The 71,056-nt window shown below is 45.9% G+C and overlaps 2 protein-coding genes across 5 annotated transcripts; one reads left to right on the top strand and one right to left on the bottom strand.

The window, feature by feature from the left end:
* The first annotated feature begins 11,149 nt into the window (after positions 1 to 11,149).
* Positions 11,150 to 35,174, top strand: PLEKHF1 (pleckstrin homology and FYVE domain containing 1). Of its 3 annotated transcripts, XR_009556194.1 has the most exons (3): positions 11,150 to 11,716; positions 31,761 to 33,110; positions 33,773 to 35,174. XR_009556194.1 is itself a non-coding variant. In XM_060254189.1 (2 exons), the coding sequence occupies exon 2, from the start codon at positions 31,774 to 31,776 to the stop codon at positions 32,590 to 32,592; it is 819 nt and encodes a 272-aa protein (XP_060110172.1). In that variant the 5' UTR covers positions 11,150 to 11,716; positions 31,761 to 31,773; the 3' UTR covers positions 32,593 to 35,174. The 3 variants fall into 3 exon arrangements, 2 of the variants coding, with proteins under 2 accessions (XP_060110172.1, XP_060110174.1); XM_060254189.1 differs by having other exon boundaries at positions 31,761 to 35,174; XM_060254191.1 differs by lacking the exon at positions 11,150 to 11,716 and adding an exon at positions 26,350 to 26,415 and having other exon boundaries at positions 31,761 to 35,174.
* An 18,570-nt stretch (positions 35,175 to 53,744) lies between these two features.
* Positions 53,745 to 63,328, bottom strand: C14H19orf12 (chromosome 14 C19orf12 homolog). 2 transcript variants are annotated; one of them, XM_060253763.1, is made up of 3 exons: positions 63,108 to 63,328; positions 58,138 to 58,307; positions 53,745 to 54,888 (listed from the first exon to the last, which is right to left on the bottom strand). In XM_060253763.1, the coding sequence occupies exons 2-3, from the start codon at positions 58,295 to 58,297 to the stop codon at positions 54,623 to 54,625; spliced, it is 426 nt and encodes a 141-aa protein (XP_060109746.1). In that variant the 5' UTR covers positions 58,298 to 58,307; positions 63,108 to 63,328; the 3' UTR covers positions 53,745 to 54,622. The 2 variants fall into 2 exon arrangements, with proteins under 2 accessions (XP_060109746.1, XP_060109747.1); XM_060253764.1 differs by lacking the exon at positions 63,108 to 63,328 and adding an exon at positions 62,717 to 62,794.
* Between the last annotated feature and the right edge of the window lie 7,728 nt (positions 63,329 to 71,056).

The raw sequence follows: 71,056 nt of genomic DNA, 5'->3' as shown, positions 1-71,056 counted from the left end.
GTGCACAAAATTGGTAATCCAATGTCTTTTCCTGTGTTTTCTGAATGGCAAAGATATCCCCAACTTTCTAATTACATAGAAATGTTTAACCAAAGAATTCTATATTGCTCTATGTTTGTGTAACGCCTATTTAAACATATATAGGTGAAAATTTAGCAGCACATGTAGAAGATTTGTTTTTATTTATTTATGATTTCTATCCCGCCCTTCCCACAAAAGTGGCTCAGGGCTGCTCACAACAGATAGTCAAACACAAAATTAAACAAGTATTTAAATATATAAGCATTTAAAACATTTAAAACCTTAAAAACATTAAACATTACAACAATATGTATTTGTATTTGTGATACTGCGCTTTATGATATGTGTGTGTCTACATCTATCTCTCTGTCTGTATGTCAATACAGAGGGAGGGGGGCCTGTGTGTGTGTGTTGGGAGATTAACAGAGAGAGCTCCATAGAACCATTTGGTGGGGAATAAATCCCAAAATAAATACACTGAACTGAAGCAAGGACAAGAGACAAAGTTCACAGCTACAAGGAACATTCCTTTGCTATTGCCTCACTGCCTGGGAAGGACCACCATCTGAAGATGGACACTGTCAGGCACCAGAAGGGCTCACCACCAGTGTTCCCTCTAAGCTGAGTAAGCGTGAGTAAACTCATAGATTTTTAGCCTCCATTTTTGTCTTAGCTCAGGGAGGATGACCCCAGAGCACACTAATGTGTGCAGTAGCTCACAACTTTAATAACCAGCAGCTCACAAAGTAGAATTTTTGCTCACAAGACTCTGCAGCTTAGAGGGAACACTGCTCACCACCAAGAAGTCCATGCAGTATTGTGGGAATCATCCTAAGGAGTACTTGGGTGGTCTGTGACTGACCCAAGGTCACCCAGCTGGCTGCATGGGGGAGTCACTGAATCCAAAGCATAGCATGAATCTGTACTCCTTCTCACACCAAGAGGGCTTAAAGAAACACAAAGGGGTCATACTCTGCTCCATCCTCCAACATGTGGCTCCATGAGCAAATGGGGAGACATTAAAAACAATTGAACCCAACAACCAGTGTGGTGCAATGGTTAGAGTAACAGACTTGAATCTGGGAGACCCAAGTTCAAATTCCCACTCCACTATGGAATCCTGCTGGGTTACATTGGGCCTGTCACTATTTCTCAGAATAATACACCTCTCAGATTGTTATGAAGTTGAAATAAAAGAGAAAAGAATGCTGGAAGTCACTGGGGGTCCTGGGCTGGTTTCCCTCTAAGCTGAGTTATTGTGAGTTAGCTCAGTTTTTTAGCCTCTGGCACACCCATTTTTGTCTTAGCCCAGGAAGGATGGCTCCAGAGCAAACTAATTTATGCAGTTGTCAAATTGCTCGCTCACAACTGTAGTACCCAGGGACAGAATTCTAGCAGGAGCTCCTTTGCATATTAGCCACACACACCCCGATGTAGCCAATTCTCCAAAAGCTTACAAAAAAGAGCCTTGTAAGCTCTTGGAGAATTGGCTACATCAGGGGTGTGTGGCCTAATATGCAAAGGAGCTCCTGCTAGTATTTTACCCCTGGCTAGTACCTGTAGTTCACAAAATAGAATTGTCGCTCACAGAGGATTGGTCCTGGGTAGGTATAAAAGTGAGGTATAAGTGAATTAAAAAAAAAAAATCCTGGAGCTGACCCTGCCCCCAGCAAAATATCACCCCAATGAGCATTTGGCTCTCAGTCGCCATGATTCATTCAAGGTGTGCACAGCCTGAAAGTTCATTCTGATAAATGGATGGAGCCACTTAAGATGGATGATTCCTCCTCCGCTGGACATCTAGATGATCATCAGAATCACCACATTGGATCAGACCAGTGGATAAGCTAGGATTCCCAATGAGTCTTCCCTCAAAGGCCATAAGACATGGGTGGCCAACGGTAGTTCTCCAGATGTTTTTTGCCTACGACTCCCATCAGCCCCAGCCATTGGCCATGCTGACTGGGGCTGATGGGAGTTGTAGGCAAAAATAGTCTGGAGAGCTACCATTCGCCACCCCTGCCATAAGAGTCCTGAAAAGGGCCCTGTCCCTGTGGTTTACTGAGAGAAATGAAACTTGTTGAGATTGCCTAGCAATAGCCACCGAGGGCATCCTTTTAAAAGCTACAGGCACCCCTTTTATCATTTTGGGGGTTTATAACTAGCCATTTCCCCCCTTAGATTTCAGATTTTTCTGCAAACCTGAAGTGCTTTTCAAGTTTGTAGAAAGATCTGTCTTGTCTGTTCATCCAGTCATCAGATTTAAGTAACTTCAGATTTGGCTGATTACTATTAGAATACCTAAGTGGGATAGGGTTGCCTAGTCCTACTGAAGAAATATCTGGGGACTTTGGGGGTGGAGCCAGGAGACTTCGGATGGAGCCAGGAGTAAGGGTGTGACAAGCATGATTGAACTCCAAAAGGAGTTCTGGCCATCACAATCAAAGGGACCACGCTCCTTTTAAATGCCTTCCTTCCATAGGAAATAATGGAAGATAGGGGCACCTTTTTGGGGGGCTGACAGAATTGGACCCCCTGCTCCAATCTTTTTGAAACTCGGGGGGGTGTTTTGAGGAGAGGCACTGGATGCAATGCTGAAATTTTGGTGCTTTTACCTCAAAAAAGCAGCCCCCTCAAAGCCCCAGATACCCATGGATCAATTCTCCATTATACCCTATGGGAATTTGTCTCCATAGGGCATAATGGGGTGTCCAGCAGCAATTTCCCACTCCCTGCTTTCTGACGACCCTGAAGTGAGGGGAGGGCCTCCAAACTGGGCAATCCCCTGCCCTCCACTGTGCATTGGCAACTCTAGGTTAAGCTTTGCTTTCCCTCTGTTTTCTATCCTCTAAAAGCACATCTCTGGGTGCCCTATAGAATGCATGCAAGAGGTAACACTGATGTCCAGACCTTATTATTCACTAGTAAGACAGGTTCAACACTGGAGGGACCTCTGCAATAATAGCCTGCTTATGTTTCACTTCCGCCTGTGCAAAAAGGGCTAGAAATCAGACATAATAGTTTCCCCTGCTCGATTTTATAACAGCTTTTGCAGCAATAATGAACCTCTTTGCTCTCCCACGGAGCGTCCCTTTGGCCGCCAAGTAGCTGAAACTGTCCTCATTAGTCTGGAGAAGATAACATACCACTTGGACAAAAGGAAGATATTCCATAGATGGAATTGCAACCTCAAATGATACAAAAAATCTTCGCCCATTAGTGAAAGACATTAACAGAAGGGGAAAGATAATATCCCTAAGAAGAGAGTTCCAGAGTTTTGGTGCTATAGCCAAAAAGGTTGCCTACCCACCTAGCCTCAGAAGGTGAGAACACCCATAGCAGAGCCTCATAAGATTGCCACTCCCCAGTTGGGAGCAGGGGATCTCCTGGTTTGGGGGGACTTCTGCCTACCATTGGCCAGCTGGAGGAAATCCCTCCCCCAAACAGCAACATCACTGGATATAAACGTGATGCACTGATGTCATGTAGAAGTGATGTCAGCACGTTGGGGGATATTGTGTGGTGACACTCTTGGGGAAAACTCTATGATTTGAGGTTGATTTGACCATAGAGTTTTGCCCCAAAACCAGAGTGTCAACTTGCAATGTTCCCAACTTGCTGACATCACTTCCACATAACATCAGCATGTCACAGTGCTCTGCCCCACTCCCGGAAAGTTCCCTCCCACCTCCTGCCTATGCGGCATTTGGATCTGGCAACCCTAGGACCTCAGAAGATGGCCTTAGCCTTCAGGTACATTCGTATGGGAGAGGGCAGTTCTTCAGGTATGCTGGTCCGGGTCTCAAACCATGTAGGACTTTAAAGGTCAACACCAACACCTTGAATGATGCCTGAAAACAAATTAGGAGCCAGGGTAGATGGGCCAAGACTGGAGTGTTAGCCAGTTTGCTGTAGTGGTTAAGTGTGCAGACTCTTATCTGGGAGAACCAGGTTTGATTTTCCACTACTCCACATGAGCCAGGTGGAATGATCTTGGACCAGTCATAAATCTATCAGAGCTGTTCTAGAAAGAGCAGTTCTGGGAGAGCTCTCCCAGCCCCACCTCCTTCAAAGGGTGCCTGTTGAGGGGAGGGAAAGGAGATTGTAAGTTGCTCTGAGACTCCTTCAAAGTGAAGGCTGGGGTATAAATCTAATCTCTTTTCTTGTTCTTCTTCTTCAAATAGGGCCTGTTTTGTTAGTCTTGCTATCAGATCCCTATGACCTCCAGTCATCATCCTGGCTGCAGCATTATTTCTAAGGATTTTTCAAGGGTAGTCCATGTAGAGTACAATGCAGTAATCTAATTTTGATGTTACCAGGGCATGCACCACATAGTAACGTTAACACAGATTTCATACATACAGCCCATGGCATATAAGACAAAGGTAGATAAATGACAGACAGACAGACAGGATGGACAGACAGACATGATGGATGGACAGATAGACAGATTCCTCACCGGCATTTGCTCTGCCCTTGCGCTTCTTGCATTGGCACAAGCCATCAATTCCCCACCATAAAGTTGTTGTTGTTGTTGCTCCACAGTGCCTCTTGCTTCGGTGCTACTTTCCATTCCCGTTGCAGCAACTGGAACTCCCAAAAACCAGCATCCTGTTGCTGCGACGGTAATAGGAAGAAGCTGCGATGTAAGAGGTGCTTGCAGAGCAACTAGTGGGGAATCCATCGCTTGAGCCAGTGCAGGGAGAAGAGCGAGGGCGGAGCAAAAGCCAGTGAGGAATCAGTCACAGATAGATAGACAGACAGACAGACTGGCACATGTATCATTATTGGTCAGCCAAGAACAAGTATCTATTTTGTACTTCTTCTGTGAAGTGCACTGGATTTTTCCGCCTACAAAAAAGAGTCAGGACATCAGGGTGAAAAATGAGTATCAGCTTCCCTCACTGAACAAAGTTTTGAGTCCTGTGGCACCTTTAAGGCCAACCAAGTTTAATTCTGGCTATAAGCTTTCCTGCGCCTGCTGGTTTGTTTTATTGCTTCTGTTGCTTCAGACCAATGTGGCTACCCACCTGGATCTTTCCCCCACTGCGTTAGGGTTACCAGTTTCCAAGTGGGGCTGGGTGTTCTCCTAGAATGACAGCTAATCTCCAGACTACACAGATGAGTTCCCCTGGAGGAAATGGCAGCTTTGGAGGATGGACTCTATGGCATCATGTTCCTACTGGGCTGTATGAGCACCAGAGTGGCTATTATCTTAGAATCATAGAGTTGGAAGGGACCTCCACAATCATCTAGTCCAACCCTCTGCACAATGCAGGAGATTCACAACTACCTCCCCTCCACACAACACACATCCAGGGACCCCTGCTCCATGCCCAGAAGATGGCAAAAAAACCCCTCCAAGATCCCTGGAAAAACTGGCTTGGACAAAAAGAGACTACTGACTTATGTTCGCTCGCTGACAGAAGCGTGTTAGTCAGCTAGTTAGAAAATGTGTAGGCTGCCTCTCCAGAGACCTGCTCTTGGTACCTTGCAATTACAACAATAAAACAAAAGAGGGGCATTAAAATAAGCTATATAAAGTAATCTATTGGAGGGGGAAGCTTTTAGGGAGCTTGGCAGAAGCCAAATTCCTGATCCCCCCCCCCCATTTTCCTTTTGCCATGACAGACGAACACAGGTGCCCATCTGGAATTTCTTTCATGGATGTTTTCTTGAAGTCACCTCTGTCAACCTACACCTTTAGGTCATTTCTCAATGGAAAAAAATGTCAATGGTAGTGCTTTTAGGATAATGCAACAGCTCAGAATGACAGACCAGAGTGGGAGAGTATAATGCCACAGAGTCCTCCATCCAATGCAGCTGTTTTCTCAGTTTAAATATTTACTCCTATTATCAAGGAAAAGGGGAATGGGAAAAAGGGAGGGGGACAAAAAACGCAAAAGGAGAAATCAACATGCAGTCTGTCTCAAAAGCATATTGAAAGTACAAACTAAACAGAAGAATCTATAGTGGACATATGTCTCAATCTGTATATTGTAGATATCTATCGTTGAGTCTTCTTGTATACAGGAACTATAGTTGAGGTTAATCCAATCATAAAAAGAAGAAGACTGCAGATTTATACCCCACCCTTCTCTATGAATCAGGGACACTGAGTGGCTCACAATCTCCTATATCTTCTCCCCCCACAAAAGACACACCAAAAGGTGGGTGGGGCTGAGAGGGCTCTCACAGCAGCTGCCCTTTCAAGGACAATTCCTGTGATAGCTATGGCTAACCCAAGGTCATTCCAGCAGCTGCAAGTGGAGGAGTGGGGAATCAAACCTGGTTCTCCCAGATAAGAGTCTGCACACTTAACCACTACACCAAACTGGCTCTCAGGAGTCTGGGCTTCTACATAGTCTCTATCAGGGTGACCTTTAAGCAAAGAAGGAGTCCAGTAGCACTTTTAAGACCAACAAAGTTTTATTCAGAATGTAAGTTTTCGTATGAATACATACTTCTTCAGATGGGGTACAGTGAGCAGACTTGGTTCTTCTGCTTCAGACCAACACCTGGATCTATCTTTAAGCAAAGAGGTCAAGTTATCCATTTCCACACTGTCCAAGATCTTCCTGTTCTGGAGTTTCTTGCTTCTTCCGTCCCTGTGCTAAAAGAATTCTGGCAGCAGGAACTATATGGATTATAAGATATCCTTGGTTAATGTTATACTGATCAGGTATACAGTTCAAGAGGAACAATTCAGGTTTGAATGGTGCTGATACAGCTAAAATCGTTTGCAAAAGTAAATGCACCTTAGCCCCAAATTTATGAACGCTTTTACAAAACCACCACATGTGGTAAAAGGTGCCTTCATGGTTAAAGCAGTTCCAACATTTGTTAGGATACAATGCAGCTGTTTTCTCCAGGAGAACTGATCTTCATGAGGCTTGGTGTTGGATCCCCAAGAGCCAGAGACTTCAGTATCTTTCTAAGAGTTTCACTGTCTTCCTGAGTTTTTTGTCTTGTTAAATAATCCCTTGAGCACTCTGTTTGAAGGACTTTTGCTTTGTAGAGTGGACTTGTTTAATGAGATGTAGATTGAGTAATTTACCAGTACTTTGCTACTGCTGGAGACATAGGATTTGAATGCAAATATGAGAAATAGAGCTTAGCACTACAGTACTGTTAAAGCTGCAGTACTGCAGTCCTAAGCTCTGCTCACGACCTGAGTTCGATCCCCGGCGGACACAGGGTTTTCAAGTAGCTGGCTCAAGGTTGACTCAGCCTTCCATCCTTCTGAGGTCGGTAAAATGAGTCCCCAGCTTGCTGGAGGGAAAGTGTAGATGACTGGGGAAGGCAATGGCAAACCATCCCATAAAAAGTCTGCCGTGAAAACGTTGTGAAAGCAACGTCACCCCAGAGTCGGAAACGACCGGTGCTTGCACAGGGGACCTTTCCTTTCCTTCATATTTACTGTTGTATAAAACATACAAAGTTCACTGTGATATAAGATATTGAATTGCATGAGGAGTGCATTTCCCTGTGGTTTATATAGCTGAGACTGAGAGGCTGTGGTCACACACACAAATAATGCACTTTCAACCCACTTTCAATGCACTTTCCAACTGGATTTTGCCAGTTTACAAAGTAAAATCCAATTGGAAAGTGCATTGAAAGTGGATTGAAAGTGCATTATTTAGTGTGTGCGATCGCAGCCAGAGACTTCCAGCTTCGGGGAGGGGAACATCGTGTATCCTTATGTAACCAACATCATGGAAATGGATCCAGGTGGGCAGCTGTGTTGGTCTGAAGCAATAGAACAAAATAGGAGTCCAGTAGCACATTTAAGGCCAACGAAGTTTTATTCATGGAAGGCAGAGAGGCAATTTCCCCCTGAGATCTATCTGTCTACTTCAAAGGGTCAGTGATAGGAGATCACACAGGAAGGAAAACCCACAGTCTGCTTGTCTGTCTCACTGACTTGTTTGCAACCCCCCCTCCTTAGAGGCTGAGGCTTGAAACAGCATCTAGGTCTTCTTTTCCAACACTTTGTACTAGGGTTGCCAGCCTCCAGGTGGGGCCTGGAGACCTCATGCTTTTACAACTAATCTCCAGGGGGCAGAGGTCAGCTCCCCTGGACAAATGGCTGCTTTGAAGGGTAGACTCTATGGCATTGGACCATGCTGAGGCTCCTCCTCCCCAAATCCTGCCCTCTCCCCAAAGACTCCAAGTACTTTCCAACACAGACCTGGCAACCTTACTTTGTACTCTGGAGATCAGTTGTAATGCCAGAAAATCTCCTGGCCCAATGAGGTTTGTCAACTCCTCCTTTTGACATTCCTGTCTTTCTGGTGGTGAAGCCCAGAGAGGACAGGATTGGGGAAGGGGAGGGGCCTCAGCATGGTACAATGCCATAGAGTCCACCCTCCAAAGCAGTTATTTCTTTCCAGGAAACTGATCTCTATAGTCAGTTGAGGGGTGGGGGGTGGGGTTGTGTGTAGGGCTTTTCTTCTAGAAAAAGCCCAGCAGGAACTCATTCGCACATTAAGTCACACCCCCTGACATCACCATTGTTTCACACAGGGCTTTTTTTGTAGAAAAAGCCCAGCAAGAACTCATTTACATATTATGCCACACCCCCTGACACCAAGCCAGCTGGAACTGCGGTCCTGTGCATTCCTGCTCAAAAAAAGCAGTGTGTGTGTGTGTGATATTTTAGCTACAGAAGCTCAAGCTCACGAAAGGTTGTGAGGATCTTAAATAGAAGAAATAAATGAATTTGTTGCTTTATCCGTTTTAAGTGATTATGGTATAAAAATAATTTAGTGTGGCCTGACATGAGACTTTAGATCAAATGAGCTGGCCCTTAAAGGAAAGAAATGGACTCTGGTTTGTACCGTTTATAATGCTGGAAACTGCTGAAATCTGATATATGAATAGCAAAAGCACCCATCTGATAAGTGAATATAAAAAATAAATATTGCACAGAAAGCCCCACCCCCACACACAGTTAATTCTGCAAATTAGAATCAACAGGAAAGAATAATGAACACAGCACCAAATGATTAATTGACAGACCCAGTCTAGACTTTATCATTGCATCATTTCTAAAATATATATTTGTATCAAAATACATGAAAGAGAGAGCCAGCTATGGTGCAGTAGTGACAGACTAGGATCTGGGAGAACCAGGTTTGAATTCCCACTCCGCCAACCCTTGCTGGGTGACGTTGCTGGTAAAACACTCTCAGCCTAACCTACCTCACAGGGTTGTTGTGAGAATGAAATAGAGGTAGGGTTGCCAGCTCCAGGCTGAGAAATACCTGGAGATTTGGGGGATGCAGACCCAATAGCGTTCAGCAAGTGTTTAACACAAAATCTGTTGTGAGAACCGATTTTCTGGGAGGGTTTTCTTAGATGGGATGAGGCCTCCAGCAGATACGATTGACTGTTGCACCCCCCCGCACTCCCCACGGATTAGCCAGATGAAATATGACAGTTGTCATGTTCACCTTTACCGCCTTGCTTCAGTTCTGTTTTCCAGACTTCTGGTTGGTTCTACAACCCAAATCCTATTTGATCATTTATTGAATATCCCATCTTCCACTTTCTGTCCCAGTGAGAGAAGCAGACTTTAAATAACTAGAAATAATGTAAGTAAATAAATAAATATTAGGCTTCATCACTGTTTCCCATCAATTATTATCATTGTTCTTTTTGCAGTTCATTAACAGCAACAAATAAATGCAAAAATGATATGAAAACCGTGCAACTTTATTATTCCACGGTTGACCACTTGGGGTGCCATTTGTTCCCTGGGTGTCCCTTGCGCTCAGAATGATTTTGCAAAGACACCGCCTCTGCTCATGGATATATGAGGCTGCCTGATACTGAATCAGACCCTTGGGCCATCACTGTCTCCTCAGACTGGCAGCAGCTTTCCAGGGTCCCAGGCAGAGGTCTTTCATATCACTTACTGTGAGATCTTTTAGCTGGAGATACCAGGAATTGAACCTGAGATCTTCTACATGCCAAGCAGATACTCTTAAGGGTGGCCAAATTGCAGCTCGGGAGCCACATGTGGCTCTTTCACACATTTCGTGTGGCTCTCAGAACCCCCACTGCCCTGTTGGCCGGCTTGGAGGAGGCATTTGTCTCTTTAAATCACTTCTCCAAGCCAAGCCAGCTAGTGGCTTGGAGAATGCATTTAAAGTTAAAGTTGTTTTCTTTTCACCTCTCTCCCCCTCCCCCCATTGATTTGCCTTCCTGCCCTACTTCCTTTCTGTCTTGTAAACATCTGACATTTATTCTACGTTGCTCTTATATTAAGAAAGTTTGGTCACCTGCTCTACACTGAGCCTAAGGAAACCCTACCCTTCCTTAGAACAAAGTTTGAGTCCGGTGGCATTTTTAAGGCCAACAGAAGTTTATTCAAGCTTTGAGCTTTTGTGCACAGGCACACTTCCTCAGATACCAATTTCCATTGGTCTTAAAGGTGCCACTGCTTCAGACCAACACAGCTGCCCACTTGGACCTTCCCTCCATTGGTTGGAAGGACTCAGGGCTCTCTTTTTTTGTAGGAAAAAGCCCAGCGGGAACTCATTTGCATATTCGGTCACACCTTCTGACATCACCATTTTCACACATAGCTTTTTAATAGAAAAAGCCCAGCAGTAACTCATTTGTATATTAAGCCAGCCAGAACTGTGTCCCTGTGTATTCCTGCTAAAAAAAAAAAAAGCCCCGGAAGTACTTACTCCTAAGTAAACATTCCTAGATCCAGCCTGGCTTCATTTGCTTTCATAGTGCATCTCTCTCTCTCTCTCTCTGTCCATCCCCCACCTCCGCTTCCAAGACACCCTGGGGCAGGGGTGGCCAAACTTGCTTAAAGTAAGAGCCACAGGGAATAAATGCCAGATGTTCGAGAGCCCCAAGACATGAAGGTCAAATATTAGAGAGCCACAAGGCAGGCAGGAAAACAAATAGATGGGGAGGAGGAGGCAGAAAGAAAGCAGCTTTAAACGCACTGGGCCAGGGTGTCTTGGAAATAATACAAGTGGCACTGGCTAGCTTGGCTTGGCAAAGTGATTTTAAAAGCCAAATGCCTTCTCCACGCCGCCCGATGGGGGCTTGGAGAGCCACACAATAAGTGTGAAACACGCACACGTGGCTCCCAAACCGCAGTTGGCCACCCCTGCCCTGGAGGGGGCCCCCCCTCTAATCCCCACCAGCGACTCATTGATCGCCGGACTCCCGGGGACTTTTGTTCTTTCTGTTCTCCACCCGCCCATCGACACTCACCAGGCTCTGATTGAGCCCTTTTTATTGGTCGCATGTTGTTGTGGCGTTTTTTTTGCCCGGGGGCGTGGCCAGCTTGGAATGCTGAGTCTGAGTGTTCCAGAACCGGACGGTCCTGCTTTGGCTGCTGCGGCGCGCTGATTGGCTGGCGGCCCTACAGAAGGCAGTGGTGGCGGGGGGAGAGGATGGAACGTCGGGGAGTTGCAACGTTCCAAAGATACTTCTGATGTTTGTTCCCCGCCAGCCTGCCTGCCTTCCCGTCGCGGTTGGGGGCTCGGGTTGCTGGTGAGAAATAGGGGCGGAGGGGAGCGATCGTGAGAACGGCGCGGAGTTCCAAGACCGACCCGGCCGAGAGGTCCCGGCCTTTGCAAGCGTCAGGAGGGTTCCAAAGGCGTGGATCGAGGCGACCAGCCAGCGGGGCTGGGAGAGAAGCAAGAAAAATCCCGAGAAGGTAGGTCCGTTGTGGCGCTTTCTCCTTTGGGCTCCTCCGCCCTGCGTTGGATCTTCGAAAGTTCAGCAGGAAAAAAGCGCCTCCCAGCATTCGGAAGGGCCTTGGCGCGCCGCGGAGTCCTGTCACCCGGTTAAAGTTTCGCCCTGCTTTGTAAAGGAAGTGGGGAGGCTAGCGTGTGAACCGGTGGCCCCGCGCTCTGTAGGCGCCTGGTAGTGGCGGTGGCTGTTGTTTAAGGTTTGTGCCGCCTTTGAAAACGAGCCCTGATCTCTCTCCTCCTCCCTGAGTTGTTGAAAGGGACCTAAATAGAACAAAGTGGAAGCCCGCTTAGTAGCCGCTTTTCAAACCATCCTCTGACGTGGTTAAAAGCTGCTGGATAGAATCGTAGATCCAAAAGAGTTAGCGGTGTTAGTCTGTTGCTGCAAAACAGTAAAGAGTCCAGTAGCGCCTTTAAGACCTTTAATTGCATTGTGGCATAAGCTTTCCAGAAACACAGCTCACTTTGTCGGATGCAGCCTTTGCTGTGTTTCCCAAAAGTGCGTGCTACAGTAAAATTTGTTAGTTTGTTTTGGGATAGAATCACAATCCAGAACTGACCCAGGTGGGCAGCTGCGTTGGTCTGAAACAGCAGAACAAAACAAAAAAAACCCACCTTAGATTGTTATTGCTGTTTAAGCTTTGCGACTCTCCAAACGTCTTCAATAAGCTGTATGTTAAGTTGATGTTCACCTATGAAGAGGCACGGGGGACACTTAGCAGCTCCCCTCCCCTGGCTGACAACACTGCGGCTCAAGATCTCTGACCTTCCCTCCGCCCCCCCCCCCCGCAACCCCCTTCCTCCCCTAATTGCATGGGATGGGTACCCAGGAACAGTTAAATCCAACTGAATCCACGGGCTCTTTAAATGGCATGGGAGGGGGCAGCGGCTGCTCCTGGATATCCTTCCCGTGCAGTTTAAATCATGGGGGAGGGAGGAGTGACCCCCAGCCTCTCAGCTTTCCCCCCTGCAGCAGTGGCAGGCGGGAGGGAGGGAAGATTGGGGGCACCTGACAGGAAGTCAGGGGGCAGTGCCCCCACAGGGTCCCCCTCCCCCTGTAGCTGCAGGCCTTGAGAGGCATCTGCCTCATCCGTATGAAACATGGACTTCCATTTCAGTGTACCTGAGGAAGTGTGCCTGCCCACAAAAGCTCGTGGCTTGAATAAGCTTTTGCTGGTCTTAAAGGTGCCACTGGACTCAAGATTTGTTCTGATCCCGAACTGAGCTTCAGAGGGTAGCCTGGTTGGTCTGCAGGAGAAGTGTTACTTTCAACTCCAGTTGCAGCTTAGGGACCACCAAGGGTTTCAAAAGTATCAACTAGAGTCAAAACTCCCTTCATTAGATATAGTAATAAAGAGCAAGAGCCCAGGTGCACCTTAAAGGCCAGGGGTGGCCAAACTGTGGCTCGGGAGACACATGTGGCTCTTTCACACATATTGCATGGCTCTCAAAACCCCCACTGCCCCATTAGCAGACTTGGAGAAGGCATTTCTCTCTTCAAATCATTTCGCCAAGCCAACTGGCAGCTTGGAGAATGCATTTAAAGTTGATTTCTTTCTACCTCCTCCCTCCCACATCTATCTTCCTTCCTTCCTTCCTTCCTTCCTTCCTTCCTTGCAGCTCTCAATCATCTGATGTTTATTCTATGTGGCTCTTACCTTAAGCAAGTTTGGCCACTCCTGTTAAAGACTAACAAAATCTGTGGCAGTGGATGAGCTTTCCTGAGTAATGGTTCTCTTCTCAGATGCCTTCAGATATCTTCATAAGATAAAAGTTCGATCTCAGTTCCAACTTGTATCTGGCAAAGGGAGCTTTGATTCTTGAAAACTCGCACTCTGAACTCTTGTTGGTCCCTGGAAAGCTCACACCCTGAAAATCTTGGTCTCTTTAAGGTGTCCCCAACCTTTTTGGCACCAGGGACCGGTTTTGTAGAAGACAGTATTTCCACAGAATGGGGGGAGGGGGTGATGGTTTCAGGATGATACAATTGTGCACTTTATTTCTATTAGTTTGGTGTGGTGCTTAAGTGGGTGGACTCTTATCTGGGAGAACCCGGTTTGATTCCCCACTCCCTCACTTGCAGCTGCCGGAATGGTCTTGGGTCAGCCATAGCTCTCGCAGAGCTGTCCTTTAAAGCCCCACCTACCTCACAGGGTGTCTGTTGTGGGGAAGGAAGGTAAAGGAAATTGTGTAAGTCACTCTGAAATTCGGAGTGGAAAGAAGGATATAAATCCAATGTCATTTTCTTATTATTATTACTACCACATTGTAATTTATAATAAAATAATTATACAACTCACGGCCCAGTTGCTAAGAGGCCACGGACCGATGCTGATCCACAGACCAGGGGTTGGGAACCCCTGCTTTAAGGTACTGCTGGACTCAAATCTAACCAGTCCAGAACCTTCGCTTGATTTTTGTGTATGGTAATGTGGAGAGTTCTGGTAGAGGAGGCCAAACAAAATATTATGAAAGAAGCATTGCAGGGAGGAATAAAAAAAGTTAGCCATTTCCGACAAACAAGGCCTTATCTCCCGGAATGAACGTGGGAAGTGTCTTCAGGAAGGAGGGTTTAACTGTGAGGCTGGCCCCGCATAATGTAGTTATGCTGCTTCTTCTCCAAAGCACCAGAGAGGGCATGAATAAACAGGGAGCCTAAAAGATGCTCTTGTCAGTGGGAGTGGCGGAACAGCTGGGTGATGAAAATGTCAAACATGAGTCAGGTGACCTGCCTAAACTAGGTAAGGAAACCAAAGGGTTGCTAAGATCCAAATGCAACAATTGCACTGCTGTAAAGCCCTCTCTCTCATTTTGGCTAGTGTCCAAAGGGACAGGGTGTGAGAACCAGATTTGGGGCTTTAAGCTGTTCAGGGATGGTGTCAGGTTATCACCTAGAGAGGGTGTGCACCTTTTATGTAGCAGGGAAGTAACTGGTTCTAGTCCACTTGATTTCTGGATCCCATTATTCAGCATTTGGATCTTGGCAACCCTTTGGTTTCCTTACCTAGTTTAGGCATGTCCTCTGACTCATGTTTGACATTTTCATCACCCAGAAGTAACTGCCGCAGTGGTTCTAGTCCACTTGATTTCTGGATCCCATTATTCACCATCCTCTCCTGAAGCAAGTGGCTCTACAACAAATGAACAGGTCTCTGGAAGGAATTGTTTGGGAGAAGTTGCAGAGCCAACATCTCTCACTGCGTTTACATTGTCAAAAACAAAGTGCTGTCTCCAGGTTGCAACTCTGCCATTGGGGTAATTTCCTTGTGCCAAACAGTCAGCCTTAATCTCGTGAGATCTCAGAAGCTAAGCAGGGCCAGCCCTGGTTATTATTTGGCTGGGAGACCACCAAGGAGGTCCAGAGTGACTATGCAGAAGCTGGCAATGGCATGCCACCTCTGAACGTCTGTTGCCTGAATAGCCCCGTCTAGCCTCCTCTTATCAGATCTCAGAAGCTAAAGCATGGTTGGCTTTGGTTTAGTACAGGGGTGGCCAGACTTGCTTAATGTAAGAGCCACAGAGAATAAGTGTCAGATGTCTGAGAGCCACAAGACATGAACATCAGATGTTTGAGAGCCACAAGGAAGGAAGGAAGGAGGAAAATAGATGGAGAGAGGTGGAAAGAAAGCAACTTTAAATGCATCCTCCAAGCCGCTGGCTGACTTTGGCTTGGAGAAGTGATTTAAAGAGAGAAATGCCTTCTCCAAGCCAGCTGACAAGGCGGTGGAGGCGTCAAGAGCCACACAATATGTGTGAAAGAGCCACATGTGGCTCCCGAGCCACAGTTTGGCCACCCCTAGTTTAGTATTTGGATGGGAGGGCACCAAGGAAGTCCAGGGTTGCTGCACAGAGGCAGCCAATAGCAAACCACCTCTGAATGTCTCTTGCCTGGGGGCCTAGGCTGGCCTGATCTCATCAGATCTCAGAAGCTAAGCAGAGTCAGCCCTGATTTAGTGTTTGGATGGGAGAGCACCAAGGAATTCTAGGGCTGCTATGCAGAGGTGAGCAATGGCAAAACACCCCTTGCCTCAAAAACCCTACACAGTTGCTATATGTTGGCTTGACTTGACAGCACTTTCTGCTCCCCTAAGCAGTTTGTACAAAGCAGGTATACTAGGGGGCTGGGGGAATCCCCCAGTTTTTCGGGCTCCTGTCCACCAGCCAGTTGGCTGGCAGGGGGAAATCTCACCCCCCATGCAGTGTGCTGACGTCACATGGAAGTGATGTCATCACATTGGCGATGTTGCACAGTGGTGCTTTGCTTTTTAGGCAAAACTCTATGGTAAAATTGCCCTCAAATCATAACTTTTGCCCAAAATACAGAGTGTTGCTCTACAACATTGCTGATGTGATGATGTCACTTCCATCTGACATCAGCACATTGTTAGATCCAGGTGGGCAGCCATGTTGGTCTGGAGCAGTAGAACAAAGTAGGAGTCAAGGAGCACCTTTAAGAGCAGCAAAGTTTTATTCAGAATGTAAGCTTTCGTATGCATGCACACTTCTTCAGATGAGGGAATAGGGTACAGCGGGCTGAAATACATGTAGTTGGTGGGCTAAGAGCGCAAACTGATGCAAAGGATCAAATGGCAAAATAATGTAATAAATTGGAAGACCATTTGGTCTGGATAGCAATAAAAGGTAATAAAAGCTGCCCGCTAATTGCTGTTGCTGAAAGCCTAGGTAAAACAAAAGGACTTTTATTTCCTAGTTTTAGTCCGCCTAGTTTACTTTTTAACATCATTCTATACATTATAAACATCATTTTAGTTTGCCTCTAGAAAAAAAGAATACATAAAATGAAAATGGGTGGGGTTGGAATTTCCCCCCACCAGCTAATTGGCCTGTGGCAGGCAGGAGCCTGAAAAACCAGGGGATTCCCCTGCCCCCACGTGGGGAGTGGCCTCCCTAGCACAGCCCTCCTGAATCAGCCCCTTGGTCCATCTGGTCCAGCGTTCTGTCTCACAGAGTGGCCAACCAGTTCCTCTGGAGATCCAACAACACCTACCAGCGGAGGCCTTTCCCTGATGTTGCCTCCTGGCCATGGGGATTCAGAGGCTGACTGAATGGAATCATTCCCTTTGGTCCCCAGGGCTAGACCTATCCTCCATGAATCTGTCTAATCCAGGGACGTTGAACTCATTTGTTGTGAGGACTGGATCTGACACAAATGAGACTTCATCAAGCCAGGCTGGGCCGTGTCGGGCCAGGCCATGTGTGTACCTATTTAAGATTAGGTAGCAGGGATATAAACTTTTTAAAGGACACAAACACGACTAAAGATTTTTTTAAAACTTAAAATAAAACATGCTTAAAACATTAGCACTTGTTAGTCTTAAAGGTGCTTTCTTTGTATTTCTCCCATGAGATCCAGGAAGCTGGGCAAAGGAAGCTCTGGCTCTTTCCCTCCCTCCCCAGGGGAGGAGGAGGAGCCTCAACCAATGGAGAAAATAGAGGTGTTGCTCTGTAACTTCTGTGCAATTGAGTACGCTTTGCAAAGCAATTTGAGATGCAGAAGGAAGCAAGAGAGAGAGAGAAGGAAGCAGACAAGAGCCAGTTGTTTGGGGGCCTGATAGGAGCCCTCCAGGGGCCTAATTTGGCCCCTGGGCCGCATGTTTGACACCCTTGGTCTAAACTTTTTTTTTTTTTTTTTTTTTTTAAGCTGAAGAAGATATAGGATTTATATCCTGCCCTCCACTCCGAAGAGTCTCAGAGCGGCTCACAATCTCCTTTACCTTCCTCCCCTATGCTTGTGACCGTCGCTACATTCGTGAGCAGTTAATGCAACAGGGAACTTTACAAAAGCAGTACTTTACCCCATTTCATCGTCTGATGAAGCACGCGAAAGCTTACATTCTGAATAAAACTTTGCTACTGGACTCCAGCTTTGTTCTAGGAAGCCTTTGTTTGCCCAGCTTTAAAGGCAGAGGAACAAGGCTAGTAAAAGGGAACTCTGTATACACAATGAGGGGGACACCATGCCAGAATCTAGAAGGAGGGGTTAGAGAGCCGGTATGCACATTCATGTGGGAGTGAGTCAATGGGTGGAGTCCGTCTTGCTGGCCTTTCCTCCCTGGCTCAGTTAAGAGCCTGGTCCCTATTAAAAGTTAATTGCTAGTTGAGGTTCATATGTATTTTTAATAAAAGTTCCAGGTAGCTGTTAGGTCAAAGTAATGTCCAAAAGAACCCTCACAAACCCTGCCGTGCTCTTTGTTGAGACTAACAGTACAAAGCAGTGTAAAAGCTTTAGTGTTTTCAAGCAGGGTGTTAAAAAGAAGGGGTGCTTCAGGGCTCATTTTGGTGTAGTCTGGTGCAGTGGTTAAGTGTGCGGACTCTTATCTGGGAGAACTGGGTTTGATTCCCCACTCCTCCATTTGCAGCTGCTGGAATGGCCTTGGGTCAGCCATAGCTCTTGTAGGAGTTGTCCTTGAAAGGACAGCTGCTGTGAAAGCTCCCTCAGCCCCACCTACCTCACAGGGTGTCTGTTGTGTTGCGGGGGGGGGGGGGAGGTAAAGGCAATTGTGACCACTCTGAGATTCAGAGTATAGGGCAGGATATAAATCTAATAACTTCTTCTGTTGGGAAAATCGTGCAGACTTAAGATGCACTGGCACCCGTTTGCCAACAGCATAGAGAAGAAAAAACAATCTGCGCCTTTAATGGAGGCTTGATTGAATGTTAATTATTTATTTACTTTTTATTTACACCCCACCCTTCTCCCTGGTGGGGAAACAAAGCGCCTTACATCTTTTTCCTCTCCTCCATTTTATCCTTGTGACAACCTTGTGAGGTTAGTTAGGCTGTGCGTGTGACTGGCCCATGGTCACCCAGCGAGCTTCCATGGCACAACGAGGATTTGAACCTGTGTTTTGCAGATCCTAGTCCAACACTTTAACCACTACACCACGCTGGCTCTCTGTTTACTGCCTACCATGAAAAGTTTCAACTGCTCATTTTAGAACATTAAGACTTCTTTTTCTATAATGTCATTTTTATTTTACAAAAGGTATCTCCCACCTTTCTGCCCTTAAAAGGGTGGCTAACTAATTAGAACATACACAGTAAAATCACTAAGCCATTAAAACCAACCCCCTCCAAAAGACATGCATCATTAAAATGAGAGCTAGCATATGCACAGGTGTTGGAGAGATCCAGGTTCGAATCCCCGCTGTGCTTCGGGAGTTTGCTAGGTGACCAGTCACTGACCCACACACACACTGAGCCTAACCTAACCATATCAGCTGCTTTGTAAGCATAAAGAAGGAGATACAAACTAATTGCTCCCATCTACTGCGGTAAAAGTATAACTGTTTCAGGGATCAATTGTAAGTAGGTCTTTCTTCATTCAGCAGGGCTTCCTTTTGAGGAAAAAGGGTTCCAGGGCTTGCCACCTCAGCTAGCCGGTGTGACTCATTTGTCTTTGTCTTGCAGCTCCCAACAAGTTCCTTCTGAAACTAAGAAGTTGGGTTAGTAGAGAGGGATCGCTTGCAGCCAGCGGCTGGATGATGCTGTTAGTCATCAGGCTGAAATGACTTGCAGCGGAGACCGTGGATGTTGTGAGAGGTCACCAGAACCCAGATTTCAGAATTTCTGCCCAGCCACTGTCCCTTTGGCATTAATTTAGGGATCTTGTTATGGGCTGAACAAGAGGACGTGAAATCTGTGGCACTGAACAGAGTGGGTTTCTAGGTTTAGGATCATAAACCAGCACAGAGCGGGATGGCTTTCCTGGTCAGCCCAAATTGAGGTTTACTGCTGCTCAGGGCTTCTTTTGTAGGAAAAAAACCAGCAGGAACGCATTTGCATATTAAGCCATGCACTCTTGATGCCAAGCCAGCCAGAAGTGTGTTCCTGCGTGTTCCTACTAAAAAAAAACCCTGCTGCTGCTGCTGAATAAAAGTTGCTAATGCTCAGCAGTTGTGTTTGAATCTGTGTAAAAATGGGGGGGGGGAGGAATGAGTACAGAATTCAGCATCTGTAGAATGTCAGTTTCTGCCTTGAAGAACAAAAACAGAAGTAAGCTGCTAGACCATATGAGTATATGGAGATGGACTTGGAAAAAAGTAGATGGTACTGGGGCAAATCTCAAAACACTCTCAATGACTGAGAAGGATTTCCTTTCACCGGGAGCTGGATCTTCAGGGCCTGGCACAGGTTGTTGCTTTTGATCAACACACACAGAATAAATATAGGGAATTCTGAAGAATTTGTATAGCTGGCTGAGTTCAAGTTCCCTTGGTGCGGACTCTCATTTTTATTTTGACTACAGCCAGGGTCAGGGTACTTTCCGTTCTTCTGTGAAGAGAATTTAAAACAGGCTTGGTTTTGGCGATTGTAGCAGAGAACGCTTCTGGCCCAAGATTTAGTTTGCTCTGGTTTGGTTATAATCGGGTTGAATTCCAGATCATCTCCCTCATTGGGGAATTGGTTCCGCTCGGAAATTGGTTGCATGGAGTCTTGCACAAGCAGAAATGCAGGTGAGGATACAATACGTCTGATTTGTGTCTACCATGGCCTTTTTCATGGTTTTTAGCTTATGAAAGAGTACCGTCGTCAGCAAAAAAATTGGGCTGGGTTCAACACAGTGAAGAATCCCCAGATGACAGGTGTCACCTTCTTCATAGACTACTTCCACCAGTTTTAGTTGTACAAACAATGGACCCTTGCAGGGTGGATTTAGGACAGGGGTGGGAAACTGTGGCTCTTTAACACATACTGTATGGTTCTTGAAGCCCCTGCCACCCCATCAGCCAGCTTGGGGAAGGCATTTGTCTCTTTAAATTACTTCGCCAAGCCAGCCAGTGGCTTGGAGAATACATTTAAAGTTAAAGTTGCTTTCTTTCCACCTCTCTACATCTATTTTCCTTCCTTCCTTTCTTGTGGCTCTCAAACATCTGACATTCATGTCTAGCTGCTCTCAGACATCTGATGTTTACTCTATGTGGCTCTTACATTAAGCAAGTTTAGCCACTCCACTCCAAGGGCTTATGTCACAGTTGCCAACATCCCATAGCTTGGAACTTGAACCCCCAGGGTGATGAGATCATCTCGGCACAGTGGCCATAAGTTGACAGTGCTTGGCTTATTAGCACAAGTTCAGATGCAGCCTTCACAGTCTGCTGTACTTGAGGAAATGTGTTCCTGTGCAGTACTTACGTATCCCTTTACTGGTAAGCAGGAGTCAAAGGAAGCGTGCTCTTTCTTCTAGTATTGCCTTTCCTTCTTCATCCCAGAGGGACTTTGTGTTTAGTAAATGAAGAAGGGGTGTGTGTGCGCTTTGCCATTGTGGCATTTCAAAGGAGTATTGTTCAGCCAGCCTGGGTAGCAGCCCTTCCTTGGAAAACAAAGGACTCTTAAAGGCCCACAACTCAAGAAGAAAGCTAAGCAAGTGCTCAGTTCTTGCTGAACTGCATGCAAGGACAAGTGCACTTCTGTGAATCTTTACTTAGAATACACCTTGCTTTATTGTTTCAAGTAGGTGCACCTAAAGACTCTCTCTCTGTATTAATGATAAATTTTTATCGCATCCTTTGTAATATGAGTACCCAGTTGGCTGGAGGGAAAGTGTAGATGACTGGGGAAGACAACAGCAAACCACCCCATAAAAAGTCTGCCGTGAAAACGTCGTGAAAGCAACGTCACCCCAGAGTTGAAAACGACCGGTGCTTGCACAGGGGACCTTTCCTTTCCTTTCCTTTGTCTAAGGAGTCAGGGGAACATAGATGATTCTCCCAACCTCCCTTTTATCCTTGCAACAAGCCTGTGAGATGAGTGAGTCTGGAAAACATTCTGACTGAAAATCTTACAAGAAGCTTCATGGGAGAACAGGGATTTCAACCTGGATCTCTTGGAGTCTAGCCTGATGTGCTGCCTGTCACACTGCACTGTGACAGTGTCCTATTGTTTAAATCAGGGGTGGCCAAACTGTGGCTCAGGAACCACATGTGGCTCTGTCACACATATTGTGTGGCTCTGGAAGCCCCCACTGCCCCATTAGCCAGCTTGGAGAAGGCATTTCTCTCTTTAAATCATGTCTCCAAGCCAAGCCAGCTGGTGACTTGGAGAGTGCATTTAAAGATTAAGTTGCCTTCTTTCACCTTCACCTCCCCCATCTATTTTCCTGCCTGCCTGCCTTGTGGCTCTCTTAACATTTGACCTTCATGTCTTGTGGCTTTCAAACATCTGACATTTATTCTATGTGGCTCTTGCATTAAGCAAGGTTGGCCACCCCTGGTTTAAATCATCAACTCTCATTGTACTGTGCCTGAATTTCAAGGTTTTCTCTGTTGCAAGGAACGTTATACAAAGTAAATTGTACAGTTAATTTTCTGGGGAGTCTACAATAAGCCTACAGACCTTGCAGAAATGCATTTGGGAGGAAAGGCCCATCCCTGACCTGAAGGTGTCCTGAAATCAAACCTTCCAAAAGGGTGCCCAAAGCAGGATGAAATAGTTGCGTCAAATTCTGCTGGATTTGTTCTCAGCGCTGCCAAGGCAGTGGGAAGATGCCTTTCATTATTCATTTTCTAAGGAACAAACTTATCCTGATCAGCATTTCCTCCTTCAAGGGGACATTTGCACACAGGGCCAGGCTGAGTGGGGTTTTTTGTGAAAACCAAAAATCTCTCCCTTTTACCCAGTTGTCATGCAGTTTTACGGAGCCCCGTGGCACAGAGTGGTAAAGCTGCAGTACTGCGGTCTGCTCACAACCTGAGTTCGATTCCGGCGGAAGCTGGATTCAGGTAGCCAGCTCAAGGTTGACTCAGCCTTCCATCCTTCCGAGGTCAGTAAAATGAGTACCCAGCTTGCTGGGGGGAAAGTGTAGATAACTGGGGAAGGCAATGGCAAACCACCCCGTAAAAAAGTCTGCCGTGAAAACGTCGTGATGTGACATCACTCCAGAGTCAAAAACGACTGGTGCTTGCACAGGGGACCTTTCCTTTCATACAGATGTTTTTGTAGAGCAATCACTGCTTTCCTGAGCACCTCCCAAACTGTCCATTGTGACTGAGTGACCTTAATGAACTTTGACGGACTGCAAGAGACCGGACAGTTATATAACTTCAGAGGCCAGGGAAACTGGCTGTGGCTTCTACCAGCGCCTCTTTCTCTCTTGCTGTGCAGGCTTAACGGAGTTTACTTAGGCCTGAGATTTTCTCAAGTCATCAGAACTCAGCTCTGACTCACAAAAGCTTATGCTGGAATGAATTTTTTGTTCGGATGCCAGTATACTGTTTTGCTGCCAGACGAAGGGTGGCACCAACATGATAGATGTGACATCAGCTGGGCCTGGGTTTCCCAACTCTTCTCACAAAAAAGGTTGCCAGCCAGCCTCCAGGTGATTCAAAGTAACAAGAGAGATCACAAGATATGCCTGGGAGAGAGAACATACAGTCAAGGAAATGAGTAGGACAAGATTTTGTAGAGGATACATGTATTCTGACTAGTGATGTGAAGGCCCAGGGAAAAACCAGAAAAATTGGAGGGGGGGGGATCGTTTTTCCCCCCGTTTTTTTCCTGAAGCCTTTTTTGGGTTTTTTTCCGAAAAACTGAAGAAAAGAAATTGATTATGGAACATTTTATTTTAACATGATGAATAAAATATTTTTAAGACAAGGTGTTCTAATATTTTTCAAATCATTTCTATAAAATATGCATGGTATCAGATTATTCAATGTTTTGTGCACTGAGGACAAGTAAGTCTTAGATCATGTCCATTCATTGAAACTTAGTCCTACACTGCCTTCTATACACTTCCCCCTTCAATTTTTTTGAGAATGAGTTTTTTATTTTTATTTAATACTCTGGAGAGGAAGTATGAAAATTGTTACTTCTGGATTTTTAAAAATTGTTTTGTGGAGGTTTTTTTGTCTGCTCCACATTAACTAGTAAACAGTTCAGGAGATTGTTGCTCCATTTGTTACGATTACATATGAATATTATTTTAAAAGTAAACTATTTGTAAGAATTGTTTGGATACAATATATTTTTAATATGCTACTTTTGGTAATTTCATGCCAAGTAAGAAGAAGATGATGATATTGGATTTATATCCCATCCTCCACCCTGAATCTCAGAGTCTCAGAGCTGCTCACAATCTCCTTTATCCTCCTCCCCCACAACAGACACCCCGTGAGGTGGGTGGGACTGAGAGGACTCTTACAGCAGCTGCCCTTTCAAGGACAACCTCTGCCTGAGCTATGGCTGACCCAAGGCCATTCCAGCAAGGTCAAGTGGAAGAGTGGGGAATCAAACCCGGTTCTCCCAGCTAAGAGTCTGCACACTTAACCACTACACCAAACTGGCTCTCTAAGTAAAATTGTCCATAGTCATATTTTATGTTCCTAAAGTAACAGAATGACTTTCAATCTGGAAAAGAAAAAAGAAGTGCTAATGTAGATGTTTGGTTTTTTAAAATTTTTCAGAAAATTTCCAGTTTTTTCCAGTTTGGGGTGGGGTGGGGTGGGGGACAGAAAAAAACCTGGATTTTTTTCCGAGCTTCGAAATTTCCAGAAATTTTGCATCTCTAATTCTGACAGAGCCCCGTGGCACAGAGTGGTAAAGCTGCAATATTGCAGTCGAAGCTCTCTGCTCATGACCTGAATTCAATCCCGGTGGAAGTTGGGTTTGGTAGCCGGCTCAAGCCTTCCATCCTTCTGAGGTCGGTAAAATGAGTACCCAGCTTGCTGGGGGTAAAGTGTAGATGACTGGGGAAGGCAATGGCAAATCACCCTGTAAAAAGTCTGCCGTGAAAATGTCGTGATGTGATGTCACCCCAGAGTTGGAAGTGACTGGTGCTTGCACAGAAGACTACCTTTACCTTTTTACATGTATTCTGCTCCAAGGAAGCCTATTGAAACAGGTGTTTGAGCTAGCTGGGGGGGGGGGCAAACTTGCATAATGTAAGAGCCGCATAGAATACACATCAGATGTTTGAGAGCATGAAGGAAGAAAGGAGAAGACTGCAGATTTATACCCCATCCTTCTCTCTGAATCAGAGACTCAGAGTGGCTTCCAATCTCCTATATCTTCTCCCCCCACAAAAGACACCCTGAGGGCTGAGAGAGCTCTCACAGCAGCTGCCCTTTCAAGGACAACTCATATGAGAGCTATGGCTAACCCAAGGCCATTCCAGCAGGTGCAAGTGGAAGAGTGGGAATCAAACCCGGTTCTCCCAGATTAGAGTCCACATACTTAACCACTACACCAAACTGGCTCTCCCAGAGGTGGAAGGAAGGAAATAGATGAGGACGGAGGAGGGAAGGAGATGTGGAAAGAAAGCTAACTTTAAATGCATTCTTCAAGCTGCTGGCCAATGAGATGGTGGGGGCTTTGAGAGCCACACAGTATGTGTGAAGGAGCCACATGTGGCCCCCGAGCCACAGTTTGGCCACCTCTGGGCTAGCCTGTCTTCAGAATCATGACTCCTTATGCTACTTGAATACAAGAGTAAGAAAGACACAAAGACATAAAGAAGATTTTCTTGGCTTTAATTGGGTGATTCTTGAAGTGAAGAGGACCAGGTGGTCTCCTCCAACACAGTAGAGTATCATGTCCATGTGAATTTACAGAATGGTATTAATATTTATCAAACACTTGAAGGAACTGATTTTTTTTTTTTTTAATATATCACGGTTTTCATTCACCAGCCTCCAGAGGGTGGCTGGAGGTCTTCTGCTACTTACAAGGGATCTCCAGGTGATAGATATCAGTTCAACTGGAGAAAATGGCCATTCTGTGGCATTATACCCCACTGATGACTGTACCTCCTCTCCCCCAAACCTCACCCTCCTCAAGATCCCCCCAAAGTCTTCAGGTATTTCCCAAAGGTATTTCCCAAACCAGAGAGAGCAACCCTTCTCCAGGGGTGTCAGACATGCAGCCCAGGGGCTGAATCAGGCCCTCAGAGGGCTCCTGTCAGACCCCTGAGCAACTGGCTGTCATGTGCTTTCTTCTCCCTCACTCTTGCTTCCTTCTGCTTCACAGCTTGCTTTGCCAGGCTCACTCAATCGCACAGAAACCACAGAACAAAGCCTCTATTTTTCTCCATTGGCTGAGGCTCCTCCCTTGGGAAGGAAGCGAGGAGGGAGAACTTGCTTTGCCAGGCTCTCTCAATTGCACAGCAGAGCTACTGAGCCAAGCTTCTCTTCCTGCTATTAGCTGAGGCTCTGCCCCCTCCTGGTCCCCTGGGAAAGGAAGGAAAGGGGCAGAGCTTCCTTTGCCCAGTTCCCTGGATCCCGTGGGAGAGATACAAAGAAAGCACCTTTCGGACCACTGAGTGCTAACATTTTAAGCATGATTTATTTTAAGTTTTGTTTTTCAATTGTATCTGTCTGTGTCCTTTATAAAGTTTATATCTCTGTTACCACACGTGGCTTGGCCCAACAAGGTCTCATTTATGTCAGATCCGGCCCTCATAACAAGTGAGCTTGATACCCCTGCCCTAGACAGTCACACATAATGTTGGGAATCCACCTTTAAAAATAGTTTTTTTGGGGGAAGGGGCTCCTGCCTTCCCTCCTACACTGTTTTCTGTAGTGGAAACAGCTGAAGCAATTAAGAAGAGTTTGGATTTGTACCCCACCCTTCAAGTCTCAGAGCAGTTTACAATCTCCTTTCCTTCTTCTCCCCACAACAGACACCTTTCTCTCCCCTCAACTGTGAGGTAAGTGGAACTGAGAGAGCTCTGTGGTTAAGTGTGTGGACTCTTATCTGGGAGAACCGGGTTTGATTCTCCACTCCTCCACTTGCACCTGCTGGAGTGGCCTTGGGTTAGCCATAGCTCTGGCAGAGGTTGTCCTTGAAAGGGCAGCTGCTGTGAGAGCCCTATCAGCCCCACCCACCTCACAGGGTGTCTGTTGTGGGGGGAGAAGATAAAGGAGATTGTAAGCCGCTCTGAGTCTCTGATTCAGAGAGAAAGGTGGGGTATAAATCTGCAGTTCTTCTTCTTCTGAGAGAACAGTTCTGAGAGAACTGTGGCTGACCCAAGGTCACCCAACAGCTGCATGTGGTGGCATGGGGAATGAAACCCAATTCTCCCAGATTAGAGTCTGCCACTCTTAACCACTATACCAAACTAACTCTCTGGTGGCTATTTCCACCATATTCCTTTGTAAAAGGAGAATCCAGAGAGCACGTGTGACTGTGAAATGGGTTGGGAAACCCCAGCCTAGCTCACATCACCTGTACCAGCTCCCTGCCTGGAATTCTCTTCACATGCAGTGACCTTGTGGACTGCTCTGTTAGTTTACATACCCATTCAAAACAGTGCTGGGAGCTGAAGTGGCTGTCTTTCCAAATCCTCAAATTTGCTGGGAGCTAAGTACGCTTGAAACCACTTTAAATGTATAATAGGGACATGTTATGGATTTGTTCCCCGCGGCTGTTATTATACTGTTTATCCAAAGGTACATTCCTGCATTTTGTTTGTGTTTGCAGATGTGGGTGTATCTTGTCTGTTATGCGACTGCCTGTTTTGCAGTTGCATTAAAAAGGGGTGTGACTGGTAGAGAGTCTCTGTTTGTTGACTGGCTGGGTTGGAGAGCGAGACGGAGACAGATGGATAGTGAGAAAGTGGGTGCCTTCTATATATACTCTTTTCATTCTAGGCAGTCTTCACCACAAGGTCATGTGAAGGAGCTACAGCCATTATCTTAATAATATCAACTAAGTCCTGTTGAACTTTTCTGCATAAGCATACTTAGCATGTCATTCCATGCATGCTTTGGAGAGGGCAGCATTTCCACTGAAGTCCCTCCGCAGGACCCACCCACAAATCTCCAGGAATTTCCCAGCCTGGAGTTGACTGTCCTTGGGAGTGGGGTGTTGAGAACCACTTGGATCCTGGGATACATGGCTGAATGGCACCACCAGGCAGGCAGAGGTAATACTTAGAGTTAACATTTTCAACATGGGGGGGCTTGTAGTTCTCCGGGAATGACAGGTGCTCTCCAGACATCAAAGTTCAGTTCCCCAGGAGGAAATGGGAGCTCTAGAGGCCAGACTGTATGGCATCAAGTCCCCACTTGGCATCCAGCCACTCCCCAAGGACCATGTTCTAATCTCAAAGAATTTCCCAAGCAAGAGCAGCAGCCCTGTGGTGTGAGAACAGCTGGTGCCCAAACTTGCTCAATGTAAGAGTCACATAGAATAAATGTCAGATGTTTGAGAGCCACAAGACATGAACATCACATGTTTGAGAGAAGGTAGGTAGATGGGGAGGTGCTAGTGGGGAAAAAAGCAACTTTAACTATAAATGCATTCTCCAAGCCACCAGCTAGCATGACTTGGAGAAGTGATTTAAAGAGAGAAATGCCTTTTCCAAGTCAGTGGATGTGGCGGTGGAGGTTTTGAGAACCACACAATGTGTGTGAAAGAGTCGAATGCGGTTCCAGAGCTGCATTTCGGCCACCCCTGAGCTGGGGTATATTGTGAGGCCATGGATGGAGGGGTATAGGAGAGAGGATCCTACCAAACCAGTTCCCAAATTAAGGCTGCAGTCACAAGTATTTTTATTCAGGAGTGAATCTGATTGAACACAGTTGGACTTACTTGTGAGTAGGTGTTCGTAGGATTACGCTGTATATTGTATCATTGGCCTAAGCTGCATGGCGCAGATTTTGTCATGGCATCCAGTGGGAATTCCCAATCCCGAAAAGGCTCTGGGCGTACCAAATGCAAACAATCACCATTTATGAAATTCTGTTTCCTTTTCCAAAGAGTCTTGCCGTCTGTTGAAAAGACAGGAGGAGGAAGAGGGAGGAATGACTAGTTGGGCACTTCACAGTGCTTAGTGGCAGCATGTGAATGAGAACCAGTGTGGTGTAGTCCTGAAGAGTGTTGGACTGTTGAGTGAGAGAGCTGAGTTTGAATCCTCACTCGTGCCATGGAAGTTCACGGGGTGACTTTGGGCCAATCACACACTCTCAGCCTAACCTACCTCACAGGGTCGTTGTGAAGATAAAATACAGGAGAGAGAAGAGTTATGTAAGCCTCTTTTGTATCCTTATTAAGAGAATGGCCAGGATACAAATTAATTAAGTCAACAGCAGAAGGAGGGGGGAAAGGACATTTTCAAGCAGCTAACAATCACTGTTAGAAACAGGGTGCTGAGTTACCTCTGGGCTGATCCCTTCGGGCTCCTACAAAAACAATTGGCTTTGAAGCAAGTACGGTTTTGTGTGCTGGGAGGGACGTTCTGAATGGAACCGGCGCATCATGCTGGGGACCGGGTTTTTCTGTCTTTTGTGTTCGACTGACTCCACAGGCTGCAATTAATCTCGTTGTGTGCAATGCTCAAAATATTTATGTTGCAAAGGAGACAGGGACAGAAGAGTACAGCGTGACTAATCAGCCGCAATGGATTCTATGATACAAGGGTACCAAAAGGCCCCCGCCAAGATCCCTTCAGGAAACAGCCTCTCTCTAATAGCTATGAAAAGACGGCTGCGGCCCTCTCTTTAAATATCTGTATATGTAATTGGCGTGTGCTGGTTTCAGCAGTTGTGTTTCAACTTCGATTGGATGCTGAGATCAGAGGTGCTGTGAGTTCTGTTTCTTCCTCCAGATGGCTTTTATGCATCATTCCTCACTGCCAGTGGTTGTTTTTATAGATTCCTTGCAAACAGTGGTCTCCACTGTATGTACTACCAGGGTTGCCAAGCCCAATTCAAGAAATATCTGGGGACATTGGGGGTGGAGCCAGGAGCCATTAGGGTGGAGCCAGGAGCAAGGTTGTGACAAGCATAACAACTCCAAAGGGAGTTCCAGCCATCCCTTTTAAAGGAACCACACACCTTATAAATGCCTTCTCTCCATTGGAAATAATGAAAGATATGGGCACTTTCTTTTGGGGCTCATAGAATTGGCCCTCCCCGGTCCAATATTTTTGAAACTTGGAGAGTGTTTTGAAGAGAGGCACCAGATGCTATGCTGAAAATCTGTGCCTCTACTTCAAAAAACAGCCCCCTGAGTCCCAGATACCCACGGATCAATTCTCTGTTATACCCTATGGGAATCGGTCTCCATAGGGAATAATGGAGTGCCCAGAAGACATTTCAAGTTAAAGTTGCTTTCTTTCCACCCTTTGCTCCCTCCTCATTTCCCTCCCTACTTGCCTGCCTTCCTTCCTGTCCTGCAGCTCTCAAACATCTGACACGTATTCTGTGTGGCTCTTACATGAAGCCAGTTTGGTCACCCCTGGTCTAAAGCAAGAGAGCAAAGTTTGAGTCCAGTGGCATCTTTAAGTCTAACAAAGTTTAATTCTGGGTATAAGCTTTCGTGTGCATGCACACTTCTTCAGATACATGAAGAAGTGCGTGTGCATGCATGCAAAATCTCATACCTAGAATTAAACTTTGTTGGTCTCAAAGATGCCACTGGACACGAATGTTCGTAAAACCGTTTGGCTTCATTTCCTCAACATCACTAAAAAAAAAGTCATTCGTGGTGGGAGGCACGTCATATGTGTAGAAACTTCTTTAGAATGCTTAGTTGCACAACGGTTACAGAAAAGGAACCTAACTCTTGCCTGCTCTTTAGGAATCTGAGCTTCTGTCCCTTGGCCAGCAACCAGTCGTATGGCAGGGACATGTGAGAAGACAGATGGGAATGGGGGCACGCTCTCTATGAACTTCAACTCTATAGGAGGAAATCAAGACAGCTTTATTTAGGACTGCATTTGACTAATTTAGTATTTTTATTTGTTGGCAGTCCTAGTGGAGATTTTAACAATCTTTTATAAGTTTTGTTTAAAAGATAGTTATTGATGTTTTAGCAACATTGTAAGACACCTTGAGCTCCACAGGATATGGGGGGTTTCGAGAGAGGGAAGTGGGATGTCTCCTGCAACTCCTTGCAGGTTCCCTCTTGTAAACTCTCTGATCCTGTGCCCAAAACTGCATTGGAGTATTTGTTAAGACACCAGCTCCATATGTCAAGAAACACTAGTCCTCCCTGGGCTGTACCATTTTATATTTCAGTAGAATTTATTTAGGCATTGGCTGTTCATCTTTTAAGGGGTATAAGCAAGTAAAGTGACATGTGCACATATTATGTGCTTTCAAGTCACTTCCAGCTTATGGCCAACCTATGAATTAATGGCCTTCAAAATCTCCTGTCTTTAACAGCCTTGAGAGCCAGTTTGGTGTAGTGGTTAAGTGTGTGGACTCTTATCTGGGGGAACCGGGTTTGATTCCCCACTCCTCCACTTGCAGCTGCTGGAATGGCTTTGGGTCAGCCATAGCTCTCGTAGGAGTTGTCCTTGAAAGGGCAGCTGCTGTGAGAGCTCTCTCAGACCCGCCTACCTCACAGGGTGTCTGTTGTGGGGGGGGGGGGAGGTGAGGTAAAGGCGATTGTGACCACTCTGAGATTCAGAGTATAGGGTGGGATATAAATCCAATATCATCATCATCTTCTTGATCAGGTACTGTATACTGAAGTCTTACTGCATAAATATGTCTTATGTTGGGTCTTCCTTTTCTCCTTGCTGCTTTGCATTATAATCTTTCCCTGTGAGTCTCATCTTCTCATGACAATACCCTCAGTTTCAAGGGAGCATTTCCTCTAGAGAGAATTCAGGGTTGGTTTGCTCTAGAACCCACTTATTTGTCTTTTTGGTGGTCCCATGGTATCCATAAAACTGTCCTCCAACATCACAATTCAAAATATCAATAAGAAGGGAGTAGGGCTTCTTTTGTAGAAAAAGTCCAGCAGGAATCATTTGCATATTAGGCTGCATGCCCTGGTGCCAAGTCAGCCGGAACTGCGCTCCTGTGCGTTCCTGCTAAAAAAAAAAAAAAAGCCCTAGAAGAGTCTGAAACTTATTTGAGTCTCAAACTTCTTGAGTTTCAAACTAATTGGGTCTCAAACTACTTAGACCAATTTCTTCTTTTAAAAGCTTGCAATTTTGAATTTAACTACTGCAAACATGAAACATTGGGTGCTTAATGTGATTTGAGGACAGAAGGCATTACTGTCAGTTACCTCTTCTGTTTTTCTTCCTGTTTCCAGGTGACTTTTCAAGATGGTCGACCACCTGGTGAATACAGAGATTAACAGTCAGCGTATCGCTGCCGTAGAGCACTGTTTTGGGGCATCGGGTCAGCCGCTAGCTGTGCCAGGGAGAGTCCTGCTGGGCGAAGGCATTTTGACCAAAGAATGCCGCAAGAAAGCCAAGCCGCGAATCTTCTTCCTTTTCAACGACCTTCTCGTGTATGGAACCATTGTGATCAACAAAAGGAAGTACAGCTCACAACACATCATCCCCCTGAACGAAGTCACCTTGGAAACCTTACCGGATACTTTGCAAATGAAAAACCGCTGGATGATTAAAACCTCCAAGAAGTCCTTTGTTGTCTCGGCCGCCTCCCTCACCGAGCGGAAAGAGTGGATCAACCATCTTGAAGAGTGCATTCGGCACTTGCTGTCCAAAACAGGCCAGCAGCCCCCGACCGAACACGCTGCCCCGTGGATCCCCGATAAGGCCACAGATATCTGCATGCGTTGCACGCACACCAAATTCTCCACCCTCACGCGCAGGCACCACTGTCGGAAATGCGGCTTCGTGGTATGTGGGGAGTGCTCCCGACAGAAGTTCCTCATGCCCCGGCTTTCTCCCAAGCCTTTGCGGGTTTGTAACCTTTGCTATAAACAGCTCATGGCTGAGAAAAAGAAAACCGAAGAGCATCGCAGCCAGGCAAAGCCATCCGATTCCCCTCTGGCGGGCTACGACCCCTCAAGCGGGGATGATAGCGATAGATCCGACGAGGATAAACTGGAACAGTGGCAGGCTGATACTGAGTTTTACACGTCGGCGGTGCCATGGTCATCTTTCCATAGGTGACTTCTTTGCAGCCGAGTTAATTGCAGGATCGGTGTTGTTATTTCGGAGGAGTACAGAGGACAGGCAGTTTTGAGACAGTTTGCTGATTGAGTTCTTCAATTCCATGTTTGTATTCTGTGAATAAGGAAGAAGGTATAACCATGGCAAATTGGGGTGGGGGGGCATCTTCTCTTTTAAGAGCACGTCACTTTTATTTAAGTTAGAGGTGGAGTTTAACCAGGCATGGCAGGTCCCCCTGAGTTTCTGTTGAGGCTTAGCCCTGTTCTGAACTCATGAAATGTCAGTGTGCTCTAGGATGAGGGTGGGGAAGGTAGGGAAGATTTTTTGGAACACTGAATATGGTGTATACTGGAGAAGTCTGCTTTCCTTAGAACCAGAGGATGAATTCCAGATCTAACAGTCACTACGGAATATATATGAAGGTCCAGGAATCTGAGTTGATAGTCCATTTCAGACATCCAGAAGAGTTTGTTCAGCACACAAGTTTATTGGAAGGCTTACTCCTCCAATTGTGTGATGTCTTGAGATTGAAGTCTTCAGCTAACTCCAGGTGGCACTGATGTTCAGTTGAGGAAACTTTAATATAGTGGTGCTAGCAATTTCTGCAGTAATTGGGATTCTGAACTGAGTTTAAACAGTGGTCAATGGTGCAATCCTAATGCAGCTTTCTAAATTCACATTGACTTCACTGGACTTCGAGGGCTGTAACCCTCCTAAAGGATTATACTATATAAGGCTACAATCCTAGGAATTCTAAAAATCTGGGATCAAGTTCTATTGAATAAACATGTATAGCAGGGGTGGCCAACAGTAGTTCTCCAGATGTTTTCTGCCTACAACTCCCATCAGCCCCAGCCAGCATGGCCAATGTTGTAGGCAGAAAACATCTTGAGAGCTACCGTTGGCCACCCCTGATGTATAGGGTTGCACTGTAAGAATCCCATATATACATTATTCTCTGGTCCATGGCTGTAATAAATGATTGGTTGATTCACTGATTGTAAGAGAGAATCTAATTTCAAATTAAGGTCACCTGAATTTGGAAATCACAACTAACTGGAGTGAATGGAAGGCTTCCATCTTTAGGTCAAAAGGGAGGGGGAGACAGGGGGCATGCACAACAACTAACCAGTTACGCGCCCATTGCAAAGACATCTTTGTTCATGACATCTGAAGTCAGCCTTCATTTGAAACCATGATCAGTTCTGCATTAGAATTTTAGGGATGGACAGTGAAAGAATCCAGTGTGGCCCTTTAGGAATCAATATGTAGTGTAAACAGCTCTCTGTGGGTTTATGCTATGAGTTTTGGCCTGCTGTGAATTTCTCTGCCTTCAGCACTGCTTGAATTATTTTCATATTCAAAGTAATAATTAAATAATGCAGGCACTGGCTGTTGGGTGTTTCAGGTAAATGGAGAATTTGGGGTGGTTTTCCATTTGGCATGGAAACCATATAAAAGCATGTGTTCGGCAACACTGGACATATACCATGTACAAAAAGCTGGCTTGCAAGCAGTATTACTTAAAGGGACAAAATGTCTTATGTTCATCCATTCATTTATTTAAAGTTATGCATGCTTAAAATTTGCAACCAGTGAATAGAATGGTCTTTAACGGGAGAAAGCCAGGGGTCTTTAACGGGAGAAAGCCAGAGTTTCTGTAATGCATATTTCAAATAACAGAGCTTAATTTCAGTGAAGTATTTTGAAGCATTTGACAAGGAGGGAGTTCCCCTTTAATATTTCTGAAAATCTTGGCTCTTACAGTTTTCTTTAAAGGAAGTTTTGGGCTTTCAGAATTGCAGAGAAATAGGAAACAGTCGCAACACTTGACAGGCAGCGTGTGAGTTTTGAGTTGTGTTGTACGTCAGTATCAGGTCTAAGATGTCCTTTCCATGCCGTTTGCTTTCTGCCAACTAAAACTGTTCACTTTTGTTGCCCTTGTTTTGTGTTTGCCTCAAAACCACAAGAGCTGGGAAGGATAAGACCCAAGTTGCACTTACTTTCTTGTTCGGAATTTTAACCAATTAGCTCTGCAACTGTGAGGGCTGAAGAAGTAAATAAAAGCCAGGATTTGCATTCAGAATGCTAATGAGAGATTACAAACCATATAAAAAAGCCTTCTGGCCAGAGACTTCGGATTAAGGGGCAGGATTTGGGGAATGAATGAAACCTCATTAAACCGGGTTTGAACCTGGGTGTCTCTGTATAGAAATTAAGCATTGTAAAAAAGTATTTTAACTACCCCTCCCAATAGCTTATTTATACTTTTGAAGTGCTTTTATATTACACTATTGTTGCATATTAGACAACAGCAACTTTGTTGCTGCAGTTAATTTTATACCTAAATTTTAATTATACGAGAAGTCATTCCTACTGATGGCATACCTTGCTGGTTTTCTTTTTGTTTAAGGCAGAAATATTAGTTGGTATTTTAAACCTACCGCTCCCTACAGCCTTCTCCACTTGTCAGTATGTTTACATTGGAGCCAAACTTCTTTTTTCCTGATTAACCATTCCTCCCCCCCCCCCTTTTTAATTGATGGACAAATAGTTGATTAAAGATTGATGTATCGATACAATGGATGGCTTGAAAGTTTTTACTGAAAATTGGTCAGCATCTGTATGATGGGAGACAGCAAAGAAACCTGAGCCTTGATCTGACTATATTGATGCATCATTGTTACTTTACTTCATTGAAAACATGACTTTTTTTGTAACAGGAACGTCTTTGCATATTAGGCCACACACCCCTGATGCAGCCAATCCTCCTGGAGCTTACAGTAGGCCCTGTACTAAGAGCCCTGTAAGTTCTTGGAGGATTGGCTACATCAGGGAGGTGTGGCCTAATATGCAAAAGAGCTCCTGCTAGAATTCTGCCCCTGCCCTTTTATAATCAGAGAATCAACTTGCATCAAAATTCAGAGCAAGAGACGAACGGAGAGGTAGTATAAGAAAGCCCATTTGCCGAAATGTAAGTCTGAACATGACTGATCCATGGGGTGACGTCACATCACAAGCTTTTCCTGGCAGACTTTTTGTTCAATGGATTTGAACAAACCCATTTCTGGACAGTGCTGCATTACAGCCCTACCTCCATTAGAACATACAAGTAATCAAATGAATAATGCAGATATGACTGATGGAGGGAAACAACTCAGTCATGAATAATAGTAGTGTAACAAAAAATTTCCAATATGGTTAGCTGTTCCTGTGGTCTTAATTCAGATGTTCTCCAGCCTTGGTAAGGATTGAACAAGAACATCTTCAAGCCTGAGGTGACCCTTCTAGATTCATTTTCTAGAGCCAGTTTGGTGTAGTGGTTAAGTGTGCGGACTCTTATCTGGGAGAACCAGGTTTGATTCCCCACTCCTCCTCCACTTGCTGCTGCTGGAATGGCCTTGGGTCAGCCATAGCTCTCACAGAGTTGTCCTTGAAAGGGCAGCTTCTGGGAGAGCTCTCTCAGCTCCACCTGCCTCACAGGGTATCTATTGTGGGGGAAGAAGATAAAAGGAGATTGTAAGTCGCTCTGAGACTCTGATTCAGAAAGAAAAGCGGGGTATAAATCTGCAGTCTTCTCCTTCATCTTCCAGAGCCTGTTTGGTGTGAGAACCAGGTTGGTGTAGTGGTTAAGTGCATGGACTTTTATCTGGGAGAACTGGATTTGGTTCCCCACTCCTCCACTTGCAACTGTTGGAATGGCCTTGGAGTTAGCCATAGCTCTCGCAGAATTGTCCTTGAAAGGGCAGCTTCTAGAAGAACTCTCTCAGCCCCACCTAGCTCACAGGGTGTCTGTTGTGGGGGAAGAAGATAAAGGAGATGTGAGCCACTCTGAGTGAAGGGTGAGGTATAAATCCATTCTCCTACTACTACTACTCCTTCGCAATTTCAGGTAGGTTCCTCTGTTGGTCTGTGCTAGAAGAACAAGATTCAAGTCCAGTAGCTCCTTAAAGACCAATGAGATTTCCAGGGTATAAATATTCAAGAGTCAAAATGCCCTTTTGTCAGATTACTAAGGAAGAAGCCAGCCTGTTTGTTTGTGCTTGCTCAGGTTTATTCTTTTCAGAATGACTCAATTCTCCCAAGCCTTTTGCAGTTTTCCACAGCGGCCTGCATCAATTGAAACCGTGTGTGTCATTTCCCCCCCCCTCCCCACACACACACCCCATAGACAAATGACAGACGTGACCAACAAAACCCCTGGAGTCAAGCAGATGGTTCTGGTTGTTAAGAGCAGTTTAAACGCAAAGTCCTTGTTTTCCTCATCAGATTCTGTGTCTGGTTGAAAATGAAAAGTAAAAACTGGTGATGATGGTAATATTATCCCCCCCCCACTTCAAAAGCCATTGTATTTAACATCAAGCAGCAAGCAGAGGTAAGAATCTGTGCTAGGGTTGCCAGCCTCCAGGTGGGGCCTGGAGATCTCCCGCCTTTACAACTGATCTCCAGCTGGCAGAGATCAGCTCCCCTGGAGAAAATGGCTGCTTTGGAGGGTGGACTGTATGGCATTGCACCATGCTGAAGCCCCTTTCCTCCCCAAACCCCACCCTCTCTTGGCTCCACCCCCAAAGTCTGCAGGTATTTTCCAGCCCAGACCTGGCAACCCTTATCTGTGGTGAGAATCTCCCAGCCTGTCCTCCACCACAGACCTTCATCCCAAGAACACCTTTTCATTTATTTGTTTGCTCCACTGATGTCCTGTCTTGGGGAGGGACGGTGGCTCAGTGGTAGAGCATCTGCTTGGGAAGCAGAAGGTCCCAGGTTCAATCCCCGGCATCTCCAAAAAAGGGTCCAGGCAAATAGGTGTGAAAAACCTCAGCTTGAGACCCTGGAGAGCCTCTGCCAGTCTGAGAAGACAATACTGACTTTGATGGACCAAGGGTCTGATTCAGTATAAGGCAGCTTCATATGTTCATATGTTCATGTCTTTAAAGCAGCTTACATTGTTCTTCTCTCCTCCATTTTGTCTCCTCCACAGCCCTGTGAGGTAGATTAGACTGAGAGCATGTGACTGGACCCAGGTCACCCAGCAAGCTTCCTTGGTACAAGTGGGGATTTGAACTTGAGTTGCCCAGGCCCTAGTCCAGCACTCTAACCACGGCACCATGCTGGCTTTTACACTACAGCAGGGGTCGCTTTGTAGAAAAATAGGTGGTGGAGCTCATCCAGGGATTGTTACGCAGTTGCACCTACTATTCAATGGAGGAGGAGGGGGAACCCTCAGAAAGGTTCAGGAGCTGCGCTCCTTTGAGCTCCTGCTGAATCCGAGGCCTGCACTACAGTATAATCATTTTTTATCCCATCTCATCCAAGGTGATCAGGGCTAAGCACACAGTTCCCTCTTCTTAATCTTCACAACAATCTTGTAAAGTAGGTTAAGCGTGAACCTTGGTTCAAGGTTACCCAGGAAGTTAGTTTCTCTGGCTGAGCAGAACTTGGTTCTCTAATCATTCCACCACACTGATGGCTTGAGATGAGCCCAGGGCTTTGCTTTTTTTTTTGGGGGGGGGGGGGGTAGCAGGAACTCCTTTGCATATTAGGCCACACACCCCTGATGTAACCAATCCTTCTGGAGTTACAGTAGGCCATGTACTAAGAGCCCTGTCAGCTCTTGGAGGATTGGCTACATCAGTGGGGTGTGGCCTAATATGCAAAGGAGTTTCTTCAACAACAACAAAAGCCCTGGATGAACCTCAGGTGGAGAGTTTAACTCCCAGCTATCTTTCTTCCCTTTTTAAAAAGTCTCCCTTCCTATGCTTGGGCTGCCATAAAGATCCTGAGTTAGTTTAGCAGGACTAGCAGCCATCATTAAGGTACCCAATTCTGTGTTGGAAGACTGAATAAGAACCACAATCTCTGCATGACCACAAAGCATAGTCTTCCTTGTGTGTTTTTCATCTGTTACCCTGACAACATGCAGCGTTCTTCCCTTCCATTCCCCCAAATAGCTAATCATCAGTCATTTACTCTGAAGTATTCTGAAAGAATCTAGAGAAACTTGCCAAATTCAAATTCCTTTGACAGTGTTAGCATGGAGAGGTGAATAATCCATCTTGGATTCACAAACAGCTCAGCACTTAGAAGTTCAAATCAGAAGTAATTAACACAAATAATGGTGGGGAAATGCCTCTTGGAATACTGTTCCCTGACAGGATACCCATAAGACCATCCTCTTGCCATCTTGACACAATACAGATCATCGTTTGTACAATGAGCTGTTTGTGGCAGAGAGGTGCACACTTGTGGCAGATAAGTACTCACGCCAGGTATCATGTCAACTGCTTGGAACGTGGTAAGCTGTAGAGCAGAGCTGGGAGGGCTTCAAAGGGGATTCAGACAAATTAATGCAGGACAGGGCTATGGTTATTAGCAGGGCTTTTTTGTAGCAGGAACTCCTTTGCATATTAGGCCACACACCCCTAATGTAGCCAATCCTGGAGTTTACAGTAGGCCCTGTACTAAGCGCCCTGTAAACTCCAGGGGGATTAGCTACATCAGGGGTGTGTGGCCAGATATGCAAAGGAGTTCCTGCTATAAAAAAGCCCTGGTTTATTAGCCATGAAGGCTCAGAGGCAGTATACCTTCAGTGTCCCGCAGCGGTAGGGAACGTTGGCTCTCCAGAAGTTTTTTGCCTACAACTCCCATTAGCCCCAGCCAGCATGGCCAATGGCTGGGGCTGATGGGAGTTGTAAGCGAAAAACATCTGGAGAGCCAACGTTCCCTACCCCTGCTTCCCCACCACCTCTCAGCTGGCAGGTGGGGGGAAAGATAGCAGGAAATGTGGGGGGAGGACATCAGCAGCATCCACAGCACACTGATATCACACCCTGTGCGCCCGGAAGTGACATCTGTTTGGGCAAAGGTCTAGTTAAACCATAGTCATAGACGGGGGGAGAGGGATGGTAGCAGGAACTACTTTGCCTATTAGGTAGGATTGCCTGGTCTGTATTGGAAAATACTTGGAGACTTTGGGGGTGGAGCCAGGTGGGGTTTGAGGAAGGGAGGGGCCTCAGCTTGGTACAATGCCATAGAGTTCACCCTTCAGTAGCTGTTTTCTCCAGAGGAGCTGATCTCTGCCAGCTGGAGATCAGCTGTCAAAGTGGGAGATCTCCAGACCCCACCTGGAGGCTGGCAACCATAATATTAGGTCACGCACCCCCTGATGTAGCCAGTCTTCTAAGAGCTTACAGGGCTCTTCTTACAGGGGCTACTGTTAGCTCTTGGAGGATTGGCTATATGAGGTGTGTGTGGCCTAACATGCAAAGGAGTTCTGGCTACAGAAAAAGCCCTGGTCATAGAATCACAGAGTTGAAAGGGCCATACGGGCCATCTAGTCCAACCCCCTGCTCAATGCAGGATCAGCCTAGAGCATCCCTGACAAGGGTTTGTCCAGCTGCTGCTTAAAGTCTGCTAGTGAGAGGGAGCTCACCACTTCCCTAGGTAGCTGATTCCACTGTTGGACAACTCTTACTGTAAAAAAGTTTGTCCTGATATCCAGCAAATAACTTCCCACCCTTAATTTAAACCTATAATTGCAATTCCTGTTCTCTGCCACCAACAGGAACAGCTCCCTGCCCTCTTCTAAGCGACAGCCCTTCAAATACTTAAAGAGAGCAATCCTGTCTCCTCTCAACGTCCTCTTCTCCAGACTGAACATTCCCAGGTTCCTCAGCCTTTCCTCCTAGGGCATGGTCTCCAGGCCCCTGATCATCCTTGTTTTGTTTTGCCTAAATGCCTAGAGTGTCCCCTGCCAATGTACTGTTGTCACTTCCAGGTACACAGGAAATGATGCCAGCATGTTGCTGATGATATCGTTACATCACTGCCAAGGGCTACTGTTGCATTTAAGTCCCCCATCTGGCCATTTTACCAGGGACAGCTGATTGGCTATGCGCAGGGGGTTTTTTTTGTTTTTGTAGCAGGAAATTCTTAATTAGGCCACACACCCCTGATGTAGCCAGTCCTCCAAGAGCTTAGTACAGGGCCTAATGTAAATTCCAGGAGGATTGGCTACATCAGAGGTGTGTAGCCTAATATGCAAAGGAGTTCCTGCTACAAAAAAAGAGCTGGCTATGTGGCAAACAGAATGCTGGACTAGATTGGGTCACTGGGCTGAGCCAGGAGGACTCTTCTTACATTATCCAGATGGTCATTATATCCCACATCCTAAAGGCTACTTTCAGCTACTTGAGGAACAAGGCTTGTGGGGAGGTTTCTCTTCTCTGGATTCTTGATGAGGCTATAAACTCTGGCTCCAGCTCAGGGGTGGCTTAGAAATCATGCAGTCAACACCATTTGGGACTTTGAAAATGCCATGAATGCTGTTCTCTAAGGAGGCATAAGTTTTATAAACCTTTTGTCATCTCCTCAAAGCCAAGGAATGAAGAAACCGATAGAAGCAACCCTTTTGGGGTCACATTTTCTGCAGAGTGGAGAAACAGCAGCATTCGAGTCCATACAATCCACCTTCCAAAGCAGCCATTTTGTTCAGGGGAACTGATCTCTGTCAACTGGAAACCAGTTGCAATTCTGGGAGATCTCCAACTTTCAAATGGAGTTTGACACTGGCAACCAAAGGCAGTTCTGCTCTGTAGCTCAGGCGTCTTTCCATACTGTTCAAAACCACCCACAAACTGTAGTCCCAACAGCTGCTGAAAAACAACCACTGAGAAATTGTTGAGTGGGATCCTCAGACTGCAAATGCATTTTAAAGTAGAAAAACAGAGTAAAACTTTGACTTTTATGTACTGAAAAAAATCAAAGAACCATCAAATAGCATTCCCCGTGCAGCCATCTGCAATATTCACAAAATGTGCATTTCAGAGCAGTTTCCATTTCCTGCCACTATTGGTTCATTTGCAATGCACCAAAAATAAGAGCAGGCCAGATGTACATTACATCTGCAGATGTCCTGGTTCTACAGAAAATGTAGGTACAGATAAAATCCTCTTTAGCCTACCCTCAACTTGCAGTGCCCTGAAATGGGCTGCAGGTATCAGTGGGCAGTTATCAGGGAAGTTTCAGGGGAATTTTGTGTCGAGCCCAGCCAGGAAAAAAGCTAAGCTGTGCAGCAGGCCACTGGCTGAAAACTCTGAATGCGCTCCAACCGAGATGACAGATAAATGGCCTGTGAGCATCCTGACCTATGAAATCCAACACTTCGTCTTTCCAAAGTCAACCGATGTGTCACAAAGGGCAGGAAAACAACCCTCTAAAGTTCCAGTTCTGTAAAAGAAAGCAAAAAGAGGCTGATCAATTGAAAGAAAAAGAAGAAAACGAAAAAGAAGATGATGATAATGATATTGGATTTATACCCCACCCTTCAGTCTGAATCTCAGAGTCTCAGGGTGCATTACAATCTCCTTTACCTTCCTCCCCCACAACAGACACCCTGTGAGGTGGGTGGGGCTGAGAGAGCTCTTACAGCAGCTGCCCTTTCCAGGACAACTGCTGCGAGAGCTATGGCTGACCCAAGGCCATGCCAGCAGCTGCATGAGGAGTGGGGAATCGAACCCAGTTCTCCCAGATAAGAATCCACACACTTAACCACTACACCAAACTGGCTCTCAGTGGTTATCCAAGGTATTTCACATAGTTTTTTTAAAAAAAAGAAAAAGTGAAATTCTTGCCAATTCACACACATGCTTCCATGCCCTCATTTCCATATATAAGCTATACTATACTAAGCTATACATATAAGCTATACTGACATTTATCTCACAAGGAACATGCAAACTGGTTCAATCACGGAATTAGGGTTGCCACCTCTGGGTTGGGAAATACCTGGAGGTTTGGTGGTGGTGCCTGTAGCAGGACTGGATCTACATGTTTTTTGAGGGGGTGGGGGGCAAAATTTAAAAAATGGTGCCCCTTATGGGCCCATAGAATAGAATGGACTCCATACCCCATTTGGCACCCCCCCCACTGGCTGTGCCTGGGGCAAGTGCCCCCTCTGCTCCCCCCCCCCTAGATGTGGCCCTGGCCTGGGGAGGGCAAGGTTTGGAGAGGGGAAGGACTTCAGTGGTCATAATGCCACAGAGTCACCTTCCAAAGCAGCTGTTTTTGCAAGAGCGGATCTACATGATTTTTTTTTGGGGGGGAGGCAAAATTTAAAAAAATGACGCCCCCTTATGGGCCTATTCTGTCTTATGGGCCCATAGAATAGAATGGACTCCATACCCAATTTGGCGCCCCTCTCTCCTTTCCTCTGGCAGCGCCCGGGCAAGCACTCCCTCTGCCCCCCCCCCCCAATCCGGCCATGTTTTTGCAAGGTGAACTGATCTCTGTTGCCTGGAGATCCGTTCTAATAGCGTGAGATTTGTAGCCATTGCTTGGAGGTCAGCAGTCCTACGTGGTATGCCAGTTTGATCCTTCCTCCTTTCCCATTTGGATACAACCATGAGCAGTGATGGATGCCCGGCAATCGTGGCAGCGCACCATAGAGATGCAGGGGGTAGAGTGCCTCCTGTCTCCATCACGTTCATCCCGAATGTCAGCTTGCAAGTGGAAACAGGAAGTGGGAGGTGTGGGTGGCTTTTCTCTTTCTCTTCCTCTGTGGGCAGAGAACAGCAGCAGCTCTTTAACCAATGTTTGAAACTGAAAAACAATTCTGGGGGGTTTAAGGTTTCAGTATTGGTCATCAAGTGGCCCGGTTGGTCTACGTGTGCTTTCAAGTGACTGAGAAGAATGTTAACAATAGAAAACTCCCAACGGTTCTTCAAAGCCAAATATCTCTACCTCAGCTTTTAAGGTCTTCATCTCATTTTACCAGACAGTGAATTAAAGCCTGAGAGCAAGATTTTTTTTCTGTGTGTGTGTATGAGGAGGAAGAGAAGGGGACCAGTTTAGGACACCTCTGTGCAAAACTGAAAAGTCCACAAATATTATTTATTTCATTTATACCCTGCCTTTCTCCCTAGTGGGGACCCAAAAGAGTTTACATAGTTCTCCTCTCCTCCATTTTATCCTCACCAAAAAAAATCCTGTGAGGCTGCAAGGAGGTGAGTGGCCCAGGGTCAACCAGTCAACTTCTACGGAAGAGTCAGGGTCGCCTGGATCCTTTTATCACTGCACCACACTGGCTCTCAGTGCACAGTGATCATTCACAACTGGTGACAACTAGAATTATATGGGGACTTTGGGGGTGGAGCCAGAAGCAAGGTTGTGACAAGCATGACTGAACTCCAAAGGGAGTTCTGGCCATCACGTTTAAAGTGACCGCATACCTTTTAAATGTTTTCCATCCATTGGAAATAATGAAGGATAGGGGCACCTTCTTTTGGGGCTCACAGAATTGGACCCCTGGTCCAATCCTTTTGAAATATGGATTGTGTTTTGAGGAGAGGAATTAGATTCTATGCTGCAAATTTGATTCCTCTATCTCAAAAAACAGCCACCCCAGAACTCCAGATACTCGTGGATCAATTCTCCATTATACCCTATGGGAATCAGTCTTCATAGGGAATAATGGAGTGCCCAGCAGACATTTCCCTCCCCCCTCTGCTATCTGATGACCCTGAAGTGAGGAGAGGGCCTCCAAACTGGGGGATCCCTGCCCCAACTGGGGATTGGTAACCCTAGTGAAACATAGACTGCTTGATGTGAAATCATTCAGTGCCAAAAGGATGTGCCATTGAATTGCAACCAACTCTTGGCAACCTCATCCACAGGATGTTACAGGCAAGAAAAAGTTGGGGCAGGGGTCTCCACTGCTGGACCCCACCTCTCCACCACCGATCAGCTGGAACAGCCAACATTTCAGCAATGTGCCCAGATGACTTCAACATGACTCAGCAGTGACATAGTCACATCCAGTCAACACTCTGGTTTGGGAGCAAAAACTCTATAGTAGAGATTCATCTACCACAGAGTTTTTGCCCCAAAACCAGAGCGTCACTACAACCACTCCAACATCACTGTTGGAGTGTGTACATCACTTTTGGTTCACATTGGAAGTCATGTGGGCACATGGCTGGAACTCGGGATAAAACACCTGCTCAGGTAGATAAGCTGGCTGCTTGGAAGGACCTGGCAACCGTGCGTTGCTGGCTTTTGCGTTGCAATCCCTCTCTTCCTTTGCGGTCTCCCATCCAGCTACCAACTATGGCCAACCTTGACCAGCTCAGGCTAAGCTAGTCTCAGGCTGCTAATGCCATAATAGAGATAAAATTATCTGACCTGCTGAGTCCCTGACAAATGCTGTCACACCTCTGGAGAACATCTGGTTCTGCAATTTCCTGTCAAAATCCGCATTTGAAGTTCCTTCATGAAAGGATGCTGATTTTCAGGTCCCCCATTCTTCTGTGGCCCCCCCCTTTTCTTTTTTGCAATGTTTAGGATGAATTTACGTTTTATCTTTTGGGTGTTTTAGCAGGTCTCATAAATCACACTTAATAGGAGGTATTAGTAGAGAGGTAACAGCAATTAAGCGATGAAATGTGTGTACATTGGCTGGCATCTTGGAGAACAGCCATTGAATTTTTTTTTTTGTAATCTCTTGATATGCAAAGATGAAAGCTCATGTTCTAATTAGTGACAAAATGGATTTAATTCCAAAGTGAGAATTATTATTCCTTTCTTTTTCTGGGGGGGGGGGGCGTGTGTTGGGTGTAGCAGGAGGTGAGAGAGGAAAGAAATTTGATTAAATGGGAACAGGTGATGAAGCCAGGATGATAAAATGCAACTGATCACATTATTACCCCGCCTTCCCTCCAAGGAGCTGAGAGTGGCGTGCATAATTCTTCCCACTTCTATTTTATCACCAAAAAACCACTGTGAGGTAGATTAGGCAGAGGGAGTGATAGGCCAAAGGTCCATCCACTGAGTGCAGTATGAAACCTAGACCCGGTTTGGTGTAGTGGTTAAGTGCGCAGACTCTTATCTGGGAGAACCGTGTTTGATAGCCCACTCCTCCACTTGCAGCTGCTGGAATGGCCTTAGGTAGGGCTGCCAAGCCCGCACATTGAATACAATGGAGAGAACCACGGAAATCACATACAGGTGGGTTGAAAACCTGTTGGTAAATGTACCTTTAAATATTGCTTGTGGTTTAATGTACGGTGCGGTAATACGCCTTGGGAATAATACTGCGTGCTTGTATTGGCTTCAGTCTTTGCCCTTGAGTGGTGAGTTGTTTGTAATTATTGCTGATATGAATTTTGTATTGAGATAATCAATGTTATTGAAGATGTACATGTTTGCTTTATGTAGCCATTATGAAAAACAACTTGTTGGGTATCCCTCTTTGATAAAGACAGTGGAAACGGTGCGACAAGCGTCCTGCTGGCTCCAGGCTCCGTCAGAGGGACGTCGGGAAATCTTCAGATATATTCCTTTTGGAAGAAAAATCTACACAGGCACTTTGACTTACAAGCACTTTGCAGCACTAAGCACTTTAAATTATTTGTTCTGATGTAATTGTGCTTAGATGCGTTTTTGTAAATGAATTATATGTACTTACCTTACAATACTAAATCATTGAAATGGATCATGATAATCAAATACTTCGAAGGTTTATACACTAATAATTACAAGTGAATTTATAATTGTATTCATTATTTGTCACGGTTTTTCTTTGGGTTCTCAAACCCACACACTGAGCTGGCAGGGGGAACCTCCCCCTCCATCGCTGGTGTGATGACATCACCCAGAAGTGACGTCATCAAAATGGCAGTGCCTGTGGGGGCCACTCTAGGCATTTCCGGGAAAACTCTATGGTTTTCCCCAGATGCTCTAGTCATTTGGGGGGGAACTCTATAGTACAATAGGCACCACAGAGTTTTAACCTCTCAAATGGCTAGAGCGTCTGGGAAAACCAAAGAGTTTTCCTGGAAACACCTAGAGCGGTCCCGCATGAACACCGCCATTTTGATGATGTCACTTCTGGGTAATGTCATCACAAAGCGCTATGGGAAGCTGGGGACTTGACAACCCTAGCCTTAGGTCAGTCATAGCTCTCGCAGAGATTGTCCTTGAAAGGGCAGCTGCTGTGAGAGTCCTCTCAGCCCCACCCACCTCACAGGGTGTCTGTTGCGGGGGAGGAAGATAAAGAAGATTGTGACTGCTCTGAGACTCTGAGATTAAGAGTATAGGGCGGGATATAAATTCAGTATCATCATCTTCAGTTCTAGTCCAGTACTCTTAACCACTAGTAGGGCCAGCACTGGGGGTTCCAAAACCCTAGGCAAGGGCCTGACCCCGACTTCCAGTTGGTGGGGTGGCAGGGCAGCAGATGTGCTTGATTCCAAACATACCCGCTGCCACACTGACCCCCTGACCCTGCCAGCCCTGCTCAGCCTTCCTGAGACCAGGGAAGGCTGACTGGGGTCAAGAAGTGGCCGCTTTCGCATTCCCCAACGAGCTCACTGCACATGTGCCGCCCAGCTGCATTTGTGTTCCCTGGGTGTGTGCTTCCGAAGCACCTGGGGAACGTGAAAGTGGTTGGGTGATGCATGTGCTCCACAAAGCCTGCCTTCCCAAGTGGTGTGTGCGCTCCTCAAAGCTTTCCCATGGGGAAGGCAGGCTCTAAGGAGTGCACATGCCGCTGGGGCTTGGAGGTGCATTGGGGGAGGGGGCACCCAGAGGGGCCCCTGTAGGTCAGGTGGTGCCCTAGGCAGCCACCTACCTGGCCTACTCCTAAACACCTGCCATGATCACTAGGTCCCATTGGCTCCATATACTGAGAAAGGAATCATAGAATCATTGGAAGGGACCCCCAAGGCCATCTAGTCCAAACCCCCTGCACAATGCAGGAAACTCACAAACACCTCCCCCTAAATTCACAGGATCTTCATTGCTGTCAGATGGCCATCTAGCCTCTGTTTAAAAACCTCCAAGGAAGGAGAGCCCACCGCCTCTCGAGGAAGCCTGTTCCCCTGAGGCTGTTTGTGAGCACTGTGGCACTCGTCAATATATTTCCCGGTGTGATAAGGAAAATCATACAAAAATATTAAGCAACAAGTAAATACATAATCTAACAATATGTCTGAAAAATCCATCACATGGAGGCACTGTTGATGCTATTAGAATCTCTTGATTCTTCTGTGAGGGGTTTTTCAGATGTATTGTTAGATTATTTCTGTATTTACTTGTTCCTTAATATTTTTGTATGATTTCCTTTATCACCCTGTGATTCTTTTATGTGATACTGAATATTGTACATTGTTTTTTCATTTAATAAACTTTATCATTTTTGTTGTTTGTACTGTGTTTTTTGTATATATAGGCTTATATCCACCATGGTTCCGTTTAGTTTCTAATATATTTCCTGGTGCTTGTTTGCTTCTTGAGTATTGAGGATGAAATCCAAAGGTCCTTTCGTGGAACAAGAAAAACAGCAGGGAGTACTGGGTCATTCCCTGATAACTGACTGACTAGCAAAATGCTGAGCTCCTACTTTGACCATAGACGAAGATTTTCTTTTTCCTGGTCTAGACATGGCCATTGCTTCCTGTGGCTGTGTAGGGAGCAAACTGTCCCCTTTCTTCGGAAGCGGAAACCAAACAGAATCTCTTCCCCAAAGCCAAGAGCCAATCCTGTTCCCCACTTTTGGAATTAGCGTGTCACCCATCAATTAACCCACTATTTACTTATTTAACTATTTATACCCTGCTTTGAAAGCCAGTTTGATGCAGTGGTTAAGTACATGGACTCTTTTGGGGGGGTTGATTCCCCTCCCCTCCACATGCACCTTCTGATGTGATCTTGAGTCAGTCACAAGTTCTTGCAGAGCTGTTCCTCTCAAGAGCAGTTTCTGTCAGAGTTCTCTCAGCTCCATCAAAGGTGTCTGTCGCGGGGAGAGGAAGGGGAAGGAGACTGAGACTCCTTCAGATACGGTGAAGGGCACGATATAAATCCAATCTCCTCTCTTCCTCTTCTTCTTTCTCCTCAGCAGGCGCCCAACTAGGATTGCCAGTTTTGGTGTACTGTGGGCCAGCTCCCGCCCTTGCACTTCATTGCCCATGCTCAAACAAGCAGCAGGAAACAAAAATGGAGGGTGGAAGTGACATCACAACATCAGCAATGCCCCCCCAAAGCTCCCACTCTAGACCCACTCATTGTAAAATATAAGCGTCTCCTCCCTTTTTATCCTCACAGCAACATTGCAAGATAGGTTTCGCAGGATCAATCCAAGGTCACCTAGCAAGCTTCCATGACACCATAGACATTAAAACCTGGGCCCCCTGTAATGGATCCCAGAGCTAGGACATTATTGCAAAAGATCCTCAAATCTATGGATCCCTCTCCTTTGTGGAGGCAGTGTACTTGGCTGCAGAATTAACAAGAGGACAGGCCTATTTCATCATTTAAAAAATGAATGGCTGCCATGCGACCTGGAACTAATAACAAAATGGCTGCCACAGGGGGATGGGGGCTATGCATTGAGAAGTCATTGGAAGTCATTGAGAGGTTCCAAGCCAAACATCCTCCTATCACAGAGACAGGTAAGTCTGAATGGGTACCTGCTACAGACAGAGACACTTTCTGGTGTCTTCCGAAACACCTCCTTCACCAGTGCGGTGGTCAAAAAGCTTGGTTGTGGAGGAAAAAGCAAGCAGGTGCCAGGAACCATACTGGTGAAAGAGAAGAAGAAAAAGAAACTGCTCTATACTCTGAATCTCAAGAGTCTCAGAGTGAATCACAATATCTTTTATCTTCCTCCCCCACAACAAACACCCTGCGAGGTAGGTGAGGCTGAGAGAGCTCTTCCAGAAGCTGCCCTTTCAAGGACAACTCTGTGAGAGCTATGGCTGACCAAAAGGGCTGAGCCAAGGCCATTCCAGCAGCTGCAAGTGGAGGACTGGGGAATCAAACCTGGTTCTCTCCCAGATAAGAGCCCGTGCACTTAACCACTACACCAAACTGGCTCTCAACTTGGATTGAGGATCACTGCCTTTAGTGGAGATAGCGCCCCCTGCCTACTTTGTTGCTAGGGTTGCCAGCTTCCAGGTGGGGTCTGCAAACTGATTCCTCAGAGATCAGTCCCTTGGAGAAAACGGTAGCTTTGAAGGATAGACTCTAGAGCATCACATCTTGCTGCGCTCTCCCCCGCTCCCCTCCCACTGCCCTCCCTGGGCCTTCACCCAACCCAATTTATCAACCATACTTGTTGAAACAGGAAAATCACTTTCCCTTTAGGCCACTAGATGGTGTGTTTCAACTGAAAATCCACCCACATCAAACAAAAATTATTTTTTTTTCCAATTCATTTGCTCAGCAGCTTTCCCACAACTGGCTAACTTTCCACATGTTTGTTAAGCTGGCTGCCCAAAGAAAATGGTGGAAAGAGAGTTCTGCTTAAGGCCCCACCACCACCAGAAATCCTACCCAAACATCACACCATCTGCCTATTCAAATTCTGCTTGAGCCTGTCAGACTCAATGCAGTGCCAGGTTGATAACCATCGATGGAACAGATGGTTTCCTGGTATAAATATGTGTAGCTCCCTGCACCAGCTCTTCCTCAGCTGTTTCCTACAACTGCTGGCACAGCGCTTCTCCGTTTCCAAGACAACACCGGTGTGTCAGGCTCTCGGTAAGGCCATTATGCAGCAGAGAGGCATTAGGGGAAGGCCGGATGCAGAGGTGCCAGGTGGATTTCTGTGGGGCACAAACACACAGCTCTCTCCTTGGATCCCGGCAAATACTTCATCCAGGGTTATAAGAAAGAGGAAAAAAGAAAGAAAAATATGGATCATCTGGCAGGTTAAACCACTAAGCTGAGGTGGGAAAGTAGTATTTAAATGGCAACACAGCGGGGGGCGGGCAGGAATGGGAAGCAACACATAACCTGCCAAGTAGACAAATCATCCTTAAACTACTGCAATATCCGTCCCTGTTTATTATTCTCTGCTTATTATATTATATATTATACTATTTATATATTATACCCTGTTTATTATTCTCTGCTTATTACATTATATATTATACTATTTATATATTATACTCTGTTTATTATACACGTAAGTACAGGAGATCTCAGTCTCGTATGTATTCTTGATTAATTATGGTGACATGGATATGTCCCTGCTATAGATTAGATTACAGGGGTGGCCAATGGTAGATCTCCAGATATTTTTGCCTACAACTCCCATCAGCCCCAGCCAGCATGGCCAATGGCTGGGGCTGATGGGAGTTGTAGGCAAAAAACATCTGGAACTCTACCATTGGCCACCCCTGGATTAGAACATTCGTTTCAGCCACATTACTTTGAAAGGGCAGAGGGGAAAGGTGTGCTTTTATTTGAGCACAGGCAGGGTGGTGGAAACATATTGAGAGAGAACAAATCCACATTGTGGGATGTAAGTTATTTCTCTCATCAGTACTGGTTTGGACATTTTTTTTTTTTTTACATCTGAACAAATTCAAGGGTAAGTCTTGAATTTTTGGCATATATACTCATGAGCTCTTTTAAAACATTTTGGGTGTGTTGTGTATATATATGGATATATAAACTGGATGCCCCCAGTTTCAGGAGCTCCTCTCTGCTGCAGACCAACTGGCCAGCAGGGAAACCCCTCTCCTAAATAGGGGAGGCTCTGGTACTTGGGCCTTTGGTTGAGGCAGCGGGAGTCCTGTTCCAGCAACTATTCCATCAGTTGGCTTCCCTTGTTAGGACATCACGCTTTACAGACTATGATGCTATCCTATTTATTATCACCATCATTCGTTTTGGGACGAAAACTGCTGTATCCTGTGAATTGTGCCCTTGCAGCCTGACAATGTACCTCTTTGTTTTATTGTTCTATTGTTTGATTTGCTAATTTTATTGCATTGTTTAAAGTTAAATGGTACATGTTTATTATTGTTCAGTTCATGTTGTGATCCGCCCTGAGCCCGTTATGGGAAAGGACAGAATATAAATCTACTCTCTCTCTCTATACACACACACATTCTGCTCAGTCATTACAGTTTTGGTGATCCAATCATGTGCAAGGCGCAATCACATTATGTGAGATGCTCTCAATACATCATGGTTGCCATTATATTTATTTTACTCCTCTGCACTCTGCCTTTCTCCCCTGTGGGGACCCAAGGCAGCTTACACTGTTTTCCTTACCTCCATGTTATCCTCACAACAACCCTGTGAGGTAGGTTAGGCTGAGAGAGTCCCCAGGTCCCAGAGGGGGATGCCCCCAGTTTCAGGGGCTCCTCTCTGCTACAGACCACCTGGCCAGCAGGGAAACCCCTCTCCTAAATAGGGGAGGCTCTGGTACTTGGGCAAACTCTGTTTTTTTGGGGGGAGCTCTACCCTACCACTAATTTTGTCAGCCTTTAAGGTGCTACCGGACTCTTGCTCTTTTCTTCCATTAAAACAATTACATTCAAGTCCAAGAGCCTGTTAAGAGATCAACAAAATTTTCTGAGGTATGAGCTGTTGAGTCAAAGCTCCCACTGCCAGCTACCAGTTAGAATGGAGATCTCAGAGTCCTTATATTGCAGATAGAAGGTGGGATGGATGTCGCAAAGGAGGAGCCCAGGATGTCGAGGTGTCATGCACACTGTGACTGATTTCTCACTAGCCTTATGCCGCTCTCACACTCTTCTTTGTGGGGTTTCCATCGGATTTCATGCTATCTGCCCCGGGGCTGCAACTGGCTTTGTCTTTTTCGCACGGCAAACAGAAACCGGTTTTTAGAGGATTTTGTTTGCTGAGCAAAAGAGGCGGAGCTAGTTGCAGCCCGGGGGCAGACAGTGTGAAATCCGACAGAAGCCCCATGGAGAAGAGGAGAGTGAGAGCGGCATAAGGCTAGTGAGGAATCGGTCTGAATATCAGCTTGATTAAAGCAGAGGAGAAATGCTTGGGGGCAGAAAATTAGCATCTCTAAAGAGATAAGAAAGAATCCTCTATCCCTATTCAGCCCTGGGGGTATCCATTGAACTTGGAAAATGAATTCAAGTTCAACAATCTCACTCCCCTTAAATGTTCTTATGGATCAGCAATGGAATGAGCTGGAAGCTTGAAATGTTCCCTTCTCCCACTGGTTTTTGAATGCTGAGTGGATTTATAGCCCAACCCCAGGTAGACTAACTCCAGCCTAAGCCAACTGAAAATCAATGTGTTCATTCTGGAGTAACTCTGCATAAGATTCCACTGGCAGGAGCCCAACCAGCCCTGTCTTGAGTCAAGCTGAAAGTTCTACTCTATAGCCCAAGGGTGGCCAAACTGCGGTTCAGGAGCTACATGTGGCTCTCGAAGCCCCCACTGCCCTGACAACTGGCTTGGAGACGGCATTTGTTTCTTTAAATCACTTCTCCAAGCCAAGCCAGCCAGCAGCTTGAAGAATGCATTTAAAGTTGCTTTCTTTCCACCTCTTCTTCCATCCCACCATCTATTTGCCTGCCTGCTTCCCTCCCTTCCTTCCTTGTCATGCAGCTCTCAAACATCTGACATTTATTCTATGTGGCTCTTACAAGCTTGGCCACCCCTGCTATAGCCTGTGCAATCCATTACAGAGGCTACAGAGTATTACAACACAGCCAGATGGATGAAGTTAAAGTCCAGTGGCACCTTTAAGACCATCAAAGTTTTATTCCGGGCATAAGCTTTTGTGTGCATGCACACTTTTTCAGTTACATTTGAAGAAGTGTGCATGCACACAAAAGCTTATACCCATAAGCTTATACCCATAATAAACTTTATTGTTCTCGGGGGGGGGGGGGGTTGTAGCAGGAACTCCTTTGCATATTAGGCCGCACACCCCTGATGTAGCTAATCCTCCAATAGCTTACAGGGCCTACGGTAAGCTCTTGGAGGATTGGCTACATCAGGGGCGTGTGGCCTAATATGCAAAGGAGTTCCTGCTACAAAAGAAGCCCCGGTTGGTCTTAAAGGTATCACTGGACTCAAACTTTGTTCTGCTGCTTCAAATCAACACAGCAACCTTCCTAACACAAGAAGAAGAAGACTGCAGATTTATACCCCACCCTTCTCTCTGAATCAGAGACTCAGAGCGGCTTACAATCTCCTATATCTTCTCCCCCTAGGGCTGGCCCTAGGCAAGGCTAACTTCTGATGCCCCTCCCCCCCCGCCCTGATAACATCACCAAGTCACACGCCCAATTTGGCACCCCCAGAAGGCCAGCGCCTTAGCCAATTGCCTAGTGGCAGGGCCAGCCCTGGTCTCAGTTCATTCAGAACCCCACAAACAACTGTTCACATCAGACTATTTTATGTCTTCCACAATACAAGAGGTAGGCAGGTTCAGGCAATCCGAGAGACATCATTTCAAGTAGGTTTACAAAGGTCATTTTGGTGGCTCAGCAAATAGTTCAAGAACGAGGCAGAAACCTACATCACAAATATCAGATTCACGCCAACCAATACAAGCAGCACTGTGATCTATTCCAGTGTAGTGTTTTGTGGATGAAAATGTCAGAACGGTCAGTTCGACCCAGTGCCGTTTCCCCAGGATCATCTGATAGTGTGACCTCACTAACGCCAATGGCCATTGGGAATTAGACCCCAGACATCCTAAAGGCACTATCTCAGGAGAATGCAGGATTGAAACACTCTTGTCAATGAATACACAAGCAACTGAGATGACAATCATTACTGGAGCAGCAGAAAGAAACAGTAGAGCAACAGAAGAAAGAAGAAGGCTGCCCTTCTCTCTGAATCAGCAATTCAGAGCAGCTTACAGTCTCCCATATCTTCTTCCCCCACAACAGACACCCTGTGAGGTGGGTGAGGCTGAGAGGGCTCTCACAGCAGCTGCCCTTACGGCTAACCGAAGGCCATTCCAGCAGCTGCAAGTGGAGGAGTGAGGAATCAAACCTGGTTCTCCCAGATAAGAGTCTGCACACTTAACCACTACACCAGGACAGGAGAGGGTCATGAAAAGGTCACCCGGTCAGAGACACTCAACTGAGTTGTGTGCTGCCGATTAAAGGTGTGCGGGAGGGGGAAATAGTGTATTTATTCTCTGCAGAACTCTCCTGTTCCTACTGTGAAATCGAGGATCCTGATAGGTTAAAAAGTTTTGCACTATATGTATTTTTTTAAAAGTCCACGCAGGAAATCTTGCAAGAATCTACTCTCCATACCGAATCTCTGCCCGGAGCTCGTTTGTGAGATAGTTCATCAGCACACCTAGCAATTTCTGTTGCACAGCTGCATTCCCCATGACCAGGGCCATCAGCTGGGCCATGTCAGTCCAGTCTAAATTGCTAATGATGGCATAAGCATCGTCGTAAAGCCGCTGCTGCTCAATGGGAGGCAGTTCCATGATAATCTGAGGGATGGGCTTGAACTGTCCAGAGGTCATCCAGGCCCCAAGCAAACCTCCAACGGCACCTCCTAGAAGAACAATACAGAGATGCATCAAGACCAAGCAAGAACAGTCTCACTGAGGCCATCTTCCATGCTCACACAACCAACAGCGAAGACGGTGAGGGGTCAGAGACCAAGTTCTGTGAGGAAAGGCTGAAGGAGCTGGGTATGTTTAGCCCGGAGAGGAGACAATTAAAAGGCGATATGCCAAGTCAGCCTTTTTTCATCTGAGGCGGGCAAGGCAGTTGGCTCCCTTCCTAGAGCGTCGGGATCTGGCAACAGTGATTCATGCAACGGTCACCTCGAGACTGGATTACTGTAATGCCCTCTACATGGGGCTGCCTTTGTGCCGAACCCGGAAGCTGCAGCTGGTGCAGAACGCGGCTGCTAGACTACTGTTGGGGCTCCCAAAGTGGGAGCACATACAGCCGGGGCTGCGTGAACTGCACTGGCTGCCAGTTATATACCGGATTCGTTACAAAGTGCTGGTTATTACCTTTAAAGCCCTATATGGCCGAGGACCTGCCTACCTTAGGGACCGTCTTTCCCCACACGAACCCCAGAGAGCACTGAGGTTAGCTGGGAAGAACTTGCTGACTATCCCCGGGCCGAGAGAGGTAAAGCTTCAGAGTACCCGTGATCGGGCTTTCTCTGTTATGGCTCCACGCCTATGGAACCAGCTTCCGGAGCATCTGCGGGCCCTGCGGGAATTTGAACAGTTCCGCAGGGCCTGCAAGACCACCCTGTTCCGATTGGCCTTCACCGATTAGGGGAAACTGCTAGTGAAACCTAGACAATAGCACCAGTATATTAATTTTAATGATTTTACTGATTTTAGAGTTTTAGTAGAATTTTAATTAATGTGTTAATTAGTTATGTTCAAATACCTTGTAAAACTAATGTATTGATTATGTTGTTAGCCGCCCTGAGCCTGCTTCAGCGGGGAGGGCGGGATACAAATAAAAATTGATTGATTGACTGATTGATCAGTACCTGAAGGGCTGTAATCTAGAGAAGGGGTGTCAAACTCATTTGTTATGAGGGACAGGTCTGACATAAATTAGGCCTTGTCGGGCCGGGCCATGTGTGTCATAAAATGTAATGCCAGGTAGCAGATATATAAACTTTATTAAAGTCATAAACACAATTATTTTTTAAAATTTAAGATTATCATTCTTGCAATCTTTTGTTTATTTAACAGTCTCTGATAACTGACACCTCTTGCTCTGAATTATTGAATCAAAATCTGGAGACAATGTCTGCGCTGTAGCAATCCTGAGTATGCTGTTCAGGTGTGTGTCTGTAAGTTGCAAACCTACTTTTGATTTATTGACATTAATTACAGAAATCTCATGGTCAATGCTTGAGTCTAGGACCCAGAGGAAAACATAAAATGGTTGGGCACTGTGAGCTTCTGTACATAAGTTGCTTCATGTGTTGGTCAGCCAATGGAGAAAATAGAGGCTTTGCTCTGTAGCTCCTGTGCAATTGAGCAAGCCTGGCAAAGCAAGCTGTGATGCAGAAGGAAGCAGATGACAGCCAGTTGCTCGAGGGCCTAATAGGAGCCCACTGATAGGAGTCCACTGATTCAGCCCCTGAACCACATGTCTGACACCTCTGATCTAGAAGATAGTGTGGAGGTATTTTCTATGGCCCCAGAAGGTCGAACCAGAACAGGTTGAAATTAAATTAAAAGAGTTACCAACTAAACATCAGGAAGAACTTCCTGACAGTTCAAGCAGTTCCTCAATGGAACAGACTTCCTCAGGAGGTAGTTGGCTTTCCTTCCTTGGAGGTTTTTAAACAGAGGCTAGATGGCCATCAGACAGCAACGCCAATTCTGTGATTTAGGCAGATAATGAGGAGGGCAGGGGGGGCTGCATCAGTGCTTAGTTCTCGTGGCCCTTTCTTACGTGCACAGGGAAATGTTGTTTGCCACTTTGGGGCCAGCCAGTAGTTTTTCTCCAGGCCAGTTTGGCCAGGGATCCTGGAGGTTTTTGCCATCTTCTGAGCAAGGAGCAAGTGTCATTGGGGATGTATGTGTGTGTCGGGGGGAGGTATTTGTGAACTTCCTGCATTATGCGGGGAGTTGGAATAAATGACCCTGGTGGTCCCTTCCAACTCTGATTCTAACTGCATTGAAGCAACTTTTTAGGAACATCCAGCTACCCTTTTCACTCAACTTTGCCCAATTCTGGTCCTTATCACAGTTCCCAGAGATCAAAGGGAATCCATCCTTCCTTTTATTTACAGAGGAAGATATCTGGATCCAACATACTGCACTGTTTACATGTAAAGGGGCTAACCAATGAACAACAGAAAGAAATTTAAGAACCAAGTTTGAGTCCGGTGGCATCTTTAAGACCAACAAAGTTTAATTCTGGGTATAAGCTTTCATGTGCATGCATTCCCCTTTTTGGTCATCAGCTTTTCAGGATGCCAAAACATGTTCTGCACTGTCCAATCTCATCAGATCTCAAAAGCTGAACACGATTGATCTTAGTCCTTGAATGAGAGACACTGAATGAAAGCATATGGAGCAGAGGTCCATCAGTGGCTATTAGCCACAGCGTATTGCTGGAACTCTCTGTCTGGGGCAGTGATGCTCTGTATTCTTGGTGCTTGGGGGGGGGGCACAGTGGGAGGGCTTCTAGCCCCACTGATGGACCTCCTGATGGCATTTGGTTCTCCAGGCCACTATGTGACATAGAGTGTTGGACTGGATGGGCTATTGGCCTGATCCAACATGGCTTCTCTTATGTTCTTATGACCACCAATGCAGAGGCAAACAATGGCAAACCACCTCTGAATGTCTCTTGCCTGGATAGCCCAGGCTAGCCTGATGTCATCAGATCTCAAAAACAAAGCAGGTTTGGCCTTGGTTAGTCCTTGGATAGGAGACCACCAGGAAAGTCCAGGGTTGCTATGCAGAGGCAAGCAATAGCAAACCACCTCTGAATGTCTCTTGCCTGGATAGCCCAGGCTAGCCTAGCGTCATCAGATCTTAGCAACTAAGCAGGTTTGGCCATGGATGGAAGACCACCAAGGAAGTCCAGCGTTGCTATGCAGAGGCAGGCAATGGCAAACTACCTCTGAACCTCTCTTGCCTTGAAAACCCTCTCAGGTCATCATGAGTCAGCTGTGACTTGAAGGCACTTTGTGCCACAAAAGATATACGCCGCTTCCACACCCTGTCAGCTCCTTCATACCCGAAGGAAAAAGGTTAAGACAGCTTTGCAACAGAGCCTTCTTTTTCCTCAGGCATTGTTCACTCACCTACAGCGATCCCAGGCGGACCTCCGACTAAGCCGCCAACAAAGGCCGTCGCCCCGGCCACCAGGGCCCCTCGTCCGGAATGCCGGAAGGCTGCCTTCATCTTCCGCTCTTCCGATACATGGCACAGAAGCTGCATCATGTCGTTCACATTGATGGGCATCTTGCCTCCCCTGCACCTTGCAATGATTTAAAAGAGACTTTTGCTTTAACAATTGCAATATAAATGTGTGCAGCCCGGGAGGAATCTGGCTCAACAGTTCTAACACGCCACGTCTGACTTTCTCAATGCAAGAATGAGATGAAACAAAAGCCAATGTAGGGTCGGGGTTAGAATGTTGGTCTGGGACTTGGGAGACACTGGTTCAAACTCCGACTTTACCATGAAAGCTTGAAAGGTAACTTTGGGCAGGGCTTTTTTTTGGTAGCAGGAACTCCTTTGCATATTAGGCCACACACCCCTGATGTAGCCAATCCTCCTGGAGCTTACAGCAGGCCCTGTACTAAGAGCCCTGAAAGCTCTTGGAGGATTGGCTACCTCAGGGGCGTGTGACCTAATATGCAAAAAAAGCCCTGACTGGGCCAATCACATGCTCCCAACCTAATCTGCCTCACAGGGATGATAAAATGGGAGAGAGGAGAACAATGCTGTCAGATGCTTTGGATTCTCATTGGGGAGAAAAGTGGCATATAAAAAAATGAAGCAGTAAACACTAATTGGTATGAGCTGCACCAGCTCAGACTGCAAGTGGTTTAATCTCCCACCTTTCCGTGTGGTTCAAGGCAGCTTACAAATCATACTTTAAAATGTCCCCAACTAGAACCAAAAATAAAATAGCAAACCACAGTTCACTCCCCCTCTTAAAAGATGGCTGCCATTGAAACCCCCGGCAAGCAGGTCATGCAGTGCTTCCTGAAGATCTCCAAAGATCTTTTCAGGAAGCCTGTTCCACAGAGCCGGAGCCACAACTGAAAAGGCCAGGCTCTGGCTGATGCCAAGCAGGTGACCCTCAGTGATGGGGTAACCAGATGACCATTGTTGGCACATAGAGACATATGGAAGGAGACAGTCCTTTAAATATGATGGATAGATCCTGTTAACAAAACAAAAAAAACCCACTTCCACACAGAAGACTAACAAACCAAGAAGAAGGCTAGACCATGATCTCCCAGGCCCACCCCTCTCAAATGGAATTTTTGTTGTCAATAGTTTGGTGGTGCAAGCCACGGTTGGTCTCCTCAGAAGTAAGTCTCATTTTATTCATCCAGGCTTATTCCCAGAGAAGGTTTCTCAGTTTACCGCTGATGCAACTCTCTGCCAAACATTACACAGATTAGTTCAGCCCTCTGAACGAATCATCCTTATGACTCATTGGATAGTCATAAGACTCCGTTATCTCACTGCGAGCCGAAGCACCATTATTTCAGGTCTTCAGCACTCTTTGCTCCTTGATAAGAAGCAATCTTGGCTGCCTTTTGTATGCCTGTTCTAGTTTTCCTAAGGATTAACACTCATAATTGTAGGCAGGCATGTTTGCTTTTTGCCTGATAAAGACCCCTCCCCAGGTATTCCCGAGTTCCTACAAATTCTACACGCTCATGTGCCTGGAAGCCCACCGACCCCTCTGATTTTACATTCACTTTCTTTCAACCACAGTGTTGTACTCACCCCCATTTCCCCCTCCAACTGTTTCATTGATCAAAAGCAACCTCCCCCCACAAGAACCTTCTTTTTTTCATTGCCCCCCCCCCACTTCCAGGATTAATTTACAAGGGTAGCACGTCTAGTTGCGATCAGAAAAACTGCAAGGGGAGAAAGAGTTACACCATTTCCCCTGAGCCATGATCTGGATCCAAACCGAGTCTGGCATTTTCCTTTTAAAAGACACTGGGGAGATCCATTCACGGATCATCCGACAAAGCCCAATTGCAAACTATTGCCTCAGCATGACAGTGCAGCTTCCATCCATGTGCGGCAGCAGAGCTACATGGACAAAAGGCATGACTCAGCATAACAGAGCTTTGTGTGGTCATATATTTGTATTAAATCAAGGTCTCCCTAACCCAAGCTTTTCCAGAAGGACAGCCGTGTTAGCTTGTTGTGGCAAAAAACAAGCAGGAGACTTTGTGGCCTCTTTCCAACTTTATTCTAGCACAGGGGTGGCCAAACTGCAGTTCAGGAGCTAATGCCAGCCAGCAGCTTGGAGAATGCATTTAAAGTTGCTTTCTTTCCACCTTTCCTCCCTCCCCATCTATTTTCCTTCCTTCCTTCCATCTTCCCTCCCTCCCAACTTCTGACATTCATGTCTTGCAGCTCTCAAACATCTGACGCTCATTCTATGTGGCTCTTATGTTAAGCAAGTTTGGCCACCCGTATTCTAGCATAAACATTTGCAGACCTGGGCCCCTGAACTGGATCTGAGGAAGCCGAATGCAGTCCCATTGATGCCAGCATTTTATTTAAAAAAAATTATAGGCTTTAAGAGTGAATCCTAAACAGAATTGCACCCTTGCAAGCACGTTGACCTGAATGGATTTAGATGGGTGCCATTTTGTTTAAGATTACCCTTTTAGTGACAGCTTCAGAAGAAGAGACCAATGGAGCATAACAACAGTGTCTCCGTTTATTAGTCTCAACAATTAAGGATACCTTTACAAATCTGTCTCCAATTTTGACATATTTATTGCTACTCTTCTTCCCTTCCCCCTATTAAATCCAAATGAACAGTTACCTGGTGACTGTATCAACTCAGCTTGTAACTGCTGCCAAAACATAAGTTGTAAGCTAATTTGCTGTTCACCTATGTAGAGCCATCTGTCTCTATATATTAACTGTTAACTTCCATTTCAATGTATCTGAGGAAGCAGGCGTACGTACGAAAGCTCATACCTCGAATAAAACATCGTTGGTCTTAAAGGTGCCACTGGACTCCAAATTTGTTCTACTGCTTCAGACCAAAACAGCCACCCACCCGAATCTGGTTTCAAAAGGGTATTAGCTGAGATTATACCTTCTTTCTATGATGATTAAAGTGAACTTCCAGATTCAGAGGCTGTATTTCTCTGAATCCCAGAACTATGAGGCAACATCAGAAGTCAGAGCTTGGATTTGACACCTCCCAGGACAACTGGCAGGTCAACTTGTGGGTGGGGGGCTGGCCCAAGTGGACTACTGGTCTGATTCACCGAGGGCACCTCTGGCCCCTGCAGGGTTCCAGAAGAGTCCTGTTTAATTCTGCTGCTCCACACTCTAATCCAGGGGAGGCGAGCCTTTTTTCTGCCAAGGGCCATTTGGATATTTATAACATCATTTGCAGGCCATACAAAATTATCAACTTAAAAAACAGTGCTCAGCTGAGGGAGAACGATTCAGGCCTGCAAAATTAATGCAAATAATTGTTTTTCTATTTGATGTCATGTGGGGACAGCCTAATTCAGCACACACACACCCCGACTCACTGCCCTAGGCAAATGCCTAGGTCCAGGCATATTAGATCACATCCCCTAATATTAGCATATTAGGTCACACTATCTGGGATAATCACATGCAAACTGAACCAGTGGTAGCTGGCTCCCATCCCCCACTTCTGCCACCCCTCCCTTCAAATGAAAACTGCAGCAGCTCCCAGCACACCTTTAAAGGCACCCACATACCGCAGCAGCAGTCCTTCACTGCTGCACAGTGCAGTTGGGCCGCATGATCCTTGCCAGCCAGTCGAGCCCTAGGGAGGCCATCACATGGCTCAGCTCAGCCCAGCAGTTTCTGAGGGCCAGACCAAGTGATCTTGAGGGCCACAAACGGCCCTCGGGCCTGACGTTCTCCACCCCTGCTCTAATCCCTTATAAGTGTATGCATCTCCATAGTACAGGGGTGGCCAACAGTAGCTCTCCAGATGTTTTTTGCCTACCACTTCCATCAGCCCCAGCCATTGGCCATGCTGGCTGGGGCTGATGGTAGTTGTTGGCAAAAAACATCTGGAGAGCTACCGTTGGCCACTGCTGCCATAGTACATGCATGATAAGTATACAGCAAATATGGAGTTTTGACTCTGAAAAACTTCTATTCCCCAAATATCACTGGTCTCCAAGAAGCTACTGGATTGAATATCACTTTGCTGCAACACACATGGTACACTTTGGGCACCTTCACACAGACTAAATCAGGAGTGCCCAAACTGCGGCTCGGGAACCACATGTGGCTTTCACATATATTGTGTGGCTCTGGAAGCCCCCACTGCCCCATTGGCCAGCTTAAAGAAGGCATTTGTCTCTTTAAATCACTTCTCCAAGCCAAGCCAAGCCAAGCTGGTGGCTTGGAGAATGTATTTAAAGTTAAAGTCCCTTTCTTTTCACCTTTCCCTCCCTCCATCTCCCCATCTACTTTCCCGCCTACCTGCCTTATCCTGCGGCTCTCAAACATCTGATATTTATTCTATGTGGCTCCTACATTAAGCAAGTTTGGCCACCCCTAGACAAAACAGTGCACTTTCAGTGCACTTTGGAACTGGATTTTACAGCAAAATCTACTTGCAAACAGATGCTGAAGCGGATTGAAACTGTATTATTTAGCACAATAACTGACTCCAACGGTTGAAAGCTGTTCTGGATTGGTTCCTGTTCGAGCCGACCTCACTTTCTGACACCGCGCTCCTCTCCTTCTGTCGGAATCGGCCCTGAACCCTTGACCCAGGTACACTCTCAAGCATTATGGCGGCGTGAAAGTCAATTTTGGATCATGGGCAAGGTCCTCTCCCCGCCCCGGCTCCGGTTTTCTTCCGCTTGCGGCTCTCTCTCTCTCGAGGCCGAAGGGCACCAAGTGACCCCTTCGTGCGATGTGCGATCGGTGGTCCGGACACAACCTCAAGACCTCCCCGGTCACCCTCGGGGAGCAAATGAAGCGCAACCGGCCCCGACTCCCCAGGCCAGCCTTCCCAGTCCCGGGCTTCCCTCCCCTCCGCCGGCGTCCTTCCTACCTCCGGGCGGGGCCGAGCGCCTTGCCCGGGCCGCCTAGGCCGCTGCGGTGCCTCCAGGAGGCAGCTCCGTGCGCGCCGCTCCAGCAGCCCCAGCGCGGTCGGGCTCAGTCGGGGGAAGACGCAGGTCAGACCTAGAGGTTCGCCGTGCGGACCCGGAGGGGCGGATCCTGTTCGCTTTGCCCAGTCTCGCCGCCGCTGCAATCCGGGTCAGCGCGCATGGCGGGCGGCGTGCGCCTTGGAGAGTCGTCTGGGTCCTCCAGAGCTCCTAGTTTCGTTCCTTTTTAAAAGGGAGACGAACTGGGGCAGAATTCTGCCTTCGAAAATAGAGCGTTCCTTTTTATTTTTTAACCAAGCCTTTAACAGTAGAAATCCGTCGGGTTTCATAGATAGACAATGGGGAGAAATTCAGATTTATCCCCCCCCCCCCCAGGAAGAAATCGGGAGCCGTGTTGCAGCCAAATTAAGCAAGCATCTGATTTACGGTTGCCAACTCCGAATTGGTCTATGCCTGGAGATTTGGGGCAGAGGTTGGGGAAGGGAAGGACGTCGCTGGGGTATAACGCCATAGAGTCCACCCCCCCCCCCCGAGTTGCAATATTTTCCGGGAAAACTGATCTGTATTATCTGGAGATCTATTGTAATTTTGGGAGGTTTCCAGGTCCTTCCTGCAGGTTAGCAACCATACGTCTGGGGCACTGGCAGAAGCCAAACTTTTGTTCCTGCATTCAAACTTCTCCACCTCTCAGTTATTTGTAACTTTAAGTAGGGCTTTTTTTGTAGGAAAAGCCCAGCAGGAACTCATTTGCATATGAGGCCACACCCCCTGACAACAAGCTAGATGGAACTGCATTTCTGTGCGTTCCTGCTAAAAAAAAAAATCAATGGCTTTAAGTATAAATGGATCTGCCTTCTGGATGCACACTTCGAAGGGAGCTCTGATTGCCTTGCAAGACTTATTGTTATGTTGATGCTGCTGAACTTCAGTAGAGAGCCAGTTTAGTGTAGTGGTTAAATGCGCAATCTGGGAGAACCAGGTTTGATTCCCCACTCCTCCACTTGCACCTGCTGGAATGGCCTTGGGTCAGCCACAGCTCTCTTGAAAGGGCAGCTGCTGTGAGAGCTCTCTCAGCCCCACCTACCTCCCAGAGTGTCTGTTGTGGGGGAAAAAGATATAGGAGATTGTGAGCCACTCTGATTGGAGGACGGAATATAAATTCAATGTCGTCGTCTTATGCGAGAGTTGGGAACTATTAACTTTGGGAGGGCGCTTTTGTTATTGGCAAAGAAAATACATTGTTATTGCAGAAAATACATGAGGGAAGATTTGCTGTGCTTTGACAGCTTCACCAGCTGAACTTCTCCCTATTATGCAGCTGCTAAAAGGCCGTGCAAGATCTGTTTGGGGGTGAGAGTTGGTGACCTTACTTAATTCAGGCAACCTGGCAGAATTGCAGCAGCCTGCCTGCAAGATAGTAGCTGGAATTGCTCTGAGATCTGCAGGCTCCTTCCGAAACCTGTTGTTTTGTTTCCCGGGGAGGCTTCCTGGCCTTTGATAGATGCAGAACAGGAAGAACACTCAGGAAGGCGACTTATAATGAGCCAGATCACTGGTCTGTCAAGGGCATTAGCATCCACTTTGATTGGCAGTGGCTCTCTAGGGCCGGGGTGTCGAACTCATTTGCTATGAGGGCCAAATCTGACATAAATGAGACTTTGTCGAGCCGGGCCATGTTGGGCAGGGCCATGTGTGTATCTATTTAAAATTAGATAGCAGATATTTAAACTTTATAAAGGACACAGGCAAACACAATTAAAGATTTTTTTTAAAAAAAAAACTTAAAATATGCTTAAAACATTAGCACTCATTGATCTTAAAGGGGCTTTCTTTGTATTTCTCCCATGGGATCCAGGGAACTGGGCAAAGGAAGCTCTGGCTCTTTCTTGACTTTCCCAGGGGATTGGGTTGGGAAGAGCCTCAGCCAATAGAAGGTTTGGCTCAGTAGCTTTGCTGTGCAATTGAGAGAGCCTGGAAAAACAAGCTCTGCCTTCCCCCTTCCTTCCCACGGAAGGATCCTCAGCCAATGGAGAAAATGGAGGTTTTGCTCTGTAGCTCCTGTGCAATAGAGCAAGTTTTGCAAAGCACGCTGTGATGCAGAAGGAAGCAAGAGAGAGAAGGAAGCAGATGACAGCCAGTTGCTTGGGGGCCTGATAGGAGCCCTCCGGGGACCTCGGAGGGCCAGATGTTTGACACCCCTGCTCTAGGGTCTCAGACTGAGGTCTTTCCATCTCCTACTGCCTTGTCCTTTAAACTGGAGGTGCTGGGGATTGAACCTGGCACCTTCTGCACGCCAAGCAGATGTTCTGCCACTGAGCCACACCCTCATGACTTTGATTATTGTAACTGGGAACTAGCCTGGGACCTTCAACATGCAAAGCAGGGGCTCCAACACTGAGCCGGGCCTCAGAAATTCAGTGGGTGAAGACAATACTTCAGTTTTGTTGGGGGGAATAGGCCCATAGCCAGGAAATTTGGGGTGGAGGGGCCCCCGAGGTAAGAATTCTGGTGGGGGAGCCGTGGGGCCAGATGACCCCATTTGCTCCTCAAGAGAAGCCCTTCGTGGAAACCCTCCTTTCGCTTCCCTCCCCCTCCCAGCATGCCGCCTGCTCGCTTGCCACCACAGCCCGTGTCTCCTTCGCTGGCTCACCACAGCCACTACTGCCACCCCCACCCCGGGGCAGTAATGGGGTCATTGAAAACTGACAAAAGATGCAAGCACTCCCCGACTTTCTGCCACCCCAGATGATGCCTAGGCATTTCACTAACATAAATAGTGGTAAGCAAACTGCTTAGAAACCAAAGTCAGACAGTGCTTTCATTTTGACTTTGTTTCTTTTCTATTTCCAGTGCCAAATAGGGGTGACAGCAGACTTCTTGAACTATTTCCCAGTTTTCTGGCCTAGCCATGATTACAGACATAGCCAATGCCTTCTGACCTAGTGGATGGCTTTGGAGAGAACGTGTTATTTCCCAACACCAGAGAGAATTGGTTGGGTTTTTTAAAAAAATGGTTTCCCAGCTTCAACATATTAAATTTTGGATATAGTGCAGTTCAGGTTCAAGTCACTTGTGGAAACCCTATAGGGCAGAGGAGTCGTTTGTTACAAAGGCCAGATCTGACATAAATGTAAGTTTGTCAGGCCAGGTACCAGAAATATAAACCAGGGTTGTCAAACATTGCGGCCTGTGAGCCAGATCAGGCCCCTGGAGGGCGCCTATCAGGCCTGTAAGCAAGTCTGCTTCCTTAACCATCTTTCTTGCTTCCTTCTGCATCAGATCTTGCTTTGCCAGGATTTCTCAATTGCACAGGAACTACAGAGCAAAGCCTCTATTTTCTCCATTGGTTAAGGCTTTTCTCTTGGGGATGAAGGGAGGGAGGGAGAGCCTGCTTTGATACACACAATATAGCTCAAGTAGGTAATCCCCTGTGCAAGCACCAGTCATTTTCGACTCTGGGGTGATGTCACATCCTGACGTTTTCACGGCAGACTTTTTTATGGAGTGGTTTACTATTGCTTTCCCCAGTCATCTACACTTTCCCTCCAGCAAGCTGGATACTCACTTTACTGACCTCGGAAGGATGGAAGGCTGAGTCAACCTTGAGCCAGCTACCTGAACCCAGCTTCCACTGGGATTGAACTCAGGTCATGCGCAAAGCTTAGGACTGCAATACTGCAACTTTAGCACTCTGTGCCACAGGGCTTCATGCTAGTACTTTAAGCATGTTTTATTTTAGGTTTTTAAAAAATCTTTGTGCTTGTCTGTGTCCTTTCTAAAGTTTACATTAAGAAAGTTTGGCCACCCCTAGTCTTAACACTTTATTCTGGCATAATATAATTGAGAGGAGTGAAATAATGAAATGAGCTGAAACAGGAGGAACCAAATGTAATGTCTTAGTGATTGTTAAGGTGCAAGGAGCAGAACCGGGTACAAACATTTAGTAACCATAGCACAGGGGTAGTAGCCATTGTTAAAATGCAGAAACCGAAAAGAAATAACACGGCTGAACAAGCCATGGCAACAGTAAGATTGATAGCAATAGAAATTAATCAGCAGCAAGTACGCAGGCGTAATTAAGTAATGAATATTAACTGACACACCCCACCTCGGGGAAAGGTAAATTTAAATGCACATGCAATGTATGTAACGGGAGGGGTACATGTCAAGGAGGGGGTGAAGTAGGCGTGCCGGGTAGCCTGTACCCTCTAAGTACCTCAGCCTATGGGGAAAGGAGGAGGGACTCATCGGCCGGGAGTAAAGGATAAAAGGGTATGTATGGAACTAATCAGGGAGCTCGTTGAAAAGCGACTCCCCTCTTTCTTGATATCAATAAAGTTGTATACTTCAAAGGAGACTCCCGACTGACAGCTCTTTTTCTTTGCATCTCCTGGAGGGGCCAGGGGAGGCATACAAATTGTCTCTAACAATTGGGGGCTCGTCCGGGATCACGTGACCTGTTACCAGCCCACTCAGCGAACTCCAATTGGGAAGGTGCACCTCGTGAGTATTTCACGACCCATTGGATCTCCGTTGGCTGGGATTGGAGACAGCTCAAGACCCGTGACACTGTAGATCGCAGTCAGTCGGTGACGCTCCAGGCAGGAGGGGCCTGCCAGAAAGACGAGCTCGCACAAACTTGGAAATCGGGACGTCCCGTCTAGTTAAGGTAAGACCGCGGCAAATGGGAAATAGAAGTTCTCAGTTTAAAGAGGGTAACGGATCTGGGGAGGCTTAGGGAATCCCCCAGATACAGGCAGACAGTCATTTAGCACTGATGCTAAAGAAGCTAGAAGGATAGTCTTTGACTGTTTGAATAAGGAGAAGATGGTGAACTTCTCTGTTTTTGTGTGGCCAAAGTATAAGTTGCGGGGACTTATCTGGCCTCCCTTTGGTAGCTTTGATGAAACAGTGAGACAGCTGTTAAACATTTATATTAATGAAAGGAGGCCTTGAAATGAGGAATCCAGTTATGTGGGGGCATGGATCCCTCAACCAGGATCACTGGTCTGCATGATGACATTTAAAAGGGAGAAAAAAAAAGAAATGGTTGATTTTAGTGTGGCCACACTAAAAGGGAACTCTCTTGGGGAGGGACGGTGGCTCAGTGGTAGAGCATCTGCTCGGAAGCAGAAGGTCCCAGGTTCAATCCCTGGCATCTCCAAAAAGGGTCCAGGCAAATAGGTGTGAAAAGCCTCAGCTTGAGACCCTGGAGAGCCGCTGCCAGTCTGAGTAGACAATACTGACTTTGATGGACCAAGGGTCTGATTCAGTATAAGGCAGCTTCATATGTTCATGTTCAAGTCTGGATACCAGTCTCCAGGTGTAGCCAGGAGACATCCTGCAATTTCTCTAGATTGCAGCTGCATTCTTAAAGTATTCCAGGAACTTCAACCTGGACATGGTTATTGGGTGATCTTTGTCAGATAATCCTCTTGTAGTAAAGAAAGTATTTATAGTAATGAGTGTTGGGAAACAGAGAGGGGAGTGAACTGGTCAACCCCCCCCCCCTCTGTTGGAATATTTTTTCCTTCTCCTTTCTTTTCCCTTCTTTTGTTCTTGTTAGTATTTGGTATTTGTAAAGAAGTGACTATCTTTACACTTAGTGAAAAGTGTAAGTTCTGTCTTGCATAAGTAAACTACTTTGGAAATGTTGTTGGAACATTATAAAGAAATACATTATAAAGAGAGTGCTGTCTGTATAGTCAGAGATTAAAAGTGTTGGAAGGTAGTAAAGTGTTAAAATAAAGTTTGCTTTCATGGTTGGAGTTTAGCAGGATAACTGTGGCACAGAAGGTTAAAATAGCTGAAAGTATTGGGAAGGATTTCTTTCTTTTAAAGTGGTAATGAGAGTTAAGAGTTTATTTTGGTGTACATATTTTGAGTAGCTAAAACAGATTCAGTTGCTTTCCTTGTACATTGTTTGGCAAAACCTTTTATAGACCAAACTTTGAGCCTTTCTCCTGCCAGGAGACTGGCATCCTCCAAGTCCTAGCCCCTCCTTTTGGAATGTTAGGAAACAATACAATATGTAGCTAAGATGGAGAAAGCAGGTTCTTTCTCCAAGGATTTTTTTTCTTGCTGAACAGAGGTTTGCCTTAAAACAAAGCAGAATTAAGTATTCAGAATTAATGTAATGCTATTCAGAATGAATGTAAGATGAGAGGTTTTTTTAAAAAAATTTTTTATAAATTAAAAGGACAGTTGTAGATAAATTAATTTTACGCATTTACGGCTTTTAAACCTGGTTTTTATCAATGTTCTGTAAATAAACAAGGAAGTTGTTGAAGCACAATTAGTGGGAGAAGAAAGTGCAATGTTTATGTCATTGGTTATAAATAACATGATGCTTTAACCCTAAAAGGGTGAGGGCCAATGTTCCCTTTAAGATGAGTTGGCATGGGCAGGCTCATGGACTTCTAGCCTTCAGCTCACACTTTTTGTAAAAGTAGTCCCAGAGCACAACTGCCAGTACTCGGCAGCTTAAAAGGAACATTGGTAGGGTTAAAATCATGCACTATTTAAAAAAATGCACTATTATATCAGAAGTTGTGGAATAAAAAGTGAGATATCTGAATTGGACCCCCAGAGGAAATAACATTCTCTTAAGCGGACTCAAAGTTTTAATGATGTGAATTTAGAGATTTCTAATCCAAAGGCAGGCAGGACAGATCTCTCCAGTCTTCTAGATGCAGTGGGGTGAGAATGGCAACCTTGTGTGCTGCCTAGAGAAATACTTTTAATAGTAGTTTATAAGCAATAAAACAGAATAATGCTAGTTATGACAAATTCCAGATTTCTAAAATGTAAAACTAACTTTATATTTGGAATCTGGAGACTTTTAAAGAACAAGGAATGGAGAAACATGATAATGTAAAATTTACAAAACCTCCAGATCAAAAAGCTAACCAAATCTAAAAGATGTTCCTCTACTCCAGGGAAGTGCTGGTTCTTTCCAAGCAGTAGAGGAGAAAAGGTGCAACGATATAAAGGGAACAAGGGGGAACAAATGGCAGGAATAATTAATTTGGGATGGTCTGGCCAAACCTGTACTTCATGTTTTCAAATGTAAACTCTATTAAAGAGAAAGGGTAGTTTATTTAGGTTAATAAAACTCTTAAACATTTTGAAGGGAAAAAGAAAATGAAAATGCTAACCAGTAAAGGTGGGGAATTCAGATCCTGAATTTAGCAGGAGCTCACAGGAGAGCAGCTCCTGAACTTTTCTGATGGCACCATTTTCTCCCCATCTAGCTACCTTGACTATTGAAAAATAGGTGCAACTGCATAACAATTCCTGGATGAAATCCACCAACTATTTTTTTTTACAATACCCCTGATAAAATTAATATCAGAAGAATTAAGGATTGGTGAAGCAAAGGGAACAGTACAGTTAGTTATTATGTGTGTGCAGGTATCAGATATAATTTTTGGATAAGGTTATAGAGAATAAGCTAACTAATGTGGCAGTTAAAAAAAAAAGGCTAAAGAAGAAACAATAACAGGGTTTTGGGAAAAGTGGCATTATAAAGTTTAGTTGAATTTAAGGTATAATTTGTGTAGGAGACTGTAAAAGGAAAAACAGTGGCTCTCCAAGCCATTAATTAAATAAGTGTTAAAGTGGTTGTATGAAGGGAAGTATCAGGGAGTTCAAGCCAAGATGGATATAGGAAATTTGTGTGTTTAGGAAATTTTGGAAAAAACCTATATCGTGTGTGTGTGGTGTATAAAAGTGGATAGTACTGAAATGCCTTGAGGAGGAAGGCTAAAATACTGTTTAGTGCTAAGGGATCAGTTACTCTACCTTGATATACCTACTTCTATTTATCAAAATGCTGCTAAAAAGTTTGCCTCAGTCAGGAATAACTGGCTGAGTTATTATGTGTTATTTGGAT

This window comes from Heteronotia binoei, chromosome 14 (genome assembly GCF_032191835.1).
Source record: "Heteronotia binoei isolate CCM8104 ecotype False Entrance Well chromosome 14, APGP_CSIRO_Hbin_v1, whole genome shotgun sequence".
Lineage (NCBI taxonomy): Eukaryota > Metazoa > Chordata > Lepidosauria > Squamata > Gekkonidae > Heteronotia > Heteronotia binoei.
The sequence above is the reverse complement of the archived record's forward strand: the minus strand, read 5'-3'. Positions and strand labels throughout refer to the sequence as shown.

Bases quoted from the DNA above. Each gene is read 5' to 3' on its own strand.
- PLEKHF1 (XM_060254189.1), top strand. From the start codon at position 31,774: ATGGTCGACCACCTGGTGAATACAGAGATTAACAGTCAGCGTATCGCT.
- C14H19orf12 (XM_060253763.1), bottom strand. From the start codon at position 58,297: ATGCCCATCAATGTGAACGACATGATGCAGCTTCTGTGCCATGTATCG. The intron at 54,889-58,137 runs GTGAGTGAACAA...TTGTTCTTCTAG, and splicing joins TCCGCCTGGGATCGCTGTAG to GAGGTGCCGTTGGAGGTTTG.